At 41.5% G+C, this 56,418-nt stretch overlaps 3 protein-coding genes across 3 annotated transcripts; all 3 read right to left on the bottom strand.

Annotated features, from left to right (window-relative positions):
- Positions 1–816: 816 nt before the first annotated feature.
- On the bottom strand, positions 817–6,767 carry hspa13 (heat shock protein 70 family, member 13). Its single transcript, XM_006627721.3, has 5 exons — positions 6,636–6,767; positions 4,929–5,269; positions 4,321–4,534; positions 3,386–3,553; positions 817–3,185 (listed from the first exon to the last, which is right to left on the bottom strand). The coding sequence occupies exons 1-5, from the start codon at positions 6,658–6,660 to the stop codon at positions 2,641–2,643; spliced, it is 1,293 nt and encodes a 430-aa protein (XP_006627784.2). The 5' UTR covers positions 6,661–6,767; the 3' UTR covers positions 817–2,640.
- Positions 6,768–10,699: 3,932 nt separating this feature from the next.
- On the bottom strand, positions 10,700–35,584 carry LOC102683787 (SAM and SH3 domain-containing protein 1). Its single transcript, XM_015341738.2, has 16 exons — positions 35,473–35,584; positions 33,740–33,877; positions 32,276–32,322; positions 29,941–29,981; positions 28,918–29,001; positions 27,564–27,658; positions 26,645–26,713; positions 25,449–25,575; positions 24,633–25,006; positions 17,846–17,926; positions 16,134–16,277; positions 14,772–14,898; positions 14,257–14,408; positions 13,684–13,890; positions 13,032–13,182; positions 10,700–11,461 (listed from the first exon to the last, which is right to left on the bottom strand). Exons 1-16 carry the CDS (start codon positions 35,494–35,496, stop codon positions 11,262–11,264), a joined length of 2,061 nt encoding a protein of 686 aa, XP_015197224.2. The 5' UTR covers positions 35,497–35,584; the 3' UTR covers positions 10,700–11,261.
- A 6,790-nt stretch (positions 35,585–42,374) lies between these two features.
- On the bottom strand, positions 42,375–45,077 carry LOC107076697 (lymphocyte antigen 6D). The gene is made up of 3 exons (XM_069189781.1): positions 44,969–45,077; positions 43,949–44,047; positions 42,375–43,222 (listed from the first exon to the last, which is right to left on the bottom strand). The coding sequence occupies exons 1-3, from the start codon at positions 45,018–45,020 to the stop codon at positions 43,137–43,139; spliced, it is 237 nt and encodes a 78-aa protein (XP_069045882.1). The 5' UTR covers positions 45,021–45,077; the 3' UTR covers positions 42,375–43,136.
- Between the last annotated feature and the right edge of the window lie 11,341 nt (positions 45,078–56,418).

Below are 56,418 nucleotides of genomic sequence, written 5' to 3'. Positions count from 1 at the left end.
GACTGGTGTTTTGCAGACCCTTAAACTCAAATCTACATCTGTACAAGGAATACCTCACATAGTGGTCCTCTTCAAAGTAAAACTGAAGTGGAATAAAAGGGTAGCTACATCAAGCAAAATGATTCTTGTGATAAGTTCCAGAATCGTCTTGCTTTGCTGCCCTGAAATAGCTCGACAATATGATCTGTAGTGTGCAGTAAGTGGGATGGGAGTCCTGCATCCAGAATAGTCCCAAAACGTCTTTGTCCCGCTTCAAAACGAGCATCCACATACTGATTTATTTCTTATGCAGGTTATTAAAATGTTTTCTCCAAACATAAATAGAAATCTACAGGTACTGTGCTCTTGAGAACCCAAATCTTGACACGTCCAAGATGTTTGTAAAGAATAGCAGCACCATCTTTGCTCAAAGCTGTGCCAAGGCTTAGGCGCAGCCGAGCACGTGCCCCACAGGACTGCCGGCCGTGGAGGTGTCAGTCAGTCATGACCTCTACAGACCTTCCTGATTCCACATTCCTCGAGTCCGACATTGAGTGTGTACACAACAGGCCCAACGCGGAGGAGTTTGGTACATTTTATAGTCTAATTTCTGCCTGCTATGCAATAGGTTGCATATGGTACTTTTCCCCTTCAGTAAATGAATATATTAATAAGCAGTCCCATCTTTCACATGAGTAAAACAGTTGTCCTTCAGCGAGGAGAATCTAGAAGATTCACTTTTGAACACCATAATCCTGTTTAGATGTATGTGCAAAATACAGAAAGAAACAGGCTAAAGTTTTGTCACACTAATAGAGATATTGAATACAGACCAGATACATTTCCAGATTTATTTTTTCCCCTATATATATATAGACATTACAGCTGTAAACTGAAAATAATTACTAAAATAGCTCCTTTACATACAGCAGAAAACCTTAGTCTTCATTGGAATGAGTAACCAGGTCCACAAATATATTCACATTTTCTGAATTCAGACAGACAGTGTCCAGCTGCTGTTTTAAACTTCCATTACCTGCTACAGAATTAAACACCAACCTACTTTAACCCTCATTCAGTGGGTCCACAAAACAAAGGAGAATGACAAGACTGGTCCCATTTCTCCTGTCAAGTATGCTGGAAAAAAGTTCCATGGTGAAACCTCCGTCACTCTGTGTGGTAAGGTTACACTGTTTACCCCAACCTAGATTGAAGGTTGAAGTATTAACCCTACTATTCTTGAAAAGACTAAAAAAAGGCACTCTTTTTGTAGTTATTCCCTGTACAGTAAGGACACCAGTTTACTTTATGGCATGAACAGGTTAAATGATTCCTTAAGAGCCGCAGCTTAGCTGTCCATTTAGTGAGGGATATTCTGTCTTGTTTTCATGTTCAGGGTGAAGTTTGCTCTTTAAGAGACAGCGGCATCCTACCCCATTAAGTAACTGACCTGCACTCGGGCAGTTTAACAATGTATTCCACGTTTACTGCAGTTCTCTGAATTTGCTTGCAAATAAGGTCGGAGTGCACATTGTCGCTTACACAAAATCACCAGTTTGACTGCTGCATACGTTTAGGCTTTCCTTTTATACAATTGTGCAACAAAAGCATAAAGCAAATTAAAACACTTTCTTAGGTTTGATGAAATGCACTCAGTCTCAGTCTTCTGCAGCTCTGAGTTCACAGGAGTTAGGTCGCCAGCAGGGGGAGCTAAAGCTTCTTTTTCAAGAAGACACCAAAGATGGGACAGTGAGAGCAGAGGATGGAATGAGATGTCCACACAGTTATAAATAAAAGCTCTTTTTGGATTTTAAACCATAGACCTGCAAGCAACAACCAAATATCTTCCCAGTGAGTTTTTAAGTGAAAAGTAGCAAATTGCTGCACCTTATAAAAGCCCCACAGCAAAACACCAGGGTGGGGTAGGAGTACCTCGGTCCAGGGGTCCTTTAGCATATGTCTGAAAGCTTCAAAACCGCTTAACAGTTTACTATTTGTTTCCTCTTCCTCACCAGTTTTAGTGAGAAATGCAGTCACTTTACTCCCTCAGGAAAAGCACAATTACGGAAACTCAGTGGCAGAGTTACTGTAAGTACATATCGATCATCAAAAAACTGTCTGGCAGAATTCTGTTTTCATTAACACAGAATTTGATCCCACGAAAGATCCTTCATGCACCCAAATACCCACAACATCGCAGATCTGTCCCTCGGGTGCAGATGTCCCCTGGGCAGGGGGATCTGTCCTCTCCCTCTGGCCAGAACATTATTACAGAAATATAACACAAGGCTTTCACCCCAGGCCTTGCTCTGGAAGTTCAGCAGGTACGACGAGGGAGCATTTTAAAAGTTAAAATCATTTCGATACGTCTCCGTGACGCTCGGGGACTCAAGCTGTACTTACAAATCTTTTTGCATTTTTTAATAAAACCTGTGAGTTTATTCCTCAGCACGGACTGACCATTTTTAAAACAAACTCATAACTATCTGGAATGACATGGTTCTGAAGTGAGCTGGTAAGCTGGTTCATGTTTTCTTTTAATTCAAATGCCGTACAAAGCAAACACTACTTATCAGGAACAGCTCGGCCTGTAGGAACATGCACGGTGATCCTGGGGAAAGCCGAGATGGCGTCCGGGAACAATAAAAATAAATAAGGACATCAGTTGAAGTTCGTCTTGCGTAAGTGCCTGTTGGGTATTTCGATAGCGCTGACCTGCAGTGGCCAGGAGCCGCCCATTATCCCCGCCTGAATCGCCACACCAGTCACCACCGCCAGGTCTGGGTCCACAGAGGTGTTGGGCTCCTTCCCGAAAAACTCGCGGATGAGCTGGCGAATCCGGGGAATTCTGGTTGAGCCCCCAACCAGGACGATCTCGTCTACTTCCCTTTTGTCCAGCTGGCCCTCCCTCAGCACCTCCTCGATGGGGGTGAGGATCTTCTGGAAGAGGTCTACGTTCAGCTGCTCGAAGAGCTCCCTGGTGATCAGCTCCTCGAACAGGACGCCCCCGGCCTCGTGCCCGAGCCGGGCCCGCAGCACGGCGCTGGGCTGGAGGGTCAGGCTGAGCTTGGCCCGCTCCACGGCCTGCCGGAGCTGGTGCCTGTCCTGCTTGCGCGACGGAAGGGCCCCGTGCCGCTGGCGGACTCGCTGCTCCACGTACTGCAGCAGCCGCTGGTTGAAGTCCTGGCCCCCCAGCTTGTTATTCCCTGCGCAGTGTCAGAACAAGACCGCGGGTCAGTGAGCGACTAACACCACATGGAACAGAGGAAGCACACTGCCGTTCCCGAGTTTGCAAAACCAGTAAGTCACAGGCAGAGCTACGACACAACCGGACAAGAGGAAAGCCACCAGGGCACGCGCCACAGCTTTCTTTAAGCTTTCTGCAAATCCTCCACAATCATCCTACCTGCCATGGCCCTTGTGAGGAACATGCCCCCCTGCTTGTTCAGCAAGGACACATCGAGGGTCCCTCCGCCCAGGTCCACCACCAGCACACTGCAGACATCGGCCTTGTGGAGCCCATACGCCATGGCGGCAGCAGTGGGCTCGTTGATCACCCGCAGGACGCCCAGACCTAACAAAGCCAGACACGAGGCAGGTTATGCACACAGACCAAGCTGAAGTTGTGATTCACTACAGTTTAATAAACACTTATGTCTAAACCATTCCTTATCTTCTTCTTTAACTTCAGGAAAAGCTATATCACTCTGCAACTCACTGAAGCTCAGCAGGGGTGAGCCTGGTCAGTAACTACATAGCAGGCGTCCCGGGAAAAACTAAAGCTGGTGCTGGAACAGGTATTAGAGGGGCCAGTAGGGGCACTCACCCCTCTGTCTGGGTCCTAATACCCCAGTATAGCGACGGGGACACTATACTGTAAAAAGGCACCATCCTTCGTGTGAGACGTAAAACCGAGGTCCTGACTCTCCGTAGTCATTAAAAACCCCAGGGTGTTTCTCAAAAAGAGAACAGTTGTTACCCCTTTTGCCCTTACCAATCATGGCCTCCTAATAATCCCCACCTCTGAACTGGCTTCATCACTCTGCTCTCCTCCCCACTAATAGCTGATGTGTGGTGGGCGTTCTGGCGCACTATGGCTGCCATCGCATCATCCAGGTGGGGCTGCACGCTGGTGGTGGTGGAGGGGAGACCCCATTACCTGTAAAGTGCTTTGATTGGAGTGTCCAGAAAAGTGCTACAGAAGTGTAAGCAATTATTCTTCTCAGCTATTCTCAGATTCACACCAGGGAGCGCCATATTTTAAGGCAATATTTTGCATTTGCAAGGTCTTTTATGAGATGCGTTCGTCAGGAAAGGAAAGAAGGAGATCTGAAGAGCTACCTGCAAGGTTGGCTGCCCTGATGGTATAGTTCCTCTGTCTCTCGTCAAACTCTGCAGGCACGGAGATGACGGCCTTAGTGATGGGAACTCCCAGCTGCTTCTCCGCCATCTTCCTCATTTTCAGCAGGAGGCGAGAGCCGATGAACTCCGGAGTGACTGTGAACGTGCGATTGGTTGATATTGAGAACTCTGCACTCCTGTTGTTGTATACCACCTAGAAGACACCACCAGCTTTTGAAAAGGCACATAATAAGAGCTTTCTTGTCATCTTCTAGAGCTAATCACTGTCATCCGACAAGCTCATGCTGCTCTGGCATCACTTGTGCAACATTATCTGCCGGTTCTTAGGAAAAGGATGAAATGTGAAGACCTGACAATATGAGCCAATTTGTATTAAAATATTAAAAATGCAAAGATTTCTGTATTTTGTTACATTTTTCAATTTTAATATTCTGATTACGGCTCCAATCGCATGTGTCATGCGTTATTGACAATAATTCTCGTGCATCACTGCTGTAACAATCAGGAGGTGAAACGGTGTCCTCCCTGCTCATTCATGCGAAGCCACATCACACACAGCACACAAGAAGTGACGTTGTGAGATCTACCTTAAACTGGTATTGAGCGCCCTCTCGTTCCAGCTCCTCGGGTTTAAAAAGCTTGCCAATGAACCTCTTGGCATCGTAGATGGTGTTGTAAGGGTTGGCGTCAGCCAGCTCCTGCGCCTCGTATCCAGCATGGATTCCCGAGGGGGAGAAGGACACGACACTGGGGATGCTCTTCCGCCCCTCCTCATCCCCGATCACCTCCACGTCCCCCACTCCAGGGTGGAACACCCCCACGGAGCAGAACGTCGTGCCCAGGTCCAGCCCAATCACTCTGGGTTTTGGAGGTGGCAAATACTGCTGGCCCAAGTACCCAGCCAGGAAAAGGGCTAGGACTGCCGACCCTGGAAGACATTCCAAACCACGGGACAAAAAAAGTGACCTTTTTACACCAATATCAACATCACTGGAGACATCTGGCCTATTGATCCTGTGCTTATCAGGTTCAGGTCAGTTCAGCCAGGCCAGCTGGGCAGCAGTCGAGCTCTGCTTCTCCTCCTCTTGTCCCTGTGCACCAGGGATGAAACATACAACTTCCTGCAACCTCACCCTTTTCACAGTAAAACAGGGCAAAAGCAGTCAAAACTTCAGAACTGAAATTTCATGAAAAAAATACAACGTCTGAATGCAACTACATGTGTTGTATCTCACTCCAGGTGCCAGGAATTAAACAAGAAACTAACCTGTCAATGCTGCACCTTGTATTCCTCACTGAAGGATCAAACCACTGGATTCCTCACCTGACAACCGTTTCCTAAATATGCTTTAAAACAATACTTGGCAGCTTGTCTGTATCTTTCTTTGCTCCACAGCAGTGTTTCTCCAACCTTCCATTGTCGTTTTTGTTCCAACTTCTGAATTGCCAACTTTCTATTTGAAGGCTTTTTTTAATCAAATGTGGTGTTCAGCTGAAATATCACCGACGTGACAAAAGCAGAAGGAATAATCTCGATTTAGCGTGCAAGTTGTCTGATTCAGCCCGATTCCCATGTGTGTGTTCATCATCAGCTGGCCTCTTATTAAGAACTTGTTAATTAACTCGCTTCCTTATTTATAATTAACAAGTCGGCGAGAGACTTAAAGTTGTGTGCGCTCGAATCGTTAGAAATAATGCGTTTAAACGGATATTTTAAAGACAACAGTTAAAAAAAAGTGTAACAAGACAACCAAGTGGACCGGCTGAAACAAACCCGAGCACAGACAGGCGCAACCGAGGACCAGGATGAGAGACAGTGCAATACTGTACCTCAGTTTCTGAGAAGACTCACTCCTTAGTGTTGCCCTCTGTAAGCTGGTTCGCGGCTACTACAGTTTTTAATTTACTGTATATCGCGTTTGTCTTATGAATTGCAAATCGCTCTGGATAAACACGACATCCACATCAGCTGTGTTTTCAGCGACCGAGAACCATCAACTTCTGTTGATCAGCTCTGCGTTTTTTTTATACGTCAATCACGCGGATTCAAATAACTAAATCTTTGCAAACCAACCGCTACTAAACGTCGCCAAGAAAGACAATATATGAACATCGCTTTAAGATTTTGGAGATACAAAATGGTAGCTCTTTGGTTTCGACTGAGTCTGGTACCTTTTAGTCAATTAATATCAGGAAAACAATTCAGTTAGTCCATCTCAAATGGTCAAAGCTTTTAGCGTTTCCATTAGATCTAGCGGTGTTAAAGTAATATTCTCACAGCAGATGATTCTTACCTAGTATTGACATTTCCCCCGCCATCCTCTTAACAAACTATACTCTTCGGACTCATGTAACTGGTTAGGAACACCTCAGTACACATGATCTACCGGCTTTCCCTTCTTAATGATGACTGTACCTTATCAAATCAAAACAGTGTTCTCGCTTTTGTCGCTGGGTATTGTAGTTCCACAGGCCGTGGATTCGCGTAAGAATTAGTTGGATAATACCGTTTGCAAACGACAATTCCCAAAACTCCCTGCGACAACCAGGAAGTCAAAAGGCGAGACGCACTTGATAAATCAAATACGCATGCGCTTGAGGAGGACTTGCGCATGCCTTTTGTGCAGGGTTTCGGCGCTGTGTTTATTTTGTTCTTGTGGTTTATGTAGTTTTTGTCTTGCATTTAATGCATTGTATTGCATAGTGTTGTTATGAACGGTAAGGATCATTGCATCATTCTCATAAAAGGTTAACAATGCCCAAATAAAGTTTTACACACAAGTTTTCGGGAATTGTACAAAACAAACAGAAATACGTTTTATAAAATATGAAAGTAATGTGAGCGGTTTTAGAAGAGACAATAAGTACAACAGTGACCGTTTTCTGTGTTCGTATCAAAGGTTGGCCAGAAAGTCCTATAGAATTTATACTTATTTCAGACACAACTTGGCAGCATTCAGAATTTGCAATAGCCTGTGATGGCCCGAGTCCCCTTTATTTCTCACATAGGACGAAATCATTTCTCTGTTTTTACAATATATTAATAATCTCATGTCACAGTCACATCACGCTAGCCATTTTAGGGCCTTTTCACACGTTTACAGAACCCTTCTCCAGAACATCAGATTCTACACGTAATGCGGGACATTGTGTTTTGTCCATACAAAAAACGTTCACATTTCAATTACAGAGAAGTGTCAAATTATAGGGAATTCATACTTTACATTTATGTTTGAAGTGCATAGTTATTAAAATTATTCTGGATTGTTTTAAAGCTGATTGAGCTTTTGCAATGCAAGGGCTAGTCTTGTGATATAAATATTTGGTCCTTGTTGCATACATTTTCCTACAGGGGGCTGCAGTCCACAATCTTTTTGTTAACGGTAGGGGGATTCTTGGTTGTGTAACCCTGTATACTGCAGATCTAAGAGATCCAGGAGCCATTTCGCAGGTATGTTATTGTATCGTGCATTGCTGTTCACCTGCTGTGTTACTGTGACCCTTACAAATCGGCTTTGGAGTTTGAAACCATTTGGCACACCAGTTGTTTAACTGATTGTCAGAAAAGATCCATATTACAAGGCAACGGATTTGAAAGAGACGCATGTTGTCTGCTCAGTATCAGGGGTTATCAATCCATAGCCTGGAACCACAACACCAGCTGAATTCTCAGTTGCATAGTTCAACCATGAACTGACCTAAAAACAGGATATAACAATAAGGGAGAAATTGCGAGACTGCTCCCTCACGGGCATCTACTCACTCCACACTGCTCCCTCACGGGCATCTACTCACTCCACACTGCTCCCTCAAGGGCATCTACTCACTCCACACTGCTCCCTCAAGGGCATCTACTCACACTCCACACTGCTCCCTCAAGGGCATCTACTCACTCCACACTGCTCCCTCACGGGCATCTACTCACTCCACACTGCTCCCTCAAGGGCATCTACTCTCACTCCACACTGCTCCCTCAAGGGCATCTACTCTCACTCCACACTGCTCCCTCAAGGGCATCTACTCACTCCACACTGCTCCCTCAAGGGCATCTACTCACACTCCACACTGCTCCCTCAAGGGCATCTACTCACACTCCACACTGCTCCCTCAAGGGCATCTACTCACTCCACACTGCTCCCTCAAGGGCATCTACTCTCACTCCACACTGCTCCCTCAAGGGCATCTACTCACTCCACACTGCTCCCTCAAGGGCATCTACTCTCACTCCACACTGCTCCCTCAAGGGCATCTACTCACTCCACACTGCTCCCTCAAGGGCATCTCTCACTCCACACTGCTCCCTCAAGGGCATCTACTCTCACTCCACACTGCTCCCTCAAGGGCATCTACTCACACTCCACACTGCTCCCTCAAGGGCATCTACTCACACTCCACACTGCTCCCTCACGGGCATCTACTCTCACTCCACACTGCTCCCTCAAGGGCATCTCTCACTCCACACTGCTCCCTCAAGGGCATCTCTCACTCCACACTGCTCCCTCAAGGGCATCTACTCACTCCACACTGCTCCCTCAAGGGCATCTACTCACTCCACACTGCTCCCTCAAGGGCATCTACTCTCACTCCACACTGCTCCCTCAAGGGCATCTACTCTCACTCCACACTGCTCCCTCAAGGGCATCTACTCTCACTCCACACTGCTCCCTCAAGGGCATCTACTCACTCCACACTGCTCCCTCAAGGGCATCTACTCACTCCACACTGCTCCCTCAAGGGCATCTCTCACTCCACACTGCTCCCTCAAGGGCATCTACTCTCACTCCACACTGCTCCCTCAAGGGCATCTACTCACTCCACACTGCTCCCTCAAGGGCATCTACTCACACTCCACACTGCTCCCTCACGGGCATCTACTCACTCCACACTGCTCCCTCAAGGGCATCTACTCACTCCACACTGCTCCCTCACGGGCATCTACTCACTCCACACTGCTCCCTCAAGGGCATCTACTCACTCCACACTGCTCCCTCACGGGCATCTACTCACTCCACACTGCTCCCTCAAGGGCATCTACTCTCACTCCACACTGCTCCCTCAAGGGCATCTACTCTCACTCCACACTGCTCCCTCACAGGCATCTACTCACTCCACACTGCTCCCTCAAGGGCATCTACTCACTCCACACTGCTCCCTCAAGGGCATCTACTCACACTCCACACTGCTCCCTCAAGGGCATCTACTCACACCCCACACTGCTCCCTCAAGGGCATCTACTCTCACTCCACACTGCTCCCTCAAGGGCATCTACTCACTCCACACTGCTCCCTCAAGGGCATCTACTCACTCCACACTGCTCCCTCAAGGGCATCTACTCTCACTCCACACTGCTCCCTCAAGGGCATCTACTCTCACTCCACACTGCTCCCTCACGGGCATCTACTCACTCCACACTGCTCCCTCAAGGGCATCTACTCTCATTCCACACTGCTCCCTCAAGGGCATCTACTCACTCCACACTGCTCCCTCAAGGGCATCTACTCACTCCACACTGCTCCCTCAAGGGCATCTACTCACTCCACACTGCTCCCTCACGGGCATCTACTCACTCCACACTGCTCCCTCACGGGCAACTACTCACCTCAAGTAAGTTCTACCACAGAACGTCTATAGGAAGGAGAGGAAGTGTTAAAGTATTAAATGTCACAATAATTTGAGCATCTCAGGAAGTGGTTGTCTTGACTGCCCACGTAATCATTTTTTCACAGAATATTTTCCAAAACACTTCAGACACTGAAGCTCTAGTGAGGCCTTGGTAACTGAACCTTTAAAACTGTATTTCAGTTTGACGTCAGTGTCTTTCTTTTTTCCTTTTAACCATCATTTACAAAAAGTAAACAGTTAGAAGGAAAACAACTCATTGTAAAATCATACTTCTTTGGTTTTACTGTATGTATGGAAATGAATTGTATATTTCCTGAGAATGAATTTTAAGTGCATTTCCCATAAAGGGCTCTCAAATATTTTAATATATATTTTTCATGGGTCTGAAGGAAAATGTTGCGTTTTGAATGGGTAGCGGTCATGGAATTTGGAATAAAAATGGTTCTATTGTTAGAAAAGGGAACAGAATGTAAGTGATGATATCAGAAATTCCTGTCTCTTGCATCATTAACATTAGATGAGAATATCATATTTAGGCATGATATCGCTAACCAAATGCGTTTAAGTTCAGTGATCCGTTAAAACATTGTTAAATGTTAGCAAATTAATGAGTAATTTGGTATAAGGTACTTTACAGTCTGCAGCAGTTTTTGTCAGTCACAGCAGATACATGTATATTTTTTCTGTTTCACACTAGTATAGCAAAGTACTACATTATGTATTAATCAAAACAGCATTTATTTTTACAAATATTTTATTTAACAATACTTAATAAAATCATACAAATAGTAGCTATAAAGAAGGGTAAATGTTTTAAATGTTAACATAAATAATCTACATTTAATTTTCACTGAGTACTTTCTTACATCATACACTTGTTTTACACAACATATTTACAGCATTGCCCAGGGACTGGGAAGAAATGTGTACAGTATTCTCCGTTGGGTACACTAACACAAAATGTAACTTCTTCAGTGTCCTACTTGACAAGTTAAATTGAAGCAACACTTCAATTGAGGTGATTAGGCAAAGCCATGAGCAGCACACATCAAGAGCATTCTTGATGCCCCAGGTTTGTTTGTCCACAGTATGGGGCACAGAAAGGAGAGATTCCGTTTTGTCACAGAAAACGGTTCCGTGCAATCAGAGAAGGGATTCAGATGGCAACATAAAGCAGACAAGTGGGAAAAAAAATAGGTGTTGGAAATAACAAGATAAGAGATGAAGCAGGTCTTTGAGGATATTTACATTCTTTAAGTATAACAATATACAGTAGGAAGAATCTGTTCTGGAGACAGTTAGGACACAGAGGGAGGGATCTCTACTGTTTCTGGATGACTTTCACTTCCCACATCATCTTTGCTATTGTCCGAGCTTTCTGAAGTTATGTAGCAACCAGAATCTCTGGGACATTCGTTCGGATGATCCTGATCCACCTTGAGACAATTGGACTGGGAGTGAGAGGCCTGGAGATCTCTGCTCTCCTGCTCATTTTCACCTACAAAATAAGAATCAATCAGTCGTGCACAGAAGCTGACACTGCCGAGGCTAGAACTACAGTAATGTGCCCGACTCCACTCTTCACCAGTGGTTCTCATATTATTAAACATGATGATTTTTATATACAGTGCATTCTAACAGTTCAGTTACAGTAATAGTTCCATGTTCGATGAAAGCAATTTTTTAAACTGACAATAACTAAATGCATCAATATTTCATTCATTCAGTTTTTCATTCTGGAAATTGAAAGTTTGTTTTTTTCTCTTTGTTATTGAGTAACTTTAACTTAGTTTTCTCAATTTCACAAAGTAGATTTGGTTGATGGCTTTTGCCTAGAAGAGGTGGTTATCTCTTTCTGATGCTGGTAATTCAAGTCACTTAAGTTGCCCCATTTGCCCAGAGGAAACACTCAACAAAGAGCTTCTTTAGATGTACAGTATACAGCCCAGCTAAGGCTTATTATTCGATAACAAATTGATCAGATGACTGTAGCCTAATATAAAACACTTTACATCCATGGAAGTTCTACAAAAATATCTAGAACTAGTTGAAATGTGAGAATTGGGTGACATTACAGTGACACAAAAAAGCAAAAAATATTCTCAGAAATTTAATTGACTTGAGGAAGTTGCCTAATTGGAGAATAATAGTACTAGAAAAGCACACTACATCCACAAATAAAACTGAAAAGAGAATCAGAAATACTGTAGATCGTAGAAAGAAAGAAACGATTCCTGCTTAGTGATTTGTGTTTCACTTTTCTCTTGTAAATCTATTCTGCATAGCAATATGGCAACCAATATACAAGACATATCTTGTCTTGGATAAACTGGTGTGTTTTCACGTCATTATTTACTTTCTGTTCTTGTCTTATTCAGTCAATGGTATTACAGTATAAGCACGTAAATGGTCATTTTAACTTTTTGATGACGTTGAATTCACAACTAATAAGCGGTGAGAGCTATACCAGTAAACCTCACAGTAGTTAAAAAAATAGTGCTGCTCATACTAATTAGAATGTAATTTTCATACTGTGTTACAGAATAAAAAATGCAAGATACATATCTACTGTATGTCTATATATACCTTCTATCCTGGAAATGACCTCATTTGATGTATCATTTGAAATTCAGATACCAAATGTTTCCTGTGCGAAGGACAGAATATGATATTTAGATCTGTTATCCCTTACTCTACCAGGTTATTATCACCTCATGTTAAAACCACAATGTACTGAAGAAGAAACAAACATTTCCTCTTTCATCAGCAAGAGGTGCAGTCTCAGATTTTCTTTCAGATTATTTTATTCAACAAATGAAGTTAGATTTGTAGAGGACACATCCTTTACTCTGATTTTTTTTAATGTTGGACCAAGAATGTTGAATTTTACTTTGTGCTGTTCTTCCCTAACAATAAATATAATAATCAATAGAAAGTTAATACACACCATAATTACTGTAGTTGCTGTAGTTGCTTGCTTTGCTCATCATTAACCAAAAATCAGAGTTCCTGGCAGATGTTCTGCTCTAACTAACCAAACTGACTTTACTGGAAATCTTTTTACTCACTTTCCAGGTCAAGGAGAAACTCAGTGGCAGCCAGCAGCCTGGCCCTGTGCTCTGGGTCAGACACATTCAGCTCTACCAGGTGATTTTCCTTTAAATCTTTGAGGTCTTCCACTGTCTCATAGCCATTGAGCAGCAAAGACGAAGCATACTCCTGTTAAGAAATACAGTCTTACAGTCCGAACATCCTTTTTGCAAAGGAAAAGATACATTTCACTTAACTAATTTGAAAAAGGTTTATGTTTAAGAACCTACTTGGGTATGTTGAACTGTACAGTAAAGTTAGGAACAAAAAAAGTGCCTGACTTTAAGTTAATGGGGATCCATCAGTGGAGACTGAGAAACTTCAGTTCAAACGCTTTTCAAATGCTCTGCGAACGTTAACGTATTATGAATGTGGAGAAAGTGTAAGGACAGGGAGAATGCTTCTTGCACAGAGCCAAGTACGCACATTGTGATGAAATATTGACATCACTCGGTAACATGGTCTTTTCACTTTTATCACAGTCTGCCATGTGTTTGAGCAATCAGAATCTGACTTCATCTCCACCAAGCTAGGAAAGTACCACGCGTGTGTCTCACTGAACCGGAACGCCTGGTGTTTTTAGTTCGTGTAGAGACAGCAGGGGGTCTGTGCCGAGAAGACATTGCTCACCTCCAAGTTGATGCGCTCCAGAAGTTCCTGCAGGGTTCTGGGTCTGGGGCGCTTGCTTCTGCGGTGAGGTCTTATCTTTCGGGGCTCCACCTCTACGTCAATCAGGACGTCAACATAGATGAATTTGAAGTTGCCCACTTTGTTGTTCAACATGCCTGTCCATATTCCCATGGGTGGCTTGCTGATAACGTCAATAATGTCTCCTGCCTGTGAGGAGCGAGACAGAGAGGTCAGCTGGGAGTCTGTAGGGATATGAGAGTGGTGGCAAAGCTGGCAAAGTTGGTTTTCAATTAGAGGGTTTAAATTGAAAGGCCTTTGGTATCTTTTGGGGCTTCAGTTTTCCTTAGTTGTTAGAATCTGAGAACAAATCTTAAATTTACAAACATAGATAAGCATATATACACAATTTTGTAGTCTTCCAAGAAAAGGGAGATCTTGTTTAGTCCCAGGAACAGGGAATTGTGTTTACCAGTAAATTACAGGACTCAAAGAAACATGTTAAATACACACAAGTCTGGGATGGAATTGCGAAGAATTAAAAAAAAATGGTGCGGTATGTCCGAGCCCTATTACCTTAAGTTTGAGGGAGTCTGTGTCATATGGGCTGGGGATGAAGTCTGTGTGCACTCTGGCTCTCCCACAGAAGGGCCCTGTGTATGGGATTTCTTCTTCCAGTCTTAAACTGTCTCTGTTACTTGACCCATCTGAACCACTGGTGACTCCGCCTGCATGACAGCAATGCACTTTCAAACATGGACTCGCACCCTACCCTTCCTCGGGCAAGGTTTTCAGCAGCTTGTTTCAGCGTCATTCCTATGGCATTGAGTACTTTAAATATTGAGTAAAATATCTGAAGTGGACACTCCAGGCTCTTCTTAAAAGTTAGTTGAAACTGCTTTGTTTTGTTTTATTGTTTGGCTAAAGGATTACATAAAACCAAATAATGTACAACACAATCCACAATCACAAATGAATCTGTCCATTTAAAGTAAACTAAAACTTCAGCTGTCAGACTGCAGTCCCAGCCCCTGGCTGGTTTCAAGCCAGGGGAGCTGCTGGCCAGTGGGTGGAATAAGAGGATCACTCACTGGAGGAGCTCTGCCCACTCTTGAGACTATAGAGGCTCTCTGCAGAGCCATTGGTGGTCCCTGGGCCTTTCTCCATGGGATGACTCGTCTCAGCATTGCCTTCATGCTCTCTGTCTGCTCCGTCACCCTGAAAGCACAGAGCCATTGTCATTCTCCAGCCAGCCATCTGCAGACCTGCAGACCACACCACACAACTCAAATACATTTCAAGAGTTTTCTAAAATATCTTGATATTACAATGCAAGTTTTCTAAAATTATTTAAACATTAGCTGGCAGTTGGTAAAGTACAGTAGTAAATATATTTTAATTATATTGTTTTTTTCTAAATTAAACCACAGTGCATTTGTTTTTTCAACAGGCAGGTTATTTACAGCTCTTTTTAACATTACCTGCTGAGAAATGAGCCTGCTTTGAAATTAATTAAATGCCTAGAAAAACGTTATGGCCTCCAAATTTGTTTTACAAGGGACAGCACTCTGTCTTTAATTCAACCATCCTGAAGTCTATATGATGATAGTGAAATGATGTTACAGGTTCAGTACTGGGAAAAGAAATTGAATAAGGCCACAATACTATTGAAAAGAGGAATTTGCAGACAATGGGCTTGTACTATAAGCTTAATTCAAGTTCATTTTATGAGCTGCAATTAAAACATTTCCTAACAGAAATTACAGGGAAGCAGAATTTAAAGCATATGCAATGGCAGTGTTTACTGTGTGCTGAACCATGTTTTTATCTCAGTTCAACCAGGACATGGAATGTCTGGGCAACAAAGTCTTTAATCCTTAAGAGTTTTGAAACAGATGCAAAGAAGGGGTTTTCTTTCTGTCTGTATTTACTTTTTGATTCTGTTAATCGCAGGTACTTTCTATAAAAAAAATAGAAAAACCAAGCTATTTACTTTCAACACAGGATGTGGAACTAGATGAAAGAACCTTAACCACCACATTCTCAAGTGCTCTGAATGGCCACCTAATTGTGTGTGTTCCTTTGCAAGAAGAACAGCCGTTTACATCTGAACATCTAGAACATGCGATCTGTGCTTAACTGACACTGCCGTTAGGTTGTGAAGACATCGCAAATCACTGCATGAAATGAACAAAGATGGTACATTCATAAGTTGTGATGCTCTTTTTTTTCACTAGGGTTCGAAACAATCTTTTACGATGAAGAGAGATTGAAATTATTTCTCATGGTTGTCTGGACCCCAATTTTCCTATTGGTTTAGCTCCTAAAGGCATTAAAGCAGCAACCACGCATCTTTTCATAGACCAGCTTGGCTTTTCTCCCTTGCTTTGGAGTCTGAAGGGCCTGGCCCATGCGAGAGGCCTGGAAGGCTGTCACTTGCTTGGATGACTTACCATCTCCTCTGAGAGGGCTTTGACATACTTCTTCCCCATCTTCTTGCGCATGGTCATCGAAATGGCCCTCATCTTCTTTCCCAGGCTTCCCGTCTTGTTCTGATTCTGGTCACAGCTCTCCGCTGCCGCTTCTCCCTCTGTAGGCTGCACGCACACACACACACACAGCGTGGTCAGTCGCTCAGCTGCTCTACTCTACTGTGTGGGACCCTTTACGCCCACATCTGGTGTTTAATGAAGTGGTCCTTCACCACCGAGGCCATACTACAATAACCTTAAGGGTGCTATAGAGAAGAGTAACATTTTTATAGAAAAATACAGGTCATTTCTAGATTATTTTCTCAAGGTTGATCGCTCCATTAACCAGCACAGTAACCAGGTGCACAATGGAGGTGCCTGAAAATACCCATTTTACTCTTATATTGACCTTTTGCAACTTCTAGATTTTTTTCTCACGTGACAGTGCCCTCTACCCCATTGTCTGTTCTATTTCTACTATCAATGATACTAAAAAAAGATCAGTCTGGATCATGTGGCGGCCCACTGGAGGAAACAGCTTAAGGTAATGGTTGGTAAGCTCCTCACATGACTTCGTGCCCCTTTGACACTGAATTTTACAGAGCCGAGAATAGTCCTGCCCACAGAATGGTGGAAACTGTGCTTAAACATGTGCAGAGCATATAATGCTAATGTATGTCTTTTAAATTCAATGAATACAGTTACTTATAGTCTCAGAGGAGAAGTGGTCAGACCTCTGAAATGTCAATTTACCTTGACCTAACTCAAGGTGCCTCTGTATGTGTGGATTTTACTGAAACAATAGATCTTTTATTTAAGTCCCAGAACTGTATTTGACAATTTTGTTCCTGACATGGTGCTTTAAATAAAATGCATTTAATAAATAACAGTAAATGTGTTTAATTGAGGAATTATCTTTAAAAAAAACCAGAAGAACCACTTTCTGTTATATTTATCTGGTCTCCAATCACCAGTGGTGTTTTTTTTCTCATCTCGGATGTGGTTACGATCCCTGTGATCTCACAGAGCCGAGAAAGAGGAAGCTCAGGCAGAGTCCTTTGACATGCCCACCTTTAAGCCATTCGTCTTTCAAGGCGTCCCAGTAGCACCGTCCCATACCAGAGCTCCAGTGCTGATTGGAGGAGAAGTGTGTCACTCACAGGCAGGGTCACTGTACCACTGAGAGCACTAGCCCACTAATCCCAGCCTACCCTCAGTTTGGGGCACAACCTTTGTCCCAACCTTTGTCCTGGTGGCCCACGCACCTGCTGGCTTTCACTTAATCCAATCTTCATTAGATAAGCCTTACATGATCTAAGAAGTTGCTTCAACTGAATATTAGCAATTTGTTTCAGATGACAAGTTTGGGATTTTTTTTTCACTTTCACAAAATACAGTGGTTAAAGCTCCAACATGTTTAAGAGCTGGGAACACACAGTTCAAATCAATCTTGCTATTATTAAGTCAATGAAGGCTTTGATTGTGTAACTGAGGGCTTAACTGGAACAAAAACCAAACCAGCAGCTGTGTGGGTCACCAGGACTGGGAACCTCTGGGTTAGGGGGATCACAGTCACATAGTGACATGACCAGGTTCAAGCCCGTGACGCCTGCTTCATAATGACCGGACGAGCGCCTGTGTAGGGAGGGAGGGAGGGAGGACCATATGCAAAAAATAGCAATTCCTTGACTTACTTCAGTCTCTGCATTCTCCTCTGGCTTGACAGGGGACGACTGGTGTCTGAAGGCATCGAATCTGCCAAAGCTGCTTGATCGCTGTGCAGAGAAGAGAGGTGCAGATTAGGCAGCGAGTTTTTCACAGCGACAGACAGATCATTACGATCAATAGGAAATAAATGTCTGTCATGTTAAAATGAGCACACATGTTGTAGTGACTGTTACATCATATGTGCATTCAACAACCGTTTTAACACATTTTCCTAAAATATCTCAACAAACACCCATTTTGTTCTTCTGGAGTCTCTGCTAAGGACAGGATGGTGCCTACGTTTTTCTTCTGTTTATGTCCTGCTTTAGGCAGTGTAGTGGTCAGTGCTGTGGCATCACAGCTCTTGGTTCTGGGAATGATTCCTGGCCTTTAACACACGACCATGGTCGTGGAGGAACACTCTGTTTTTTTACTCCAAATGAGCTCTTAATCACAGGCTGATTGATTTCAGTTTTCTGTCTGGGGGCATATTTGTCAATTTGCTTTCAGCTCTTAAAAGGTGAAAGTTGGATTCGCAACCACTGTATCAGTTTCTGAGTTTCAGAACTGCCTCCATTCCTTTGTGTTGCCTGGAATGTAACCAGCTGGATCTCTTTAGAAGGAAAAAAACTCATTGTATGTGATACATTGTCATTCCCATTTCTGTCTTTGCATCAGAAACTGATCAACTAGTTAGGAGATGTTTAGTTAGAAATAAAAATCAGCAAGCTGTGGAGAGTGTGTTCTGTGTGCTGAAGTTTTTGCAAACATTACCATGGAAGTTGGGTATTTTTGATACTCAAGAAGGACTGAATAAACAAGCTAAATGAAAGTGTAAACAGATTGAGCAAGCAGGTGAACAAAGTCATCAAGACGAGAGTTAGGAAGCACTGCTGTACTCGACAGATAATCTTTCCGGAGAAAAGTCTCATTTTGAACTCTGTCATTCTGGAATGAGCTCTAAGTAGCCAAGAACCTTAAGGGATGAGTGGATAAATTATTTGCCAAAAATGTTAATACTGTACATTGGTTAATTGATGAAGTTAAAGAAATGAAAAATTGACATTTATACATGCAAAGCAGTTTGTACTTTGAAAAATAATTAAACTGACTAAATTACAGCTGTTCATGCAGCAACTGAAATAATATTTTTTTTCAATTGTATACTGCCAAGGCAGACTGGAAGGTAGTAAAGAAGCTCTCCTGGCCTTAAAAGTTTACTCATAGCAGAATGTATGCAGTTTCAGTAGTGAAAAAATAATACAGTATATCCAGAGACTGACACATTGCCTCTAAATTAATTAGTATAAACCAAGGACAGAATGACTTTGCAAAGGTGGGAGTAAAGCTGAGCGCCCAGGGACAATCCATGCAAACTCAAGACGATGCATACAGAGAGAGACCCTGTCCACAATCAGGCCCGGGACTCAAAGGCCATAAGGCGGCAGTGTTAACAGCCCATCCAGTATGACATACACTTCTCATTGCATGCACTGATAATCCGGTTTCAAATATCATACTCCATTGTTGGGGAAAAACTGGGTTGTAACACAAAAGTGAGGCCTTTCCATTCTGCTTGCTGTACTTAACTTGCTATTTAGACAGACCTTGTTGATTCCATTTAAAAAGCAGAACACCTAAATTTTCACCTTGTTATATTCCAGTGAGATTTCGTGTCCTTGATCAAGAAAACAGTTCTGAACAAGCCCTTAGTTCGGCGTGGGGGTGCAGAAGGAGTACTGGGGCGCAACAGTAGTAAAAGCCAGCAGAGCACAATCTAGCCTTTCTTTCCTCCCATTTTCTCTGTGACTCTACATCCATCATTTCTATGGAGTGGTCATGTGAGGGGCTTCATGGGCACATGGCTGACACACAGGAGTTACACTGCCTTCTGTCATTTGTTTCGACTTCTCAAATTATTGCTGCCGTAGTAACAGTTTGATTACAGCTGTATGACACATGCCAGAAGCTGTTTTTAATTTACAGACGAAACATTTCTGTACGATTTTAATATATTCAACTACGCCAATTGGTAACACTTTTTTAAATGTAAGGAAATTTGATAAAATCCAATAATACTAATTCTTTCAGAGCCTGTTTGATTTTATTTCTTAGATTTTGAATGTGAAATGGAAACTTCATGGAACAAAAAAAAATTAGTTTCACTGTGTTTTAGTAAATTAGCTGTTAACAGGGCATGGATATTTGAAAATGAAAATAACCTTCCTTTAACTTTTCAAATCAAAGTCAATCAATACATAAATGCACAACATTTATACATTTTAAATGAATCTGTTGAAGACCACAATTATAAATTTTCACACTGTAGAATTTTTTTTTAAACTGATCATAGCCTAAATGAATAAGTATCATGACTCCTCAATGTCGAAAGCTCAGATGACCTAACAATCTTGCACAAGCAGTTTTTATTGATGAAATACCTCTTCTGCGTGACTCTTTTGTGTTAAACTAAGAGACAGTTTTAAACTCAACATGCATTACAAACACTTGCAAATTATAAAGCCTTCCAGAGTCCGTTTTCAGAAAAGAATATTTGTGTGCATACAAAAATAACGGACAGTTACAGATTACTACATATATATTCTGACATTCAGATCACATATTATATGTTAAAATTATATTTTAGACTCTTACCTTTGGTTTTTGTACTTTTGGTTTGTCTGAAACATTAGAAGACTTCCTTTGCAGCATTGTCCTGTCTTTCTTTATCTATTTATATTCGAATAGTCCTCAAAAAGGAGAAAAACTTGTAAGCATCTGGGCCAGATCTGCTCATCTGTGTGGGGAGTGAGCAACACAGCTCAGTAGTTCAGCACATCACTTCCTCATTGCAAGCAAGCAGGATATGAGCACATTGGCAGTATATCGGCTTCTGATGAAAAGCACTGAGTGTGTCAATCTCACAGGAAAAGACCGGGGAATAGCATGGCCATAACTACCGAGGCCACAGCAACAGGTTATTATTTACAGCTACAGTAAAGCTTCTTTTGAACCTTTAAAATTCTTTGCTCATCCCCCCCAACTTAAACCCCTTCAATTCACAGCACCCAAATACAAGTTTTTTTCATTCTGTTTTTATAAGAGAACATTGTGAACGTGTGTAATTTAACTTAAATGTTATATTTTGCCACAATCCTGTGGATGTCAAAAAAGTTGTGTTTTCACAAGTGCAGCTGAATTTCAGCTCAAATGAACAGAGCCAACAGTTCCAGCTGTGGGGCTGGAGGGGGTAAGAGTGTGCCTGATACAGGTCAACTGTCATTGAGAAATGTCAGCCAGTTAAATATTATTATACAAAATGTATTACTAATAGGGAAATTCCATAGTCTTTTGTTTGTAAAGTCTCAGTAGAGTAATGTCTCTTTACAAAGAAAAAGTAGCACTACTGTCAAGACAAAACAGATTACTTTACTCAGATGCTGTGTAACCTTGTCGTAACCCTGTAGCTCCTGAATGGACAGACTTTTTTGTTGTTTGTAAGAATCTTAGTAAAATATCAGCAGGGGAATATGGGGATAAAATTGTCGTGTCAATGACTATGCTAAACTTTTGTTAACAGAACATAAAGAAAACTGCATCATGAATTTCTCAAGACATAGTCATTCATTGTGAAAATGGTTAGAGAAAATTTCCAAAGCTGATGTTACTGAAAAAGATCGTCAGCTGTGATGTAAGAGGAGGAGAATGGTCTGTCCCAGTGCTTTTTATTTTTTTCCTTTGTTACCTCTATGCATTGAGTGCTTTCAGGAAGTCCTGTCTCCTAAAAATGTACAGAGGAGGAACTGCATGTGGTGAAACCGTAATGTTCTCCTCTCTTTACAGTAAATGGTGTTGGGTAACTCTCTGAAGGCTGCAAATACTGTTTTCTCAGCTTTTTCTTTACTATCACTCACAAAATGTTTATTCCCCATTTCTCTTTTCAGTTTCACTTTAGTTGCATCAACAGACAATTCTTAGATAATGAACTTCTTCTGTGTAGAGGGATAACTTTATTGTGTTTATGTCCGGACTCGCGGGTGTCTAATGAAAACTTTGCCTTTGTGGTGTGAATAATTATATTTTTATAAAAATGCATCATTATAAAAGCAATAAATCATCAAAATCTCAATCATGTATTAGTTGTAATAATGTATTCAGTGAAAGCCGCTAGGTCTAGGTTTGAACCTAGAAAGTTATTTAACATTTTCAAGTTCCTCTTCAGCTGAATTTCCTCTTATTCAGACTTTGTCTGCTGGCTCATATAACTTGTTCACAGTTGGCACTAAAGATGAGCCAACTATTGCTTGTATGGCGAAGTGCGATTGCCTTGGCAACCCCATTCAGGATAACAGAGCCGGGTAGCCGGTCTGCCTGCAGGACTGCCAAGCCCTCACAGTAGCTCTTTCTAAGGCCAAGATGTAACAGGATGAATGGAGCTTTGCTGAGGGGGCAGAATGAACATTAATTAATTAAGGAAAAACATTAATTAATGTTAACAGAGAAATATATGTAATAATAACCATCCTCTAGTTTAAATGAATTACACGGAGAAACAGAACCCAAAACTTGATCATAGTCTGAATCATACTGCTAACCTTATATTTATTTGCAGAAGACAGCGATAAGATTTTGTAGAGATTGTGGGTTTCATCTAAACTTCTCTCTCTTCAAGTTAAAGAAAGAGGACAGGCACATGTTGTGTGGTATTTCTTGCTGACTAGAAAGGGTCTGTGGTATTCTAAAACAGTCAGACATGAGAATATACATTCTGTGTTGGTGTTAAAAATATTCATGCACCATGTACATTCTCTTACCTTCTGTTTGTAAATATGTTCATGCTAAGTGTGTCCCTATTTATGGTAAGAACAAGAGACTGTTGATGCAGTGTCTAAGGGGATAAAAGCATGTAGAAATGCCCTGTGATTTACACTTGATCTCTGAGTGAACTATGGTGTTTTTCTGCACATCTCTTCCGAAAGCATTCTGTAAATAAACATATCAAAACCATGCTGAATGCCACTAGAACACCTTGCATTCATACAGTTATTAGCAATTAATATGAAACATTATTAATTATAGATAGATAATCATGTATATAGATTGTTGTAAAAGTTGTTTCCAAATCATTTCCAATTATCAGACTATTATCTGATTTAAAATCTCAAATAGGCTGAATTACCTTAAATGTTTCAACAGGAAGCAGCAAGTAGTGAACAGGCTTGGGGGATTCCTATCATAAGCTGTAAATGTGTGATTGATGTCAGCCATGCAAATATATAACTGACACACAGACAGTTTGTCAAGCTATTACAGAGCGGTTGCTTGGTAAATAATTCACTAAAGCAGTGACTTACTCTTTAAATAACTCTGTGAAAATGGCCTATTTTGGGAAACCATAGTAGGCAGTTGCATTACTTACATGCTACAGGTACATCATTAAGTCAAGGTGAATTTAGAGAACATACTGTACAGCTACATTCAGCATGGTAACAGGCAGATTGTGGAGCCAGGCAAAAATCCTAGAGATTAATGAGATGGTCAAACATTTTGTAGTTTCAACAATTAACTTGTTATGGAATCGATTCTGTGTTCAAGACTAATGTGGTTTCTGTTTGAACAGTTGGAATTTACAATTTGTCAGACATACTCCAGAAATGTTTTGTTCTGCCCTATTTGTTTGAATGTAGTTTCTATTGTATTTGAACAGAACATTGAGAAGAAAGTTTATATAGTAATATATCATTTATCTATAATATATATATGATTTAAATTGATTTTACTTTGATTAAATCATGATTTGGATGAAATATCTGCATTTAAGAGTGTGGTACTTCTAGTAATTCTGAAAAATTGTATAAACAAGGATGACACATCTTCAATTTAGTTATTTTTTGAAAATTTTTTTGTTCCAACTAGCTTCTCTCTGTTTTGAAATCCACCTACAGGAATAGTCTCCTGGTTCTCAGGGAAGAGGCTGGGTTTCTACCAATGGCCTCCATGAGGTTGGGGGTCAGATCTGTTGAATATGCTGGAGAAAAACATCCCAGAGTAAACACTACACAAAATTATTTAGCCTAATCCAGCTGTGTTTAATCAGGCAGGCCAAAATCTGAATCCAGGATTACGGTTTATAATCCATTTCTGTAAACCCTAAGCCTTGGAAAACAAGCAGCCGTCACACTCGGAGACTGCCAGCTGGAAAATGAAAAACTCTGGATTATTTTTCTCATTTGGGATAGCGTCCATCCTGTCCAAGATTTTTACATGAACGGCTACTTTACAGCCTTCTAAGAGCCACTCTTGAAAGGCTCAGGTCTGAGAGGCTGTGACAGTGACCCACATCTTTGGCAGAGGCTGAGGTGAGCATGAGACTGGGCCATTCCTCTCTGAGGAGAAAGTGGCATTTTTTCCTTCTGTAACTCGGAGTCCAGTGCTGGTTAATGTTGTCTTCTACTGCCCATCGATTCCAGGTAGTATTTTAAAGTTTGATGGAATGGCCTCTTAAGGAATAATATGATATTATTGATAGAATATGATAATATGATAAAATATTTGCAGCATGGAGGCGTTACCTTCTTGTGACAAAATGTTTGCAGCAGTACCCGTGCTTCCTGAAGGTCGCCCGATCGCTCAAGCCCTGGGCGCCGGCTAGCTTTGCGATTTAATTGGCCGACAGACGGGGTCTTGCAAAGACCCATGGAAGTGGCCAGCCGCTCGCTGCAGGGCGCAGCCGCCAATCGCGGCCCCACCGAGCCCCCACCCCGCCTCGCTCACCTGGGCATCGCGGAGGTCCACGTCGGTGGCCGAGCGGGCGAAGCGAGGCGGCGAGCGGCCGTGTCCGCAGTACTCCAGCCTGTCCCAGTCCTTGGCCCGGGGCAGCGTGAAGTCCAGCCCGTACAGCCGGTGATCCGGCAGGGGCCTGTGGCAGGTGTGGTAGGCGCGGTCCCAGGGAGGGGGGCGCTCACCCGGGCCGCCCCAGTGGGAGCGGCCAGGCCACTGTGCGGAGCCCCAGGACTGGTCCGTGCTGGAGCCACTCTGCTGGACTGGCTGCTGGACCTCCTTGCTGGGCTTCCTCTCTGGGTTTCGGGGAAGTTTGATGCAGGATATGACTGGGCTGTCATCTAAAAGCACCATGTCCTGAACAGGAGCTGGTGAAGGAGAAAGGCGAAGCAGGTCTGTCCCTCGCTCTCTTTCACAAAATTCAGAATGGAGAGGGAACCAAGTCTGGAAACTGTTATTTGCGTTCAACTTTTTATGAACTGCCTGTTCATAAAGTTGTGTTCCTGTTTTTTAATCATTAATATTTCATCAATAGAGCATCAGATAAAATTAAAGGATAAAAAGTTAGGAAAAAAACAATGAAGTGTTCCACCGATATATAAGTGTAAGTGTTATACCAATATTTTAAAAAACATTTTAAAGTAATTAAGCAAAAAAAAGGAAAAATGAAGTCATTGTCTCTTATCCATGAACATTGGTCTGGAACATTGCAATCGAAAGTTACTGGATGTAGATTTCGGTTTTCTGCGGGACAGCGGGCTTGTGCGATTGGCCCCGTCTGTCAGCAGAGAGCACGGCGCAGCATCGTACCCCCGGCCGTGTCCACGCTCCTGCCCTCCTCTGCGCCGCTCCGGCAGCCCTTCTTCACCCCGACAAGCCTCTGGAGCCTCCGCAGGGTTCCCTTGGACTCGGCGCCCTCGTCCTCCGTCTCTCCCAGCTGGAGAGCGAAAGGGCCGGTTAGTCTCTGGTTACAGACAGAAATGAGGAAACCGTGCGCCTGTTCCCCTGGTTTCACTCTACAGTGGATTCCAGATGGGTATCCTTCACACGCCAAGACCATACATTTTTTAACAGGACAAAAATCTGTTTTTTACAGAGCTGAAGAGTTTTAAAAGACAACCTATTACTGGAAGAGGAGGCTTAGAAATTATTTTTGTACTGTTTTTTTTGACAGACGTCAATGGTATTCAGGTGTCAAATAGCATCACTGTGCCATTTTGCATAGGTGCTAAAGAGCGTTCAGAGCCCTGCAGCTCCGGTCAGGTCTCCCTGAGCCCTCACCCCAGTGCCGACAGATCGAGCTACTTCTCCTCCCCTGGGCAGCGCCAGTGCTGCGTGTCAGGGCTGCTTCTGGACTGGCTGGGCAGATGGTGAGACATGCTCCAGCTTATCCTCTTTGCAAAGGTGAAAGGATGCGGCTGCAGCAGTCTGCCCCCCTGCCCCGACCCCGGATTTAGGGACCATGTGATCAGGGGATTATGAACAGACTGCCGGGCCACACCTCACCATCTGCAATGCATTACTGCACATAATTTGTTAAGTGATTGCTCTAAATTGGATGCTTGATAAGATTTTTTTTTCTTTCGAGCAGCCGTCATAAACCTGTTGTCCTGTGAGAGTAAAATGCTTCAGCAAATAACCAAGAATTGGCAGTAGTCACCTTTTTTGCGGAGCTTGGTCTAGCTTGTCAGAAATACCTTCTGAATTTTCTACCCTTGATTCACCTGGGCGTTCAACACTATAGAGTAGCTTCCATAGGATTTATATAGGCAGATTACTCCCAGCAATCTCTGCAGTTGCTTCTTGCTGATTTGAGTGAGTATGAATTTTTCTCTAGATATTAATGGCATATACTGGGTGGTATTGAATGGGATTAAAGGATAGCTCTTTAAAAGAACCATCTAAGTCATTATTTTAAAACAATTTAATGCACATGACTCCAATCCACAATGATTTAAAAAGGACTGTGTTGCCTGTTGGTTAGAATGTGAGAGACATTCACTCACCATGTCCTGTTGTAGATGTCCAATATCTGACTGTTCCCAGCTTGGAATCCAGGCTTCATAAGTCACTATCTAAGATTACATGACAACCAAGAAACATTGTATAACAGCAAAATCCACGCAGAAGAAAAAAGACACATAAAATGTTTTTTTTAATAACCTTTCACCATAAAGAATGAACACTATAATAATAATACAATACTACTATAAGTGCCATTGTTGCAAACATAAGAAGCTTTCAATGATTATTTTCCACTGTGATTACCGTGTTATCATAATGCTCTTTAATGGGGAACCATTCAATTACACATTAGTTGTTTGTAAAACAGTCCTCAAAGAGTATTTGTTAATGACCCTGTTATTTCCATATTAATGGGGTGCCTGGTTGTACAGTTAAAAACTGCATATCTTACTAGAATAGAAATATTTTTTATTTTATCATAAATTTAATTTTAAGTATAAGGCAGTATTCTGTTCAGAGCAGCACTGCAGTTTTCCCTTTTCAATTTGTTGTACTTCTCTCTAAAGCAGATGTGAGAAAGAGCCTGGGATTATATAGTGAGATACACAGATTAATCTTGATAATATTGTCTGTCTTTGTTAGACAACAACATTCGCAGCTTTCTAATGCTGACACTTGTTTGTGGGAGTCCTTATGGCTCACAGATTAAAATAGCTTCCTTTTCACCTCTAACTAACTTAGAAGAAGCTATGGGATGGAAACAACAGAGCAGGCAATGCTACTAGGAAAAATAAACACATTGTTAATGGCTATGGGCAGATACTGACAATACATGTGTTACCCTGTTTGTTTTGTTATTTTCACATTTGATTAAAAAGTGTGTTTTTTTAATTGCAGCTCTTGCTGAACATGAACATTAGAGTTTTCAGATGTGTATTTTGACCCTGTGGGGACCCGTACCTGGGGAGACGAATCCTTGGTCCACTGGTCTCTCAGCAGGTGTACTCTGTCTCCAGCACTCAGGAAATCTCCCAGTAGGAAGTCTTCCACCATTTCTGAAAAATGATTCAAATCAAGCAACTAAATATTCTTTCTGGAAAGGCAAATGCAGTGTAGATTTTGCTTTAACAACTCTCTGAAGCCATAGCATTTTTCTGTGTGCATTTATGCAATTTATGTACATGCGTATTATCCCATTTTTACAGTATTAATAATGCTATAGTGCTATATGGTTTGTATACCCCAACTGTTCTTTCAAAAATTGGGTGTTAACATTATTTACAGGCAGTAATAACACTAAAGAAGTACTCTACCTGCATCACAACATCTTTGTAAGGAACTGTATGAGCTGTGTCTTAGCTTTTTAATGTTTATTTGCATTGTACTCCTTTACCACAAAGTGCATGTACTAGCACATGCCCTTGATTCTATTTCCATATAGCAGTGTCATTTTCTTATTAAATATTAGTCAACAAGGTACATAGGAAACATTTTCATAAGGAGAGCTGTAACTGAAGAATGTCTTCGATACTGAGAAATACAACTGTGGAAGGAAACTCAAACACACCCCTTCACTTCCTGTAGAGACTCCACTTCCCCGATTGCTCAGGCACAGACTGGTGGCGTAAGCAGCACTCTGATGTCCGTACCTCAGGTAGAGTAGGTCATTCTTTCAGGTCCGGAAGGGAAATGTTTTTAATTTGAACCCACATTTAGTCTTTGAACTTTGATCATTGTTGTATCAATTATTAGAGTGCCCATCAGTTTACATCAAATCTACAAAAATATTCAGTTTTTCTTAATTCTTTAGTTTAAAATACTTGGAAACTAGTAGAAAAGTCCTCCTCAGTGAAATAGCCTCAGGTGGCTGGTTTTGTGCAGCTCTCTGATGCCAGGCCTTATCGCCAGCTTGTCTGTCTCTGTGCGTCAGAACACCAGAGTGCCTTGCTACAGGTCAGTGCCGTTCACTGTGATTAATTACACAGCTGTCCCTTAATCTGACAGATACTAAAAATCCTCTTTTACAAATAAAATTGGTTTCAAACTGTGCTGTAAACAGCAGAGGGATCATAGACTTTTTTTTACCAATTATTTCACATAAAGGCATGAGTTATTATGCTTCTCATTTTCTCCTGAGCTTGTTTTATTGTAATCAATAATCAGATATTGGGTTTCTCTAACTTTCAGGACTTTAAGCTTCTAGTCTCATTGCCAGGGATATTTCCAAAGGGGAGACCTTCTTAATTCAGGGATACTCTATCCTACACGCAGCAGAGAGGAGGATATCTGAACTGGGAGAGTACTTTACATTTACCTTCAGGTTGGTAGGTTTTCACATTGGAAACATCTTCTTTCTTCCTGGAGGATTGCCTGAGCACATTATAGCAGTCCGTGTTATCTGCACAAGGGAAACCAAAAACACGTGGTTTTTAAATCAAGAATGAAAATAAAGGCAGTAGATATGGCATCCTGATAGCTCAGCAACACATGGTTTTCTTATTGTTTTGTAAGATGCTTTGAGTTTTTATTTTCTTTTTACTTTTTATATCATGTCTGTAATTTTTTGGTGAGCACTATGCGAGGATTAAAAACAAAAAAACAGATCCAATCCAATATCCCTGACCTTTTTTTCCTTACCCTGTCCTGGTGCTGTAGTGGTCATCATTGTAAATGAACAATCATTTCATTAAAGTGTTCAGCACAGGGGGCGCTGTAGAGCAGCACCATCACCATTACCTTAGGATTGGGATTGGGCCCTGAGATCCCCAGGCTGGGGAAATGCCTCTTTAACAAGTTAATTTACTTCTTCATTAAATCTATCTCAGAAGCTTGAAGCAGCTGAGATAACACCTTTATTATGAAGAGAATGTATCGTTCTGTGCTTATATACAAAGTAAATAGAAAAATCATGGGTTTGGGACATGGAATGATACCATGTGCTGGTGCGATTTTTTTCCAAATATTTAAGAAATAGTAAGAACAAAGTTAGAATCACACTTTTTCAGTAAACTTTTTTTTTGAGTGAATAGAAGAGTAAAATGCATTAATTTCTCATCCTTTCTAAATGGACACTGTCATAAATAACATTTATTTAGTAGGTAGCTGCATCAGCATGTGTAGGCTGGAAAGGAAAAAGTAAAGGTTAATTCCTGCTGAAAAAAAATTGGAAACAACGTTTCGGCTGTGGAGCTCAGGCTCACACCCGAAAAAGACTCTACAGCTGAAACGCTGTTCTTCCTTTTTTCTCTTTTCAACATATTCATATATTAAAACAAAATGATTGACGTATGTTATATAGTATAATTATATTCTATAAAAAATTAAATAAAATGCCAACCTAGTATTTCATTGTCAGATTCTGATCTTCGTATCGGTGTTCTGCAACAAAAAGAGATATACAAATCATCTCAAGATCACACTTGTGGTTATGCAAACACACAGTCGATAAAATAAATATCCATTAGTGAATAAAACAATATTTAACCAGCTGAAAACCAGGCATTGCATTTCACATTTTGACAAAGTGTACTGCACACACAGCATTTAGACACATTTCTTTCAGGTCTGATCTGTAGAGGATTAAAGGAGTGACATTTCAGACTGGATATTTAAGAGAAAAAATTATTGCACTTTAACCTTAGGTGTGAAGCCAACATCTGATGCGGCTTAAACTGCTTTTTTGGGATCTGTAAGAATGTCTTCTCAGAAAGAGTGGAGAGTTTCTGCCTCTACACGACAGTAGTGAGACCACCCCTCTGGGATATTCCTGGAAGGATCAAAGTGGATCAGCAAGGTTTTGTTAAATACGATGGTACGTATTTGCTCTACTATTATTATTGATATGATTGGAGTATCGACACATCAAAGTAACTCAACAAACTTGCAAAATGGTTGCTCTCCACCCTTGTGTACCCTGTCAACCCCTTTACCTCTTCATGTGCCTTACGTGAATCCTGCAAGTTCACAAAGTAGACCTAATCCGGCCGTGAAGCAGGGCAACGTTCTCGCGTGAACTGAGCATGGCTTCTGCCATTGTGGATAAGAGTGTTAAAAACAGTCATGGTGGGAGTGTCTTAACGGGTTTCTGATAAGAGGATTACTTGTAACAGCCATTCTGGTTTAAACTGGCCACTTGCAGCACTTATTTTACTCCTCCGTGTGTTCGAAAGACCATGTGACGATTCATTCTTGGTGTTATAGGACTGTGCTTAGACAATTTCAGCACCACATTTATAAAAATCTCAAGGACATTTCATACTTTCACTCATTGATTTTTCTAATGTTTTGAATCTTCAGACCCTTGATGGCATATACACTGTAGTCTCCACCACTGTAGATCCACAACAGTGACAATTTCCTTGGTCTGAAATATTGGGATAACACGGTAACTTTTGTATCCTTAGCTATAGCTTTAGTTGTTCTGATGCTGTGGGAGGTAAATGATTTATCGGCAATACTTAATTTCACCATGTTACAATGGTGTTATGTAATATTGTCACCACAGTTTGCCAATACTTTGTATTGTTTCATTGGAATTACAGCTGCAACAACACCGCTCTGTGATTCAGCAGGGACTCCAGCCTGCCTTGTGACATTAAAGGTCACGAGGTCACAAGGACTGCTCAACTCTGCAGGTGCAACATGCTCTCTCAGCACCCATGGGAGTTTCGGGATGCAGATTAATTTGCATGAGGAACTGAAGAAGTCGTATCTGGTGCACAAGGAATGGCTAGAGACTGAGGGTCATAACCATAAGAACACATATGAGCCAAAACATTTGCTGATCCAGAACTCTGAAAAGGGTTTTGTCTATTTTCCTTGTGAATTTCAGTTGTCTGCTGCTTTTTCTCCTGGGGAATCTAAGTGGTCATAGATAGGGCAGAGTCAAAGGTATATGATTAAGTTAGAATAACATATTTATCATAGGTGAATGTTCAGTGTGTCCAGATTCTGGGCCAAGGGTCACTCTCAGCTGCAGTGCTCAGCGCGTGTACCAGCATCAGCTGTTTCACTGTGACTCATCCCTTCCACTTGAAGAACACTTTTGCACGCATGAGGGTCTCGGGAGAAAGTGAGACTTTATATGTTTACTGGTTTCTTTGTCTTCTGACTATTCAAACTAAAGACGAGTTGGAAATAACCCTAAACCCCAGACGACGTAAAAAAATAATCAAATAGTAACCAGAGTGTATACTGTTCACAGAAACACAAGGGAGATGGGAAATGCAGTCGGCCTGTTTGACTGACTGGAAAGAAAACATTATTTTTGTGTATTTGACTTCATCCTTGGAGTGCAGCAGACACCGGTGGTAAACAGCAAGCTATTAGAGATGTCCGCTCACTGTTGTCAGTTAAGAAAGTGTATAGCTGATGTTTTCAAAATTACCTTGGCAATGAGGGGCTGGTATATATAGACAGCTGGTTGAAGGCTTAGAAGGTGAAAGTCACACTGGGAAGCACTAATGCAAGCATTTTAAGAGCTTCTGCTTAAGGCATTATCTCTCGTTAGAGGTTAGTGTGCCTTAGCATCCGTATCATAGAGGTTCATTTACACTTTCTCGCTGGTTAACTGGTTTACTGTACTCCCTTTGCAAAGACAAATAGTTATATTTAAGATATCTGCATGAGAATAAAGCAACATCTGTTTAAAAAGCACAATATCAGTAACTTACTTTCTTTTCTTCTTTTTAAAATCATGAGAATGGGATTGCGAAAGCTCCTGAAATATAAAAAGAATTATTTGTAACTTCAAAAATCTATGAGCATGTTCGATTTAATGTGGTAGATACAGGGGAGATTTACAGTATTAATCCTTGAAGATGTGTCGGAAATCAATGCCCGTAGGATAATTCTCCACACACATTTTTTAAAATTTGCTAACACCTTTCATTTCAAGCTTGCATGTTAAAATTTTACCAAATAATTTATACATATTTCTAATATACGTTGTTATTAAAAAAAACACTTTTCTGACTTGAGTAGTTGAAATGTGCATTGAACAAAAATTGAGAGAGGCCAGTTTTTAAAGCAGTGTGCAGTATATACTACAATTCCTCTGGGGAACACTGTTCAGCACAGGGTTTATGTAACGATGTGAATTCCTCATCTTCCAATCATTACCTCTTACCACAGGGAAGCTGTAGGAGCCTCCAAGATTCCTGTCATAAGACTAATCAGTTCACAGCACTTATCAGGGGCTTCACTCTGTGTCCATGCTCATCCCTTGGCAAGGTCACAGTCATGCCTCTATCCCCTAGTAGGTTGCCCTGACCAACTAATTTATTAATAGTTTGAGTAGTCATATTTCTTGGCACTGAAACTTTTGTTGAAAAAAAAACAACTCAAAAAGCTACATATAATATTATTATTATTATATTATTATTAATAATAATAATTGCTTACACTTATATAGCATTTTTCTAGAAACTCCACTCAAAGCGCTTTACAGGTAATAGGGACTCCCCTCCACCACCACCACTGTGCAGCATCCACCTGGATGATGCGACGGCAGCCATAGTGCACCAGAACGCTCACCACACATCAGCAGGGAGGAGAGTAATGTAGCCAATTCAGAGATGGGGATTATTAGGAGGCCATGATTGGTAAGGGCCAATGGGAAATTTGGCCAGGACACCGGGGTTACACCCCTACTCTTTTCGAGAAGTGCCCTGGGATTTTTAATAACCACAGAGAGTCAGGAACTCGGTTTTACGTCTCATCCGAAGGACGGCGCCTGTTTACAGTATAGTGTCCCCGTCACTATACTGGGGCATTAGGACCCACACATGGACTGCAGGGTGAGCGCCCCCTGCTGGCCCCACTAACACCTCTTCCAGCAGCAACCTTAGTTTTTCCCAGGAGGTCTCCCATCCAGGTACTGACCAGGCTCACACCTGCTTAGCTTCAATGGGTTGCCAGTTGCGAGTCGCAGGGTGATATGGCTGCATACGCTCTGTCACACTCTCCCACATATGTCCCATTTTGCCAAGCTCTTTATTCCAAGCCTGACTTGGACAAGAAAGCTGTCAGCTTCTAACAATGCAGAGACACGGACATCTCCAAGCATGAACGTCAAAAGTGCAACACCGTGTGATACAGGTGAGCCGTTTTGCTTGAAGATGTACAAACTCACTCACGGCTGGGATGGATCTCTCTGAGCTGTGCCATGCAGGCTGAGAGACCATCGCTGGGCTGCAGGGCCTGCTGGGAATGGAGCACTCCTGGGTGTCATGGGGATCCTGGACGGGCTCATACAGGCTGTCCATAGAGCCCTCCTGCAAGCACACCAAGGGAAAAGACACCGATCAGTGCAAGGGCAACACAGTTCAAGTAGGGAAAAAGCCTGGAAGTCCATCTTATATACAGTGCATTCAAATTGAAAGTGGAAGACTTTAATTTCAAATTTCCATTATAGCAAATCCATCAGCAAAACTCTTTTTGCACAATGAAAAACCAAAGCAAATCGAATCCTTCCCACTGCTCTAGTCACTAACCCGCGACAGTCATCCTGCTTACTGACCAGGGCTGCATTGGTTTGTCATACAAGGGAGAAACCATTAAAAGATTAGTATTTTCAAAGAATGCATTGACTCAAGTTGAACACTATACTGTAACTTTTACAGTTTTTGTCCACATTTTGTACTAAAGTTTTTATAGTAATTTCACAGTAATTGCCAAAAGGATACAAAAGCAATCTCTGCCAATGAATTAATTAATACTTTTAAGAATTACTTCTAGCAGTCAAATCCTGGTGTTGGATGTGTCCCAATGGCATTACACTAGACGTGTAAGTGAATTTACTGTGTGTCCAAAGGCAAGGCTTCTTATTCCAGGAACAGGCAACAATGATGCACAGACGTGTGAACGGTCACATTACATCCAGGTATGAGTATCACTGAGAGCTTGACAGAAAAATACATCTGTGTCACTAATATCCACAAAAAAGCTATTTAAATCCGAAATGTACTTGACTGAACAATTTGTCTTTGTCTGTAGGTGAAGTCATTCACCCACAAGGCATTTTAAAGGTTTTAAGTTGATAACATGATGGAAGTACATGTGAAATGTAAAGATGACTATTAACTTGATTAAACAGTGTGGGGTTTATGAACCCAACACTGATATGGGTTGAAGTCATTTGTTAAATATTATACTGCAATCAAAGGTGATTCATGATCTGTGGGCAGGGACAGGGACTGAACATCAGCCCCTCTTTTCAGTAAGGAGTTGTGTCTTTGTTTCAGATATGTCTATAACCCTGTGGGTTTGAGGTCCAGGATCTTATATAAGGAATGCCTGGCTGTGTTCGTAAGTAATCCTCTACCGTGTAAAGCAAAACATTTCCAGCATCTCTTTATATATTCCCTGGAATTACTAAAAAAATACCAGTAAATTATTTTAAATCACAACAAACCCATAATCCTAACGTTCCATGGAACTACAGCATAGTTTCTAAAATTAGTCAACTTTTCATAACGCTACTACACAGCCTAACATATTTCAGTGAGAATAAACAAAGAACACTACATCAAGTTAAACAATACAGTTAGCAATATAAAGCAAGCCAATGAATATGCAGAACATTACATTTTACTCTTTGGTTTTGTAGTATTCAACCCTATTTTTCAAACCATTAGAATGACGAGAATTGAACAAGAAAGCATTGCTAGAAAGTGTAGAACTAAGTATCTCTAGAAAAGTGAAACAGCAGCAAACATTTACTTTACTCTGTCAAAGGCTTCCAACCCCTTTGTCAGCAGCTTTGTTTTGCTGCAGTAAGCAGCACCTACATGAAAAACACTAACACACAAACTGCAGTTGAATAAAAACTAAAGACACTCAAGAGAACCACAAGAAAATTCCTGCTCACCAGGGAGAAGCAGAAGAGGTTCATTTTGAAGAAACTCTCCTGACGCCACACACAGCAGAACTGCGCTGGAACCCCAGACTCAGAAAGCAACCTCAGTCCTCCCTGCTGTCTGCTGGGTGCAGATTAATAGAAGACAAAATCCCCCCAGTAATCCAATAGATACAGAGGGCCGTTGCTACACAGGGCAGATTTCCACACAGTCCTTTTCTGAATCACATGTGCCATGTCTTGCAGAGAATGAAAACCAGAGAAGTTTATTCATTCACATCCAGCACACCGACTGCGAACTGGCATTCTCCCCTCTGCTGATCTTGGTGACATAGGGACTACTGCCCTTGGGAGGCTAAATCTGACTTTGGTGAAAACCGACTTTCAGACATCTTTCAGACTGTACCATATCTTTTTCTTCCAAGTCTTCGGTGTGAGTGCTTACGTTTTGAATAAAAGTGCTTATGCATGACTTTGTATGAGACACCAAGGCAGGGGTCTGAATTCTTTGTGCTATAAGTGCTATACGTAGCCCCGCCATGAGGTGCCTCCTCCATATAAGTAGGTGCCCCTTTCCATGGTTCCCTTGGTAACTGGGAATGTGTTTCTTTGTAATTTCACAAAATGGGACACCATCGGAGGGGTCTGAATATATTTTCAAGGCACTGTATATATGGGCAAATACTGGCTGTAAATAAAACTAAAAGTGATTTTCCAGTATTTATACTGGAAAATGTATATTAAACACATACAAGATGAGGAGGCAGAAAGCAAATGTATTCTGTCATCAAGAAGTTTTAGAAATTTGTTTTCAAACATTTTAAACAAAACCCTTGAAGTGTTTTTCATAGACCCATTGTTCAGCTGTAAAAAATAAAAAATGAAGAAATGTGTGTTCCGTATACTGAGCTAGTAAAAGTGTAACAAATTAATTTTTAAACAACAGCTTGGGAAGAGGTCAAACCCCAATCTCGCCCTTGTCCACCTGCCTACATATCAACATCCCTCCTCTTGCCCCTGGAGCAGCTGCCTGGCCCCTCCCTCTCCCCATCCTCGCCCCTCCCTCACCTTGTCCTCACCCCTCCCTCTCCCCTCCCTGGCCCCTCCCTCACCCAATCCTCACCCCTGCAGCAGCTCCCTGGCCGCTCCCTCACCCCTGCGGCAGCAACCTGGCTCCACCTCCCCTCCCTGGCCCCTCCCCCATTCCGTCCTCATCCCATCCTCGCCCCTCCCTCACCTTGTCCTCACTCCTCCCTCTCTCCTCCCTGGCCCCTACCTCATTCCATCCTCACCCCTCCCTCACTCCATCTTCTCTCCTCCCTCTTCCCTGCAGCAGCTGGCTGGCTCCTCTCCCCTCCCTGGCCCCTCCCCCACCACGTCCTCACCCTCCCTGGCCCCTCCCTCACCACTGCAGCAGCTGCCTGGCTCCTCTCCCCCCGCTGGGGTGGGGGTGCTGCGTGTGCTGATCTCCTCAGCCAGGTGAGGGGCTCCAGTCCAGCTCACTGCTCAACTCAGCCTCACCTTCACAGTCATCAGGGTTTGACCAAACTCCTGAACTGAGTATTGGAACCATGTTTTTGCAAGTCAGTATCAGTCCACATCAGACCACATAAAACATTGACATCTCCTTATTTACGGACTAAATCTTCATTTAACTTTTTTCAATGGCAGTGGCTGTTTTGTGCGCATCACCATGCCCCACCATGTCTGTCACCTCACATCCATGAAGTGAAAAAAGCAGGATGCACTGGGGTCGGAATGGAGCAGCTGAGCTCAGGCTCAGCCCTTTCGGACTCCATGCTGACACTTCTTGCTAGAAACTCACAGTTGTAGTGTTCAAGCACATCATGTCACTTAAGGGTTTCTGAAAATCTCAGAAATGTCTGGTCACCAAGGCTCAGAAGGTATCACAGCGTTTCATACAGACTTCATCAGGAAAGTATTCATGTACTAATCCTTGTTTTGAAGGTAATCTGAATTTCATATCAATTGTGGTCGTGCATGACTTGTGACAGGAAAACAAGCCTTGATGGGAGCTCTGGAGCCTTGATTCCAATCTGCCAGAGTGTTGATGTCTCCAGGCCCCAGGAATTTCCAATCACTGTGCTCTTCTTCAGGAAGCCTAGAGTCTCATATCTGTGTTGTTATCATATGACCCTGATCGCACAGTGTACAGACACCTCCAGCACTGCACACGTCTGAGGAAGCTGTTCCACTGCCCCAGTGAGCAATGCGAATTCTGTTGACTTGGGGGAAATAAACGTTTTTTGTTCCTTTGTACTTTGCTTGTTTCTCTGCTCAGAAAATGAGCACATTCTACACTTGTTTCAGATGAGAGTGCTGTTCTGCGGGGGTTTTTGAGATAACTAGATACCCTGATAATAATTATAACAAAACATTTGAATAGAACTCAGTGAGAATTATTTAAAAAATGTATAATAACAAATTATATTTATGTGAAAGATGGATAGATGGATTTGGTACATTCCAGGTGTGATATGACTTACTGAATGCGAATGACGTTGTGTCAGATGCTGACATTTTCCTACGTTAACCAGTCTGGATGCAAAGCTTATTTTTAGCTTCTGGTAATCCCAAATCTCTTTAATATATTTCACCATAATCACAAACAGAAAACAGAAAATATATGCGAGCAGATTAATACATATCTGACCCACATTCCCACATTCGATTAAGATGATGAATTATGCTTGGAGGTTATAAAACAATGTGAAAATGCATTTGAACATTTTGTGTAGGAAAGCTTCCTCAGAGTCCTAAATGTATGTACAGTATCTTGGAGGGCGCAGGGCAGGACCACAGCCAATCTGTCCAGGCCAGCAACACTGGAAGAACAAGTAAACTCTTCACAGAAGGTGCCACAGACTGGAATCAAATTCAGGATCCAAGAACTGTGAGGCAGAAGCTCTACATTGCAGTCACCATGACACCCAAGATGGAGCTCATGCGAAAGATCAATACTAATATCAACACTAATAACCATCCACTTCTGACAAAGAAAAACGAGGCAGTATTTGCATTCAGTTATGTCTAATGACGTGCCTCCATGTATTATGAACAAAATGAATTCCACAGTTAAAAATAGAGCCAAGTTGATTTTAAAACTGACAGTAAATGTTCTGTATTACATCATGACAATTTTCACAGAAACTTACATGATGTGACTTCACCAGCTCTGATAATTAAGCTGACTATTTTGTGTTGTAAAAAAAGCACTATTCGATCATGGTATTATTGTCTTTGCCTTGGCAACGGATCAGAATGACACCCTGGAGTTTCATTGGAGTATAAAGCTTCTAACTACTGTCTGATGCCTATAGCAGTTCAGTGCAAACTGAGGGGATTGGAGCTTGTGGGCAGTGGGGGATTGCATCTCTTGTGGTGAAACATTAGAAAAGAAACATTGCGTTTCATGGACTGAAAAGAATTAACCAGAAGAGATGTGAGGGATTTCATTATCTACTGACCTTAACATGCTTCTTTGTTTACAGAAAGAACAAAAAGAAAATGAACATAACTCTGAGGTAATTCCACTGACCTTAAACTCAACAGAAATCATCTTTAGCCAAACGCTTTGCATGGTTTTAGTGTACTCTTTTCCGTGGTTTGTTATGGTCCTGTTGCTTTACTACAGATCTGGAGTGTTAATACTTATTTAGGCCACTAGAGGGCGACATATGGACACTGCAGAGACGGAGATCGAGCTAAATCAGGTTTCACATTTCTCAGGTTATTAGAGTCATGGGCTTCAGTTGTCTACAAGCTGATTTCTCTATAAAAAGCTTTCACCTCTACAGAAGTTGTCTTTCCTGGTTTTGGGATAAACTGGTAAAGTCTTGCAGAGTTGATCATATTGGCAGTTAAAGGCTCAGATTTGCAAAATGAAAATGAAAAAATATTAAAAAGAAGAGGAAGAAGACAACACTGTCATTTGCTGTGTCAGGGGTGCAAGTATTGCTTGTTTCAAAAGTGTTCTTGATCAAACAGTCTCAGCGGGTAGAAGAGGAGAGAGGAACAGGACAGAGTTACAGTTTACAAGGGGGGCTGGAAAGGTCAGTAGATTAAAGGAACAGCCTAAGGTTGGGAAAGTTGGAAAAACAATTAACAAGTTTGGTCCAGCCTCAGCCCCAGTTCCACACTTTCCTGTAGTAACCTGGGGGTGTGGACGGTAGGTCCACACCACACTGCCAGGTAAGGGGGACCTGTTGCAGGATATCCACCTGAACTGAAGAAAACAACTCTTCATAAACATCTTTTTGCATGTTGTTCTCCAAGTCCACAATTGAAAGACACATTAAAAACACAACTATGGTAAAAGTTCCATCAGAAATTTGCCACGGTCAGCTGGAGCTTCTCCATTCAATGTTTTGGTCTAGTCATGGCAGTTAGGGTTAGAGTTGGGTCTGCCACTGGTCTCAGAGAGACACACCTAGAGGCCAGCAGCAATGCTGTCCTTGATGAGTGCAGGTGTCCTGAGCAGGAGATTTGTGTCATTACTGGCAGGACTGTTATAGACAACAAGCCTGTTCCGTTTCAGTTCTAGTTTTCTTCTTCTTTTCGAGAAAGAGCCATTCTCCATCTAGGTAGTTTTTTAAACTGACACCCAAATAAAGCTCTCTTATCCTGGGGACACGGTTTTGCAGTCTAATAACCATGAAAACAAATAAAGGATTTCATTATTGACCCATATCTTAACCGCAGCTGCTGTGAAGGCTGCAGTTCATTCGCATCACATGCTGGCTTTGATGATCCAAATTCTTCTGGTCCAAGTAGAACATAAAGCACAGTTCATCCCAAATAATTTTTTTGATTCTTTCCCATCCTCGGAACTGTGTGTAATTTTCATCATGAAACTGAGTCCTAATTGCACCAAAGCTTTTAAGCATGAAAATGATACCAAGAAGATAGGTTTAAGCCAGCGGTAATCTTTCTCTCCAAATTATATTTGAACAGATGACATCCATCATGAAGCATTTCAAGAGTAAGAATCTATTAAATCTAGTCACCAAATATAACTAGGAAACTGCAAGAATTTTGAAGACCTCAAAAGAAATCCTATCGCAACAAAATTCTACAGTTAAGCAATGTGACAGTAACCCATTTTGAATGGAAGCAGTTTCCATTGTGTGGAGTTCTCCCTTTGTTCACACAGTTTTCCTCTGGGTTCTCTGGTTTCTAAAAACAATCTGGTAAATGAATTGGCTTCTGGCAGAACTGGGTGTGTGTGTGCCCTGCCCTTCAAAAATGACCAGTTTGAGTTGTGAGAAAACAATGCCTTACGGTTCTTGAAGGCTCTGTGTCCCTGGATTAACTAGAACAGGTAGGTTTCCAAAGAATGATGTGAGGGAAAACCTGAATATTTTCAGGTTTTTGTAAAGCACACAATCACTTTTTTATGGCATGTTTTATGAATGTGTTAGACCAGTGGTTCTCAAACGTTTTGGACCACCTACCACCTACAAGTCCTCTTCTCATAGGAACCACAGAAAATCTCAATGACCAACACAAGCATGCACACACACATATATAATAAATATAATGATAATAAACTATTTTATATTGCACCTTTAAAGGCAGCTTCTCAAAGTGCTTTACAGAATGACAAGAGGAACAACCACAATTAAAAATAAACAATAAAAAAGCACTTACCAATTCAGTGAGAGGGATAAGCCTGTTTAGTTGAGCAATGCTGATGGGAATTCATTGGTCGAGCCTTGATACAATTCACAACTTTGACAACATAGTCTAACAAATTTTAAATCCTCAGGCATTTTCTTGACGGCCAGGGCCTCGCGGTGGATGCTGCAGTTCATATCTGGAGCAACCTCTCTAATTCGTGCAACTACACCTCTGTGTCGTCTTATCATCGCTCGTCTGTATAAACTCCGACGCACTTTATCCAGTCGATGCCATTCTCTTCAGAAGCTGAAATATGTGCTCTCCTGTAGTTCTTGTTGGTAGCGGCTTACAGAACAGAAAGTCCTCATGGGACGTACCCTCAAATTCGTATCTAACGTAAACGAGCAAATTAGCCAAATCAACGACATCTACAGACTCATCTAATTGCAGTGAAAAGCACCTGCTCATCTTAACGTGCTCTATCGGCGTACTTTTGACATCATCTGCCATGCCAATAATTCTGCGAGTGACTGCTGTCAAACGGGCAGCAGGTCGAGGTGTTTTGCAGCTTGTTCTCCACACACAATACGTGTCAGCTCTTTTGCAAAAGGTAAACAAAGTTCTTCGCAAATAGTGTGGGGTTTACCTGCTTTAGTAATCCGCATGCTTGCATTTTCCCCGTTTCCGTTTCAGGAGAACGTCTCAGAAGTTAAAAGAAGTTAAAAGAAGTTCATGCGCATGGGATTAAAACACAGAGACACTCACTGTACTTTTCTCAAATTAACCTAGAACAGTCCTAAAATATTTTTCTGTTATCTATCACGCTTTCCTGTGCTCACAAGATTGCCAGTGATCCAAAACCATGCAGATTCTATTACCTCCCCATTTGCTGAAGGTAACGTTTTTTTAAAATACAAGTATTAGCTCGCTGCATTAGAACAGTATGTAGGCTGCGTATTTGACACAATTTTATTAAATAGAAAATATGAAAAGCCGCCCCAATTTTTCAGTGCACGCAACACATTTCCAGGGTCATCTGCCGTACCACCTGGGGACAGTTTGAGAACCACGGTGTTAGGAAAGAAAAGGCTAAATTGCAAGAAAAAAAATGTATTGGAACAACATATATCCACACACTCCTCGGAAGGATCACAGCAGTTCAGGTCTTTCTGGAACTACATCCACAAATTTTTACACCCTGCATCCTAGACAAGACACCATACCTCTACAAAAGCATGCTGCAGAACAGAAAAAAACAACCAAATTGCTATTGATAAATCTGCACTAATAATGATTTATTTATTAAGTTTATTGTTGTGATTTTACAAGAAAGAAAGTTGAAATATATGTGCACATAGAAGCATTTTTTGCCAAACAATACACATCTCAGGACAGTTTCATCTGAAACTGAAGCTCCTGGATGTAACCTACAGTGTGTGCGAAGAATTGGAAAGAGCTGTCGTGGCAACCAAGAGAGGTAGCACAATGGTTACATGTTAGATGATGGAAAATCATCGCTAAAGAAAGATGTAGCAGTAAATAAACCACACTTCTTGATTTTTCCTAAGTTTTTAGGTGACATCGGGCATTTTTAGTAAGTAAAACTTGTCTTTCATACAAAGAGAGAAGATAAGAATGTGAAGAATATGTACTTGCATTAAAATTCTCAAAATTTGGAAATGCCATGCAATTTCAATTATATTCTGAAACTGGTAAAACATTTTAGAATGCCTGTAACAAAACAGAATAAGAAAGACTTCAGTATGTTGAAACATAATTTAAATACATCTTGTCTAAATTCACAGACACAAACACTGAAGGGGTGGTTACTGTGGATCAACTAGATAGAATCATCTTTTATTTTGTTATTTGACTAATACAGAGAGGAAAATATCTGATGAATTAATGGGCATTTATTTACTTGATTTTTTCAAACATCTTGACAATTTTTCTAGTGCTAGATACATGCAGAAGACAGAGTTAATCTGTGCTCCAAGAAGTCCCAGAGAGAAGAGGAGACTGCAGAGATGCTGTCTTCACAGGGGACACAGGTCTTCAGTACAGCAGGTCACCGTGACTGAGGGAACACAGATTTCCTCACAGCTCCTAGAGAATGCAGTAGCTGAAACAGAAAAGAGTTAATTATGGTTAGCTAATGTTCTAATGAATCTCTGTAACCTAAAAAAGGCAAAATAGTTTAAAACAGTTTGGTAAGGGACAATACACCAAAACATTAGTTGTCAGTTGCTGTATGTGCTAACACAGATGTTATTTCAGGTTTTTGTACAGCACTTTTCAAATTTGTACTGTATATAGTGGAAGCATTTTTAGTTCACTGCTATCACTTCCATTATTGCTCACAAACATGGCCCTGGCACTGTTGTTAAACTACAGGGCTGGTTCTCTCGATACAAGGATGTTACAGCTCTGTCAAGGCTTTAAAGCAGAGACCATAAAACTGTAGATTTAATTCCACTTCACTATAGTAAAAAGTACCACAGAAGGGTTTAGAAAACAAAGCATGTTTTGAGTACTTGGACCACAGAATTTCTTTACACAATAGCATTCTGTCAGAAAACCAGAAAGGTAATTAGATTGAAAGATGGTATTTTACTACACAGTCTGGAATATGCAGGATTTTGCCTGATTCAGAGTGATGTGGCATCATCTGTGATGAAAGTTGTATATACAGTATACTGTACTTATTCATCGTTGGAATCTACTCTCAAAATAGAACGATATTTTCAGTAATACCCAGCCTTAAAGGAGTTATTTGAAAAAAAGAAGCAAACCTAAAAGAAGAATGAACAATATATTTCAAGTACATTAACATAGTCAGCATCCTCACCTGTGGCCTCAGTCCTACAGAACTGACTTGAGGGTGGACATTCGGTCTCTGTTTTGCATTTTGGATCATTCTCACAGGTGTAGCACTTGAGAGATTGAACTGTAGGGTAAAAAATGGGCCAAATTTTTATTGTCAGGATTCAGCGCATAAGCAGAATTATTCAATTCAAGTACTTACATATTATATGCTTTTTTATAATCCACCTTACATGCATTGAAATGTGTGCTGCTCCACTGCACAGTATACTGAGAGTTCAGTGAAAACAAAAGATGACACCAGCACCTGCAGCGCATCAGTCCCTCTGGAGCTCTCATTTAGCATGCTATCCTTCAGATTCTGGTTTTGGAGTTGGCCTTTGGTCTTCAAGTAATCTTATTATTGCACAGGCTGCAAGAGCAGTTGTGAATCAAGAAGCTGTATTTTGGTCTTTTGGCATCTGAAGGATTTATTCCTTTGATTCTTCCAGCTCCTGAGGCTGTGACACGTGCACTTACTCGTACGGAAATTTCACCGAACTGGAAACATTCCTGCTGAATTAATAATATCACGGTATCGAACTATTCTTCACTAAAGACCTGCAGTCATCACAACATCTTAATTAATCCTTGAAAAATGACTAATTGTAATTTATAATGAGGGTAAACAAATACCTCAACACAAATGATTTGAAATCTAAGGAAGACATAAGAAGGCATTGCAATCCGTTATGCAAGTAACTTGGAACTGCAATGAAAACCTTTTTCCTGAAACTTGTTCAGGTTTGACTGGGCTTTAGTACAGAATGCTTTCCTGTACAGATACAGACGTGCACCGGTAGAGTGGGTACTCCACAGCAGACTTTGAATAGAAAAACACGGGTCGTTTTTCTGGGGCTTCATGGAGCATTTTCTCTCAAACTCCCTGCTCCACAGCGTGCAAGGCCAGAAATGTGGCACCATTTCATGTTGAATGGTAAAGTATTGTGCTATTTTGTCTTTTGGAATAAAAGTCAGATGAGAAAAGCAGTAGAAGAGTCCTGACCTTGCGAGCTGCAGAGCAGCAGAAGCAGCGCGGCGCACAGGAGCATCCTCATGGTTCCGCTGGCTGTGGAGAGACGGCGCCTGACTGAGGGGGCAAGCGAGAGGAGCACCTTTTTAACTGTCACGCCTCCCACGTGACTCTGAGCCCTGTGCTCATCGGGTTTCAGCTGCGTGACATTACACACACCGGCACAGAGACAAAAATACAGAGAAATAAATACATTTTATAAGGCTACAGAAATTCAGGATTAAATCACTGTCAAGGTTTGTTTTGGCTTGTAATGAGTTGCAGAACTGGTTGGGCAAGACAAGCATACTTGAGTTTTTCTCAGGTTAACCTTATGCACCTCCAGACTGGAACAGAATGAGTCTCCTGGTCGAGATCCCTTCTTTCTGAGACACTGGTGTCACTGTGATGGGCTCTGCCTGCTGACCAAGCATCTTTGCTTCAGCCTTCATTTCTCCATAAAACCTGTTTTTTTTTTGTTTTGAGCTTCATAAGATTAAGAAATCCATCTGCAAATCAAACATGAGGCTTTCAACTAAAAAAGAACATCTACTGTAAATGTTTTTTTTTATTTGTAGGACTGACGCCATTGAAATGCTGCATCGGAAACCCTGAGCTGTAAAAACTCAAATATGCAGTGTAAATAACAGAGGCCTCTTCCGTAAACCACTGATACAAGGAGAGCTCTGTGGTGGAACTAAAACCTTTTCAATCAGCCTTTGTTTCTTTACTGTAAATATTTTTATTTTGAATACAAAGAATAAGTTATTCATAATATGGCTGGAATGCTACTTTGCTTGTCCTGGGCTGGATTTGGACTTGAGTGTCTCTGCGTGGGACCCCAGGTGCTTTGAGTCTCTCCCACATTAACAGAGTCAATTGCTGTCAGTTGTCCCTGCGTGCCTGTGTGTCCTGTAATGGATGATGTCCTGTCCTTTGCCTCTGGGACAGTTCTGGATTGCAGCAGCCCTCTCCTATGACTTTCTGATAATGGCTGGAATGCTCTGGCGGTCAATCTAGGTGTGCAAAGCAAGGCGTGTTGATAAACGGCATGCACACGGGCAGGTTACTGTAAAGGGTATGGCTCTTATTTAAAATCACCCCTTTGCATCCCAGGAATGATGCTTTTTCTTTCTAAATGACTCACACCAGGCATTAGAAAAGGGAAACGAGTAATGCATCTGTTAGCAGACATCTTTGAAGATCATCACAGTTTTTCAGATCTGCATGGTTATTTATCCTGATTGAATCACTGAGAACACACGCAAGGGCTACAGTATTCACGATACTGCATTTACTGAAGCGTTGTGGAGTGCTTTGGGTTCTGGGATTCTGAGAGGAGGGCTGTGGATTCAGATGCCCAGTGGTAGCTCTTCTGCTGTGCCCTTAGCCAAGCTGCTGGGGAATCCTGTGTTGTACTGCCTGTCCAGGAGCTGCCTACTCCCAGTCCATTTAATACACTAAAAATAAAACCCAGCCTGAGGATCTTTAGTACATTGTGAATTACTTACATTTTATGCTTTTTGTAACGGTTCTTGTATTTCCACTGTTGCCGATCCTGCCAGTTCGTCCTTCACTGCCTGGGCGCAAACCCTGGTCTCCAGTGTCACGCAACAGGGAACTTGCCAACTGAGCTAAAGGAGACCACCCCCAGCCTGGGCGGCTGAGATCCCTGTTTTAAGCAGAGGCATATTCGTTACACTTTGCCATTTCATTGTCATATTAAAAACCTACCACATTCATGGTTTTTATTTTTCAATTAATTTTTTGTTACTGCTGCTGAAGTGCTTTGTACAAATTCTCTATGCAATAATTGTTGTTGCTATTAACCTCTGATACACAGAAATACCGGTCTGACAGGCTACTTTAATTTCACCCAGTCTCTATTGTTCATTGTTCATTCACACACTTCTTTCTCGTAAGTAAGCAGAGAGCACCTTAAAGCAGGGGTTCTCAGTCCTGGTCCTGGGTAGCTCCACACCTGCTGGGCTCCACCTGAACACTTAAATACTTGGACGCTCAATAGACCGAATTATAAGGTTAACTGCAACTCTGCAATTGTTTTCATTTTCTAAACATGTTGGAGGTTGCCTATTAACTATTACATTTCTTAAAGTAGCTTAGAAGTTCCAACCTTACAGTGGGAAACAAACAAACAAACAAACAAACAAACAAACAAACAAACAAACAAACAAACAAACAAACAACATGTTAGTTCAGTTAAGGATTCAGTTAAGTAAAAGGCTCAGCAGCCATGAAAACTAGTGTGTGTGGGGAACCTCTGCCTTCAATCTTGGTGTCAGGAACCTTCCAGTCCACAGGCCCTGTTCTGGAGCTGACATTCGCTCTTGACACAGTAGACAGTATCCACACAGGGACAGTTCTGTGTTTTTTCATGAGTGTTACATGTTTGGCAGACACAAGCAGACCAGCCGAGGAGTGGTTCTGAGGCCCTTCCCTCCCACCTGACTGCTCTCCTTAAGCGCCGGCAGACAGATTCCTCACCCCTGAGACCACCTGCTTGAAATGCGTTGAGATTTTACATCCACTACAGAAAGAATGCTGTTGACGTGAGGACATTACTTTCAGTTCTGGCACCTCTTCTAGAATGCAGCAGACCAAGTTTTTTCCTATTTCAATTTGAACACAATTGAACTTACACCATGGTCAGTCATGGGGGTGGTAACTGCAAACAAAATGCTGTGGTTGTAGTTAGAAATGTTACTCTGTTCTATTACATTACTCTGTTCCTTGTATACCAACAGCTGCACCTCAAGCGACATTTTGTGGGTGGAATCAGCCTTTAAGGTCTTATCTCTAATGATAATGTGTGCTAGCAACCACCTGGAGCTCAATAATCTTAAAACAGTGGAAATGGTGGTTGATTTTCAGAAACACTCTCCAAAACCCCTCTCCCTGGTAATCAATGATATGGCTGTGAGTATGGTGGTGTCCTTTAGGTTTTTGGGAATTCTGATCTCTAATCTCCTTAAAATGGCACATGAATATCACAAGTATCACAAAGAAAACACAGCAGGAAAGATATTTTTGGCACCAATACTATGAAACACTATGGTGCCTATCAACGAATTCTGATACACCACAGTAAATTCCTTGGACATGTTCCGTACTTGGGGAATAGTGGTGATCTTGATTTTGATGAAACCCTGAAAAAGGAAAGCTTATCTGAGTACCCTGCCGATAAAGTCATTGAAACACCTTTGCTTTACAGGTACAGGCACACCTTCAGACTTTCAGATGTCTGCAGAGGGTGTAAAGTTTACTGTTTAAAAAGCAGAGTCTGATACAATAAGGAATGGAATTGCAAATAAAGAAACACACTTGTTGGAAGACAAATATTCACAATCAATGCAGCCAATCAGATGTCTGGACAGGTACAAGGGAAGGGAGGGCATCAGTAACAAAGCAGATTGTTAACTATCCAGTCTACATCTTATCTAAGACAAAAGATTTCTGGTGTCCCTCCCTGCTCCTTCTCTTCTTCTCTGTTCCCCAGGGAGGTCATCCTGCTGGAGAGAATCACCAAGCTTAAATACACATGCACACTACCAAAAGCAAGACGAGAAACAGACACATCCTGAGAACCAAAGAAATATGGGAAACTACTTTACATGCAGTGTGGGTCAGATAGATACAGCAGAATGTGCATTTTACCTGTGACACAGGTAACCTTATTCTGTGGTTCTGTTTGGCTCATTATGTTCTGCTTACATTTTGAGGTAAGAAATCCTCTAAAACAAAAACAAAGGATTGCATTCATATCTTTCCTTTGTAATAAAGGCTGTATATGTGCAGTGTCAGTGTTACTGTATCCATCCTGCCCACTGTGTTAACCCCGAGAGCCACTGGACAGAGAAGGCACTGCTTATGCAGGAGGTTCAAAAGCTGGACGCTGTGCAAACTGGTTCCCCAGAAGGGGGAGGACCAATCACAGACACATAATACAAATACAGTATGACTGGCCTTCAGTGAGCTTAGGTATGTGCACTGAGCACTGAGCAAACCGAGCACTTTTCCTTTATCATCTGATACAGCTAATTAATGTCATTTCTTCATTCTTTGGCTGGGTGGTTTTTCAACAGTTGTTCATTAGGCTTGAGAATTTCTTTCACACTTTTATGTTCCTCATTCTTCTTGTTGTTCTTTGCCTATGTTTACAGCCAGCCTCCCCTGATCTTCAGGTCAGTACCTGGAAATGTATGAATAGTGCTCCCCATTGTTTTCTGACAGGGCAGCAGGGTGTGAACTATTCCACAGTAAATTCACAAGGCTGGTCCACACAGTGGTAGAATGCTATAGATTTTCCCAGGTTTTTTAAAACCTTTACAGCTCCAGCTACAGGTAGATTGCAGTTAGATTCAGGATCTAAAATATTGAGACTTTGCAGGAATCCGGACAAGCCTTGATGTAAGTAAATGGGAGATGGGAACAAAGCCATTTTAAGAAGAGATCTGTAAAGAATCCTCAATCCTTACCCACCGGTGCAAGATCAGTATTATTTCATGAATCATGACGTCTGCATCACGAGCTATCTCTTGCTTTTGCATGTCCATCAGGAGGGGGCCTGCTTTATTAATCACTGCAGTGAAGCTCCATCTGGGAGACATACAGCAGCCCGTCTACACAGGAGATCAGGTGGTGAAATTGCTTCACTAATTGAAATAAGGGACAAATTTAGCATGGCCTGATTGTACAAATTTGGAGTGGAATTTAGCTAGGACTCTAGGATTAAAACCCCTATTCCTCTCAACAACCATGGGTTTAAATGCCAAGTAGTCATCTAATATAATTAGATCATGGTACAGGTGACTCCAGTCACCCTGTTGGTCCATTAATTTTGAAGTTATGATTAGAAAGGAAGAGCACCTCCAACACTACTTACAGCAGCAAACAGGTTTCCCTTACAGATCTCCCATTTCAGTACTGACCAGGCCTCGCTAATCTCCTGAGATCTGACCAGATTACGCTAATATGTGGTAATATTGCCATCTCATACATGTGTTGAACATCAGGCCATGGAATTAGCTTTTTACTTATTTTACCCTTGGGACTTTTGTTATATGTAGGTCCCACACAGAGGAAAATGTTCGCAGTTAGTTCCTATAACCCAGGACATGCTTAGTTGTAGGACCAGGTGTGCAGGTAGGTAGGAATGATGTACAGGTCTGTCTAATGACAAATACTAACTTTGGTTAAAGGTGATAACCAGCAGTGCCACACTGTTGTTTGCCCTTAAAGCAGCATTTGGGGATTAAATTTTCTGTGTGTGTCTGAGATTTTTGCCCAGCTCTAGAACACCATGATGAAGACTAGGGCTCCGCTGGCTCGACAGCTGTAGAGGCATTAAAATGGTCAGTTTATGAGGAATCAGAGACTAACATGCTCTGATACTAATTTCTGGAACAGCAGAGCCCTCTAGAGGACTTGCAGGGGATACTCATATTTGCTCAACAACTCTTTGAAGGAAAAACAGGTAAAATAACATAACATCACTTTATACAATACCCTGTCTTGCATTAGGAATTTGTCTTTTCACATACTCCAGCTTGCTCTCCACAAGGTACACAGACAGGGAGAGAAGCTTGGGGTCAGAGCACAGGGTCAGCAATTGTACAGCAACCCTGGAGCAATTGGGGTTAAGGGCCTTTCTCAAGGGCCCAAGGGAGTAGGATTCCTCTGGCGGTTGCAGGATTTGAACCGGCAACCTTCCAGTCACAGGCGCAGATCCTTAGCCACCGCTAACGCACCATTAATTAATAGTGCTTTTATATAAATACAATAAAGCACATCCCAGTTTCCAGCTTGCTCATCTTATAAGATTAAAAAAACACAAAATGGAACATTTTTATATTCTTTGTGCTGAGACACATGACCTTGTGTGCATTTAATGATCCTATGATTAATACCTCTAAATCTTGTCTTTTAAGCCAGCCTTATTGAAAGCATTTGTTTGGAGTCATGAGCCAATCAAGATGTGTGGAATCCCTTTGTGGAAGACTGGCAATAAGCATTTTTCTGTAGCCCTCAGCAAGAACTAATGAATATATTCCCTTTCTGGCCTGAGGGTGACAGTGTTGTGTCAAAATTAAATGTTTGAGAACACAGCACACTCCTAATAAATCAAATCAGGTCATTTAAAACTCACTGTATATGCAAACCCAGAATAGTTTATAATTTAATTTATTATTGACTACAAATTGTAAAAGCCCAGTATTGTGCGTCTCATAACAGGTACATAGTGAAACAAAATTGCATTTACTATGTCCAGGGTAACTTATATCCAGTGCAAGCTATATTCTATTTCCTTAAGTCTTTTGCAATTACAGATCTGGTAAGTACTTATTTCTATTGAGTTACAGTAAATTTGGAAGACCATAAATCATAATGCTGTTCATCTCCCGCTGTACTATAGAAAACACCCACATGGGTTGGTTTTTAGACAGTTCACTTTATTTTTAACCTAAATGTTAGACAAAACAAACTGAAATGGGGAAATACAGCTGGAATCGGTACACATGTCTCACATACTATTCAGGAAGGTATTTCTTTATTGCAAGTTCCTCTTCTTTGGGTTTCAGTCAAGGCACAAAAACACCTTTTTGACTTTGACTTAACAATTAACCTCTGCTGCAGAATGCACTAAGTACTGTCTGAGTGCCGATATTCCAATCTGCTGAATTGGTTGCTATGTGACTATTTTCCTTCCCGACCAAGATTCTTATCTGGTCACTTTTATCTTTCAGCACGTCTGACACAGGCTTTGTCTGTGAGTTCACTTCATCGATGCAAGGACTTGCAGTTTGTTTTTTTATCTCACTCCATTAAAATAGGGTTTATTTTCCATTTTTCAGGCTCAGAACGGGCTGCTTTGAGAGTAACAGAACAGCCTATGAATTGAAGTTCAAATGGGTTGTGTGAAGCTGCCAGCGAGGGGAGGGCTCCAGTAACTGAAATCTGTATCCTTTTGCTATAACTTACACTTGTCTACTGCTGGGGGGCTTCAAGGAAGTCAAGAGGTCACCAATTAAAATGCCACAGTTAAAAATGCATCATTTCTCTGTCAAGTTGTAACCCCATGTTGACTCGGTCAGGTTATAAGAAAGGTTACCATGAGAGGAGGTCGTTCAGCCCATCCAGCAACAAAGTCACTCATTCTCTTTCCCTTTACTGGAGATCTGCGGATTGTCCAAATAGACATTTTGCAACGTCAGTGATATATTTATTTAAGACCATCAAGGGTGCAAATGAGAGTCTCTCCTTTGGTAGCTAAGCCAATCTAAAACTTTGCCTGAATGTTTCTTTAAGGAACACATCATATGGACTTCAACCAAATGGCTGAGACCCCTCAAATCAATATGTAAATAAACATTTTCTATTATCTGTTCTAAACAAATTCCATTTTAGCTTTCAGATGTGAGCCATGACCTTGTTTCTCTCCTGGACAACAGTCAGTTCCCTGGATTGGCTTGACTGTATCTATACTGTTTAGGATCTTAATGCACTTGGATCAAAGCTCTTCTCATCTCACTGTCCTTTGTTCTAGACTGAAAAGATCTAGCTCCTTTAACCTGTTCATTTCCACTGATTACTGGGAATCATTCTGGTTCCTCTTTGAGCTCCTCCTAAGGATATAAAATCCTTTTTATTGTACGGTAATCAAAACCTGAACACAATCTTCCAATGAGTCTTACTTTTGCATTGTAAACCATGAGCACATCCTCCGTCTATTATATTTTGTTATTTTTTGTTAAACCATACACCCAAGCATTCTGTTTGCATTGTTGCTTTCTCACAATGCCTTGATGAGAACACACAGCACAGGATCATGGGCCCTGGAGCAAATATTTTTATGCCTCCCCACCCCATGCCATGATAAAAATAAAGTAGCCCACTCAGTCATCTGGAACTCCACAAAGTTTACAATGCCTTTGTAGACCCTTTGATACGATACACCGCTTTACTTGTCCATCTGTTATGTTTTCAGCAGGATGTCTTCTATCAGTTGGATAAGCATCTTTGGACTCCAGTTCACTGGCCATGCAGCTGCTGGAGAGCACTGGAGTGGTGAACTCTTCATCACCCTGTGCTGCATCATTTCCTCCCCAGTCTCCACAGGAGCACTGCTAGAGCGAATGCATTCATGTGACTAAGGAATCTGATATTTTCCCTCATATCTTCAAATCTGTATTTATACACAATTGTGTGATTCCTAAAAAAATATTTTCCTAAATATATATTTGCCTAATATTTGACTAAAGCTAATCATCATTAAGTTGTTAGTAGGAAGCATTATAATTTTTTTTCAAATGTGATGCCTGTTAATAAACTAAAATGATCCTTCTGAAGGCTGTAGTAAAACATACCTGCACACAATATCCAGAGTTGCTAGATTGGAAAAGTAAGCTACCATGTGTTGTAAAGAAGTTTACAAATGCACCATTTGGCTAAAACTTTAGTAGCTTGCAAATGGTACCAGAATTTAATTGTTGATATAGATCAGCAAGTTTAACGAGCCTAAGATGGAACCCTGTGGTACACCACAAATCCCTCCAACAGATTATGCCCTTTAACATGATATCCTGATTCCTGTTTAACTGGTTTTTAATCCATGTGTATCGATTATCTCGGATCCATTCCTAATTCTATTAATGTGAGAATTAACCTTTTATGACGGATATTGAGGTGATAGAAGGAAATAACACAGTGTTCCTGTCTTCAGATCTTCATCTAGGCAGCAGATTAAAAATTGCATGCAGAAAAGGGTTAAAGAGGCAGGAAAACTGACAGCCTAGTGCCAATGTGCAGTGAATCACGTAAACCAGGCTGGGTGACATGAATGCCACATGGTGTGTTTTATTTCTCCTCTGAACTGCTTGCACATGGGCTTCAACAGTGCCGCTTAACACTCAGGCAGCAGGTCAGTCACATGACACCCCCTGTCCTCATGTAGAGGGCTATAATACAAAGGGCAGCTGAAGGTTTTTCATGCAGTTTTCACAACAAAACTATTTTAAACGTTTGGAGGGAAAAGTTTGCTTTTCCAAACATGATTATCAGTAATAGCTACAGTGCACTGAATTACTTCCATTTACTTTTTATGGTCCTGTTCATTGACTCCTTGTCGTCGAGGATGATTAATTTCCAGAAACCCAAAGGATGGTGGTAAGTGGAGTATGGGCTCCACACCTTCTCTGGCAGGTGGAGCAGGTGTTGTCACAGGAGCTGCCTGGTCTTGATAATACATTTTATGCATGTGTGGATTTGAACCATAATCAGACACGCTAAGTGATTCTCCCACAGAGACTCAAATTTCTGTTCATTGTTGTTCCTCTGACTGTCAAACATCATGAACGCAGCACCAAAAGCACTTTCAATAAAGATTCCAAAGATGTAAACTGAAACTGCACAACACATTGCAGAAATGTTCTTACCTCCTCCTACTTCCTAAACTCCTAACTGAATTTTAGTCTTTGGATTTTAATGTCTCTACTTTAATTTCAGTTACTAGTATGATGTGTATATTAAAAATGTATTTGTAATGTGAGTGTTGACTCTATAGTGTTCTTGTGGCCAACCCCATTATACAGAAGTTTGAAAGTCTGCCAGAATGTTAAGCATGTTTCATTACAGTAGCTTTAATGTCATTTATAACTACAGCAAGGACTGCACAAAACTGTTAAAGCTGCATTGGGAATTTTTGAGGATTTATGCCAGTATAAAAAGAAAAATCTTTATGTTTACAGTAGTACATTTTCAATTAAATCATTCATGCTACAGGATTTGTATTCAGTGCATCTGTACATTTCCATAGGCCTGCACTTGCTTTCTCTTTGTCCTGTTGCCTTGAATAATATGACATGGTAACTGGCTATCACTGATTACGATAGTCAGACCAGCATGAGCCCTCAGTAAATCTAATAAAGTGATCAGTGGGGCATAAAAAGCATACTCATTGTGTTTTAATTCAGATGTCTGTGAATGTCTAAAGACTAAACAGGACACAGTGTTTCGTAATTGAGCCCAGTTTCAAAGAAAAGGTTTATTCTGTTCTAAATCTGTGTGTAATTTTCCTCGTGTTATGTCAGGGAAATGTATTACCCCTGCAATGCGTGTGAGCACTCTTCAGGGCATCTTGCGAATTACTGGTGTGTCTTTGTACAGTTCTGGGAAGACTAAGATGTTCTCAGGAATATGTTTGCCTGTTTGGAAAGATCACTTTGCTAATTCCATGCTGAAATAGACATGTCATTTTACAACCAACCAGCTGTACCAAATTCCAAAAACACACTGTCCCTTAAAATTCAGGGACACTCTTTGTTAGTCTAGTATTTACCAGGGTATTAAATTAAATACAGTTTCAGCTATTCATTTTCTTGAACTGAAGAGAAAGTATCATCATGTAATGTTTTAATGCTGCCCAACATTGGATGCTGGACCTTTCTTCCAAGCAGATGATTCATTTGGATATATACATTTTCTGTTAATGGGAAACATAAAATGTTTTTGTCAATTAATACTTCTCTTAATAAAACATAAAAAAACATGAGAGGTGGGGCATTCTGACCATCTTGTTTGTTTACTTTTTAGAAGATAATTGATGTGACGATCTCATCCAGTAGCTTCCTGAAAGAAGCAATGGTTTTGGCAGCTTGTTCCAGACTCTCACAGCCTTTTGTATAATGAAATGCCTCCTGTTCTGCCCTTTCCTATAGTTTCTAATTGTATTCTTTCATTTTTGTTTCAAGGTTTTGGTCTGGTCTATAGAAAAAGAACAGTTGACCACATAAGTAATGTTTTTGTTTTCAGGGGCAGCAGCAGGAGAAACAGCAGAATTAGACATAACAGTACTATTGGAGTCAAATTAGTTTCAAAAGAATTAGCTTTCTCTTAGGAATTTATCTTAAAAAAAAAACCAAAAACATCCAGAGATGGAGGAGTGAAGCCACCTTATTATAACAGGGTACTCCTTGTGACGCTGCATACCTTCGGTGACCTTTGACCTAATGCCCTACACCCTCTCCTCTGACCTGTGAACTTACATGCCCTTTAGTCAAACAGCGGAGCATTTTGCCCTAGAGAGGATGACCTCCTGTGCTCTTATTCTTCAAAGGTATGTGAGAGTGGTGACCTTCAGTAACCTTTCATTAGTGCTCCTTTTATGGTGTGATTTCCTCCCAGCTGCCTGCTCAGCAACATCAGAGCTGGCTGCAGCCGCGAGAGCAGACAGAGAGCCTCCTCTCTGGCTTTTCAGTCTGCCTCGTCAGTAAAGCCCGAAAGCACAGTCCCTTATCCACGTGCACTTCCTCAGTTTCACTTCCTGATGTTTCAAAGGCATGTACAAGATTTCCCTGCTACTATGGCAGCTCCCGCTGAGAAAGAATGGCTACAGAAGTCAATGATTTTAAAAAACTACAGGAAATAGG

This window comes from Lepisosteus oculatus, chromosome 5 (assembly GCF_040954835.1).
Source record: "Lepisosteus oculatus isolate fLepOcu1 chromosome 5, fLepOcu1.hap2, whole genome shotgun sequence".
NCBI lineage: Eukaryota > Metazoa > Chordata > Actinopteri > Semionotiformes > Lepisosteidae > Lepisosteus > Lepisosteus oculatus.
Note: the sequence above shows the minus strand (reverse complement) of the source record. Positions and strands in the feature narration are given on the sequence as shown.

Coding starts and splice junctions, on each gene's coding strand:
- LOC102683787 (XM_015341738.2), bottom strand. CDS start 35,496: ATGAACCTCTTCTGCTTCTCCCTG. Junction 16,278..17,845: donor AGGAGAATGCAGAGACTGAA/GTAAGTCAAGGA, acceptor GTGTGCGTGCAG/CCTACAGAGGGAGAAGCGGC. Junction 11,462..13,031: donor GTTTCTCCTTGACCTGGAAA/GTGAGTAAAAAG, acceptor CTTATTTTGTAG/GTGAAAATGAGCAGGAGAGC.
- LOC107076697 (XM_069189781.1), bottom strand. CDS start 45,020: ATGAGGATGCTCCTGTGCGCCGCGCTGCTTCTGCTGCTCTGCAGCTCG. Junction 44,048..44,968: donor GCTGCTCTGCAGCTCGCAAG/GTCAGGACTCTT, acceptor TTTACCCTACAG/TTCAATCTCTCAAGTGCTAC. Junction 43,223..43,948: donor CTGTAGGACTGAGGCCACAG/GTGAGGATGCTG, acceptor TTTCTGTTTCAG/CTACTGCATTCTCTAGGAGC.
- hspa13 (XM_006627721.3), bottom strand. CDS start 6,660: ATGGCGGGGGAAATGTCAATACTAG. Junction 4,535..4,928: donor GCGCTCAATACCAGTTTAAG/GTAGATCTCACA, acceptor GGTGTCTTCTAG/GTGGTATACAACAACAGGAG. Junction 3,554..4,320: donor CAGGGCAGCCAACCTTGCAG/GTAGCTCTTCAG, acceptor TGGCTTTGTTAG/GTCTGGGCGTCCTGCGGGTG.